This window comes from Coregonus lavaretus (assembly GCF_964263955.1).
Source record: "Coregonus lavaretus genome assembly, chromosome: 14".
In the NCBI taxonomy this organism is placed as follows: domain Eukaryota; kingdom Metazoa; phylum Chordata; class Actinopteri; order Salmoniformes; family Salmonidae; genus Coregonus; species Coregonus lavaretus.
Window position 1 is genome coordinate 29,926,773 of NC_140001.1, and position 66,688 is coordinate 29,993,460.

The window sequence follows — 66,688 nt, forward strand, 5'->3', positions numbered from 1 at the left end:
TGCCAGACATGCAGAGATGCGATTCGCCACCTGGTTATCAGAAGGGGGAAAGGAGAAGATTAGTTGTGTATCGTCAGCGTAGCAATGATAGGAGAGGCCATGTGAGGATATGACAGAGCCAAGTGACATGGTGTATAGGGAGAATAGGAGAGGGCCTAGAACTGAGCCCTGGGGGACACCAGTGGTGAGAGCACGTGGTGCGGAGACAGCTTCTCGCCACGCCACTTGGTAGGAGCGACCGGTCAGGTAGGACGCAATCCAGGAGTGAGCCGCGCCGGAGATGCCCAGCTCGGAGAGGGTGGAGAGGAGGATCTGATGGTTCACATTATCAAAGGCAGCAGACAGGTCTAGAAGGACAAGAGCAGAGGAGAGAGAGTTAGCTTTAGCAGTGCGGAGAGCGTCCGTGACACAGAGAAGAGCAGTCTCAGTTGAATGACCAGTTGAATGAATGAAATAATCTTATTAAATACTTTTTTCTTTACATAATTACAAAAATTATCGATGGAAATCAAATTTATCAACCCATGGAGGTCTGGATTTGGAGTCACCCTCAAAATTAAAGTGGAAAACCACACTACAGGCTGATCCAACTTGTAATGTCCTTAAAACAAGTCAAAATGAGGCTCAGTAGTGTGTGTGGCCTCCACGTGCCTGTATGACCTCCCTACAACGCCTGGGCATGCTCCTGATGAGGTGGCGGATGGTCTCCTGAGGGATCTCCTCCCAGACCTGGACAAAAGCATCCGCCAACTCCTACACAGTCTGTGGTGCAACGTGGCGTTGGTGGATGGAGCGAGACATGATGTCCCAGATGTGCTCAATTGGATTCAGGTCTGGGGAACGGGCGGGCCAGTCCATAGCATCAATGCCTTCCTCTTGCAGGAACTACTGACACACTCTAGCATTGTCTTGCATTAGGAGGAACCCAGGGCCAACCACACCAGCATATGGTCTCACAAGGGGTCTGAGGATCTCATCTCTGTACCTAATGGCAGTCAGGCTACCTCTGGCGAGCACATGGAGGGCTGTGCGGCCCCCCAAAGAAATGCCACCCCACACCATGACTGACCCACCGCCAAACCGGTCATGCTGGAGGATGTTGCAGGCAGCAGAACGTTCTCCACGGCGTCTCCAGACTCTGTCACGTCTGTCACATGTGCTCAGTGTGAACCTGCTTTCATCTGTGAAGAGCACAGGGCGCCAGTGGCGAATTTGTCAATCTTGGTGTTCTCTGGCAAATGCCAAATATCCTGCACGGTGTTGGGCTGTAAGCACAACCCCCACCTGTGGACGACGGGCCCTCATACCACCCTCATGGAGTCTGTTTCTGACCGTTTGAGCAGACACATGCACATTTGTGGCCTGCTGGAGGTCATTTTGCAGGGCTCTGGCAGTGCTCCTCCTGCTCCTCCTTGCACAAAGGCGGAGGTAGCGGTCCTGCTGCTGGGTTGTTGCCCTCCTACGGCCTGCTCCACGTCTCCTGATGTACTGGCCTGTCTCCTGGTAGCGCCTCCATGCTCTGGACACTACGCTGACAGACACAGCAAACCTTCTTGCCACAGCTCGCATTGATGTGCCATCCTGGATGAGCTGCACTACCTGAGCCACTTGTGTGGGTTGTAGACTCCGTCTCATGTTACCCCTAGAGTGAAAGCACTGCCAGCATTCAAAAGTGACCAAAACATCAGCCAGGAAGCATAGGAACTGAGAAGTGGTCTGTGGTCACCACCTGCAGAACCACTTCTTTATTGGGGGTGTCTTGCTAATTGCCTATAATTTCCACCTGTTGTCTATTCCATTTGCACAACAGCATGTGACATTTATTGTCAATCAGTGTTGCGTCCTAAGTGGACAGTTTGATTTCACAGAAGTGTGATTGACTTGGAGTTACATTGTGTTGTTTAAGTGTTCCCTTTATTTTTTTGAGCAGTGTATATACTTTAAGGGAAAATTTGTATTTATACGTTAAGGAAAATAAATGTTTTAATGTTTAGCTCACATAATATAATGTAAAAGTATGCATTAAGGTGTCCGTAAAAGAATACATCTGGCAAAAACGAATGTAGACATTGATAAATGCATTTCTATAGCTTCCAAAATATGTTTTACAACGGTGGGGGAGTGCCAAGATGGAGGCAAGGTGGCTTCAACACAGCGCCCCCTATTAGTCATCTAATGTATATATCAATAATTGATATGGACCAGGGCCTAAAACTAACTTTTTTGTCTACCAGCCACTGTGGCAGGTAGATACAAATATCTACCAGCCACTCACATTTTTTACCAGCCAAATGTAATTACACCACAAAACAGATGAAAATGCTTAGTAATGTTTCTAAAACAAGATATGTAATACGAGAAAGGAGTAATGTGTTAAATTGCTCAAATTATAAAAAATAAGTGCAACATTTAAAGTGTTGGTCCCATGTTTCATGAGCTGAAATAATAGATCCCAGAAATGTTCCATATGCACAAAAAGCTTATTTCTCTCAATTTTTTTGCACACATTTGTTTACATCCCTGTTAGTGAGCATTTCTCCTTTGCCAAGATAATCCATCCACCTGACAGGTGTGGCATATCAAGAAGCTGATTAAACAGCATGATCATTACACAGGTGCACCTTGTGCTAGGGACGATAAAAGGCCACTCTAAAATGTAGATTAGATTAGGGCCTAATGAATTTACTTCAATTGACTGATTTCCTTCTATGAACTGTAACTCAGTAAAATCTTTGAAATTGTTGCATGTTGCATTTATATTTTTGTTCAGTATAATGTAATACTTTTAACCAAAATATCCACAGATGAGACAAAAATGTTCAGCTGCCCCTTTCAGGTTAGCATGGTAACGGGGCCACTCAGAGTCTTCCAATGTGCCTTGTGAGAATCACTAGCAGTGGAAGCAAACTAAAACAATGTAAATATCCAAGAAACACAAGGATAATGTCTCACTTTAGTAGTTAGACCAACTTTTATGCATGTGCGCATAGGGGTGGTGTGTATAGAATGAGTGATAGTTTGTGTGCGTTTGTGTGTGTTTTCTCATGGATCCATACCTGTGTAGTGAGTGATGGTGTGTGTGTGTGTGTGTGTGTGTGTGTGGGGGGGTGGGGGGGGGGGGGGGGGGTAAAGGTTACCCGTAATGTTGGACGCTGTTGTACCTCTAATATAATGGTACAACCAGAGCTGTAGAGTTGTCAGACTCAGTTAGGCACTAAAAGGTCAAAACGAATATATTATAGTGAGAGTTCAACCTGGAATGTGATATGAGTGTAAACCTTTATCAAGTAGGAATGTTAGAGGTGTGTCGGTCGGTGTTGGTGTGTGTGTGTGTCTGAGAGAGGTGGTCAGCTGTTATTGGCGCCAGGTCTGGTGGCTCTTGGCCGGTGTCAGCATGCATAAACATGCTTCAATTCGGCTGGCAGCTAGCCGAAGTCGGCTATGCGAACCGAACGAATGTGCTCGCATACTCCCTTAAAATACCTTCCCTTGAAAAACGAGAAAAAAACGGGAATAGTACTGTTTGTCCGTTTTGAGACACCGTAGCCAATACACTTCCTCAAAATAGTCCGAATTTATGTAAGATAACTCAATAAATCTGTCGTTCATTTTTACGTTTTTTGGCGAGGAGATCTTAGTCGCGCAATTTTACATCTAACTAAGATGTTTGGTACAGTATTTCTCAATAAAGAAAACGAGTCGTCTCTCGTTTAACGACAACTAAGACTTTACTGAAGAATCCCTACTGTTGACCAATCACCGACGAAGGGGCGTAGACTTCGGCTCCGAATTTCGGTTTGCCTCAAGAAAAAATGTCGTGTGCCCGAACAGACGACAAAACCCTAACCTAAATCCAAAACTAACAAAAACGACACAAAATGTCGTCATAATATATGCACGAACTCTTCCGAAATGTTTAGGCTGGGAAGCATGCGGACGCCTATTTCTTTATGCATCACCAGATATTAAACAAAACGGCAGAAATACTTCAAAAACAGCTACTGCAGCATTTATTTCGCTATGAATCACTACTCGCACATTTGCCCATACTTGACTTTTGACCATTTTTATGAAATGCTTGCACTGCAGAGCCTCGAGTGTGACCACCCGCCAACGTGGCTGGTGAATTGACGCTTCGCTAAGCCCCGCCCCCCTTGGAGAGGAAGGTCTTATGTCAGTATATAGACAATACATTTTATTTACATTTCAGTCATTTAGCAGACGCTCTTATCCAGAGCGACTTACAGTTAGTGAATACATTTTTTTTTTTATACTGGCCCCCCGTGGGAATCGAACCCACAACCCTGGCGTTGCAAACGCCATGCTCTATCAACTGAGCTACATCCCTGCCGGCCATTCCCTCCCCTACCCTGGACGACGCTGGGCCAATTGTGTGATGCAGTGCCTTAGACCACTGCGCCACTCAGGAGACTGAGAATCTTTGAATTTATTCAGTCAGCCCAAAAACATGAACGAAAACGTAATTTCTACCGCGATAATATATTTTAGTGGCATGTGGGAATAATATTTTTTTTAAACTATAACGATATTGTACATTTATAAAATCTCTTAAGACAACAGAAATAGATAGAAACAATGTTCCATTAATCCTTAGTTTGGGGGTTATAATAATTTACATTTACATTTACATCATTTAGCAGACGCTTTTATCCATAAGGTTAGACAATAATTCTCATTAAAGCATCAGCCATAATTGTTTGAAAATTACAGGGTATATTATATGAATTGAAATATCCACCTGTATCTGACTTCCATTTGGATTGGATTATAACAGTACATAGCCATTAAGGCCAGATTTTTCTCCAAGATGTTCAAAAGTTCATAGATGACCAGCAGGGTCAAATAATAATCACAGTGGTTGTAGAGGTTGCAACAGGTCAGTACATTAGGAGTAAATGTCACTTGGCTTTTCATAGCCGGGCATTTAGAGGTTGAAGTAGCAGGTGTGGTAGAAAGAGAGAGTTGAAAACAGCAGGTCTGGGACAAGGTAGCACGTCCGGTGAACAGGTCAGGGTTCCATAGCCGCAGGCAGAAGAGTTGAAACTGGAGCAGCAGCACGACCAGCTGGACTGGGGACAGCCAGGAGTCATCAGGCCTGGTAGTCCTGAGGCATGGTCCTAGGGCTCAGGTCCTCCGGGATGGGAGGGAGAGAGAGAGAGAGAGAGAATTAGAGGGTGCATACTTAAATTCACACAGGACACTGGATAAGACAGGAGAAGAACACCAGAAATAACAGACTGACCCTAGCCCCCCGACACATAGACTATTGCAGCATAGATACTGGAGGCTGAGAAAAGGGGGGTCGGGAGACACTGTGGCCCCGTCCGACGATACCCCTGGACAGGGCCAACCAGGCAGGATATAACCCCACCCACTTTGCCAAAGCACAGCCCCCACACCACCAGAGGGATATCAACAGACTACCAACCTACTTCCCTGAGAAAAGGCTGAGTATAGCCCACGAAGATCTCCTCCTCGAGCCCGAGGGGGGGACAAACCGGACAGGAAGATCACGTCAGTGACTCAACCCACTCAAGTGACACACCCCTCCTAGGGACGTCATGGAAAGCACCAGTAAGCCAGTGATTCAGACCCCATAATAGGGTCAGAGGCAGAGAATCCCAATGGAGATACAGGAACCGGCCAGGCAGAGACAGCAAGGGTGGTTCGTCGCTCCAGTGCCTTTCCTTTCACCTTCACACCCCTGGGCCAGACTACACTCAATCATAGGACCTACTGAAGAGATGCGTCTTCAGTAAAGACTTAAAGGTCGAGACCGAGTGTGCGTCTCTCACATGGATAGGCAAACCATTCCAAAAAAATTGAGCTCTATAGGAGAAAGCCCTGCCTCCATCTGTTTGCTTAGGAATTCTAGGGACAATAAGGAGGCCTGCGTCTTGTGACCTTGTAGGTATGTACGGCAGGACCAAATTGGAGAGATAGGTAGGAGCAAGCCCATGCAATGCTTTGTAGGTTAGCAGTAAAACTTTGAAATCACCCCTAGCCTTAACAGGAAGCCAGTGTAGAGAGGCTAGCACTGGAGTAATATGATCACATTTTTTGGTTCTAGTCAAGATTCTAGCAGCCATGTTTAGCACTAACTGAAGTTTATTTAGTGCTTTATCCGGGTAGCCAGAGAGAAGAGCATCGCAGTTGTCTCATCTAGAAGTGACAAAAGCATGGGTTATCTTTTCTGCATCATTTTTGGACATAAGGTTTCTGATTTTTGCAATGTTACGAAGATGGAAAAAAGCTGTCCTTGAAATATTCTTGATATGTTTGTCAAAAGCGAGATCAGGGTCCAGAGTAGCGCCGAGGTCCTTCACAGTTTTTTTTTGACGATTGTACAACCATCAAGATTAATTGTCAGATCCAACAGAATATCTCTTTGTTTCTTGGGACCTAGAACTAGCATCTCTGTTTTGTCCGAGTTTAAAAGTAAAACATTTGCCGCCATCCACTTCCTTATGTCTGAAACACAGGCTTCCAAGGTAGGACATTTTGGTGTTTCAGAATGACATCACCAAGAGGTAAAATATATAGTGAAAACAATAGTGGTCCTAAAACAGAACCTTGAGGAACACCGAAACTTACAAATGATTTGTCAGAGGACAAACCATCCACAGAGATGAACTGATATCTTTCCGACAGATAAGATCTAAACCAGGCAAGAACTTGTTCATGTAGACCAATTAAGGTTTCCAATCTCTCCAAAAGAATGTGGTGATCGATGGTGTCAAAAGCAGCACTAAGGTCTAGGAGCACTAGGACAAATGCAGAACCTGTCTTCAGGAAGGCAGTGAGTTGCTGCACAACAGCTGTTTCTATGTTTGAGAGGAATGGGAGATTCGATATAGGCCGATAGTGTTTTACATTTTCTGGGTCAAGGTTTGGCTTTTTCAAGAGATGCTTTATTACTGCCACTTTTAGTGAGTTTGGTACACATCTAGTGGATAGGGAGCCATTTATTATGTTCAACATAGGAGGGCCAAGCACAGGAAATAGCTCTTTCAGTAGTTTAGTTGGAATAGGGTCCAGTATGCAGCTTGAAGGTTTAGAGGCCATGATTATTTTCATGAATAGAGGAGTCCGTAATTTGCTTTCTAATGATCATGATCTTTTCGTCTAAGAAGTTCACGAATTCATCACTGCTGAAGAGAAAGGCATCCTCTCTTGGGGAATGCTGCTTGTTAGTTAGCTTTGCGACAGTATCAAAGCTAACTGTGAACACATACTATTCACAGAGCCAGGTTACAGTGTGTGTGTCATTACCTGTATGTTGAGCTGTAGGTTACATATGGTGTGTTATTACCTGTAGGTAGGCCTAGAACTGTCCCACTGGGTACACACTGGTTGAATCAACATTTTTTCAAATCAAATGAAATTGTATTTGTCACATGCGCCGAATACAACAGGTGTAGACCTTACCATGAAATGCTTACTTACGGGCCTTTAACCAACAATGCACAGTTTTTAAATAGTACGTATGAAAAATGTGCTAAATAAACTAAAGGAAAAATACTAACACAATAGTAACACAATAAAATAACAATAATGAGGTTATATACCAGTACCGAGACAATGTGCAGGGGTACGGGTTAGTTGAGGTAATTGAGATAATATGAACATGTAGGAAGGGGTAAAGTGACTATGCATAGATAATAAACAGAGAGCAGCAGCAGAGTATGTGAAGAGTGTGAAGGAATGTGAATGTACTGTATGTGTGTGTGTGTGTGTGTGTGTGTGTGTGTGTGTGTGTGTGTGTGTGTGGCGTCAATATGCATGTGTGTGCGTGTTTTGTGTGTGTGTCCGTGTGTGTGTTGTGTGTGTGTCTGTGTGTGTGTGTGTGTGTTGGAGTGTCAGTGTAGTATGTGTGAGTGTGTGGTTAGAGTCCAGTGAGTGTACATCGAGCCTGTGCAAGAAAAATAAAATAATCTGGGTAGCCATTTGATTAATTGTTCAGTAGTCTTATGGCTTGGGGGTAGAAGCTGTTAAGGAGCCTTTTGGTCCCAGACTTGTCGCTCTGGTACCGCTTGCCGTGCGGTAGCAGAGAGAACAAACAGTCTATGACATGGGTGGCTGGAGTCTTTGACAATTTTTAGGGCCTTCTTCTGACACCGCCTGGTATAGAGGTCCTGGATGGCAGTAAGCTCGGCCCCAGTGATGTACTGGGCCGTACGCACTGCCCTCTGTAGCGCCTTGCGATCAGATGCCGAGCTGTTGCCATACCAAGCCGTAATGCAACCAGTTAGGATGCTCTTGATGGTGCAGCTGTAGAACTTTTTGAGGATCTGAGGTCCCATGCCAAATCTTTTCAGCCTCCTGAGGGGGATTAGGCATTGTCGTGCCCTCTTCACGACTGTGTTTCAACCATGATAGGTCCTCTGTTTATTATCTATGCATAGTCACTTTACCTCTACTACATGTACATATTACCTCAATTACCTCGACTAACCTGTGCCCACGCACATTGACTCTGTACCGGTACCCCCTGTATATAGCTTCGTTACTGTTATTTCATTGTTGCTCTTTAATAAAATAAAAAATATATATATTCATTTATTTTTTACTTCGGTTTATTTAGTAAATACTTTCTTAACACTTATTTTTCTTAAAACTGCAATGTTGGTTAAGAGCTTGTAAGTAAGCATGTTGTATTAGCCGCATGTGACAAATACAATTTGATTTTATTAGATTTTTGAAAGGTGTGAGAGTTTCATAGCATGGTTGCTGCGGAAAAAGGAGGAGGTCAAAGGGGGGTGAGTGTAACCGGTGTGAAATGGCTAGCTAGTTAGCGGTGCGCGTTAGTAGCGTTTCAATCGGTGATGTCACTCGCTCTGAGACCTTGAAGTAGTTGTTTTTGCTCTGCAAGGGCCGCGGCTTTTGTGGAGCGACGGGTGCTTCGAGGGTGACTGTTGTCGATGTGTGCAGAGGGTCCCTGGTTCAAGCCCAGGTAGGGGCGAGGAGAGGGATGGAAGCAACACTGTTACATGGGCATAATGAGTGGCGCAGTGGTCTAAGGCACTGCATCGCAGTTCTAACTGTGCCACTAGAGATCCTGGTTCGAATCCAGGCTCTGTCGCAGCCGGCCGCGACCGGGAGACTCATGGGCGGCGCACAATTGGCCAGGGTAGGGGAGGGAATGGCCGGCAGGGATGTAGCTCAGTTGATAGAGCATGGCGTTTGCAACGCCAGGGTTGTGGGTTCGATTCCCACGGGGGGCCAGTATAAAAAAATATGTATTCACTAACTGTAAGTCGCTCTGGATAAGAGCGTCTGCTAAATGACGTAAATGTAAAAATGTAAATGTATAATGTATGTGTGATTATATTCCCATTTCCCACATCCCTGGGTGTGTATGATCACACCTTTCCTCCAGGGCAGAGAGAGAAAGCGGGGGAGTGAGGGTAGAGGGGGAGGGGAAGGTAAAGGAGAGAGAGTGAAGAGTGAGAGAGACTGAAGAGAGCAAGATTGTGCAGACACACCCATTTTCAACACCTAGGTGAGGCACAGCAGCTTTGAGGGAGAAACAGAGAGAGTTAGAGAAATTGAAATGAAAGGGGGAAGGGCAGAGTTGTGCAACATTGGGTGTGGCTATCTTCCAGAGGGGAAACGATAAGCAGAGCTAGCTTGGTGGAACTCACTACACTCTTTCCCTTGCTCACACACTCTGCATATACAAACACACACAAACTCCTGAACCCAATCAGTCTCACTCTGACTGGACGAAGAGAAGGGAGTGGGAACAGCAAGTCTGAGAGAGCAACCGCGTGCCAGCACAGAGAAACAAGAGAGTGAGGGAACAACCAAAAAAGAAATTAGACATGAAGGACAAAGTGAAGAGAGGAGGAGGAGATCAGGGAACGTCAGGTGAGAAAGAACGACCTTGCTCTGGTGTCTGTTTCACAACACTCTTCTCTCTTTCACTTTCTCCCACTTCCTTGTTTTTCCATACGGTCTCTCTCTTTTTCTCTGCTGTTCCAGACTGCCCTACAGAGGGCTGTTGTAGCACTGCTGGTCTGCTGTAGCCTGGTTCCAATTCAGTCAAACTGTTGTTTTCTTGCCAAATGTGCTGGTCTGCCAAAGCAACAGTAACAGTGTGGTATTGTTGAAGGCAGGTAGAGAATAATGACCGGAGTCCTGGTTGTATAGTTTTCAACATTTAAGCCATTTAGCAGACGCTCTTATCCAGAGCGACTTACAGGAGCAATTAGGGTTAAGTGCCTTGCTCAAGGGCACATCGGCAGATTCTTCACCTAGTTGGCTCGGGGATTAGAACCAGAGACCTTTCGGTTACTGGCACAACGCTCTTAACCACTAAGCTACCTGCCGCCCCGACACTACCAATTGCTAAGCCATGTTGATGAAGGAAACAATGAAGGAAATGTTCACCTGTCTGATTTTTGAAGTCATCATCATGACATTCCTAGGAGATGCAGGAATGTACATAATACATCATCTCTGCTCTGTGTCATTCCTCTTCATCACACCACATGTCTCTCTGCATGCTACAGTTTATTGTGCCCTTAGTCCAAGGGGGGCTTTTCTCCCTCTTCCTTGCTTGCACACACACACACACATACACACACACACACACACACACCTCTTTCCATACTTGTGTAGCATATTTCTCATGGCAATGACCCAAGTAACTAAATACGCACACATCTGCCTCTGTGTTACCCTCACCCAATACAGGGGTGGTGTGTATAGAATGAGGGCATTTGTGTGTTTTCTCATGGATCCATACCTGTGTAGTGAGTGATGGTTTGTGTGTATGTGTGTGTGTGGGGGGGGGGGGGGGTGTATCTCCCCTGTGAGTATGCATATCACCAACCTCTAATATAATGGTACAACCAGAGCTGTAGAGTTGTCAGACTTGGTTAGGCAGTAAAAGGTCAAAACTAATTAATTATAGTAAGAGTTCAACCTGGAATGTGTTGGGAGTGTAAACCTTCATCAAGTAGGAATGTTAGTGGTATGTGTGTGTGTGTGCGTGCGTGCGTGTGTTGGTGTGTGTGTGTATGAGAGAGAGAGAGGAGGGCAGATGTTATTGGCTACAGGTCTGGTGGCTCTTGGCCGGTGGAGTCGAGGGGAGTAAAAAAACAAGAAAAAAAGCGGCAAAGGTACTGTTTGTCCATTTAGAGACGCCGTAGCCAAAATAGTCAGAATTAATCTAAGATAACCTAACTGTTTTGCGGCTGGGAAGCATTATGGCGTCTGCATGCTTCCCAGCCGAAACAGTTCGTAAGAGTTTTGTGACGTTTTCTGTTCGTTTTGGACTTCAGTAAGGGTTTTTTCGGCTGTTCGGGCACACAAGATTTGTTCTCGAGGCAAGCCGAAGTCGGTAGCCGAAGTCTACGCCCCTTCGTAGGTGATTGGTCAACAGGAAGGATTCTTCAATAAAGTCTTTGTTGTAATTCAACAAGAGACGACTCGTTTTCATTAGTTAGATGTAGAATTGCGCGACTAATATCTCCTCAGCAAAAACATCAAAATGAATGATAGATTTCTTGAGTTATATTGAGTTGTTTATTTGTCTGAGAAAAAAACACTTTTCAACCTATATGATCTAGTACACAATAAAAGTATAATAAAACATATACAAATATGATGATGTGACAAATAATAAGAATGAATAAGCCTTTTCATACTTTATAATATGTCCATAAATAGTTATAATCTGTTTTAGGAACATCTACCCAAAATATTTCACATTCTTTATTACTTTACCAAACATATCATGACATTAGCAGTCAAAATCTGTAAAATTTGTGAACGTCTAAATCAACATTTGGGCCATTAAACAGCGTGCATCCCTCCTATAGACAAGGGGAGAAGGGCTATGTAAACGGCTCGATTTTGTCGTTCTGAGCCTATGCAATGTGTCTGCCTCCGACACATTATTTTTTGAATTCCATACAAAATTACTTCTTAACTTATTTTAGGTTTAAGAAAGTGTGTAGGTCGCATTCTTTACAGTAGCACTATTCAAGTTATGTATTTAGATCCGCCTGCTCGAGACAAATTCAGCGATTGCTTTGCCATGTCTGCTCCGTGAAGCAGTCGAGTTGGATAAATGTTTTTCTAAGGACCGCCCCTTTGACATGACTTCGCAGTGAAATGATATAAATTGATGTAATGATGCAGCTGACCACCAGAGGGAGGCAAATACACGTTTATTTGACAGAGGTCCTTTACATGGTCCTAGGATGTCTGGATTTGTGTCTTCTGACCTATAAAATGGTGGAAAACCAATCCAATAAGTCATGTAAACATATACATATAATTCTAGTGCCCAATTTTGGGGACTGTCAGTTTAAGAGGTTTTGTGTAAGTGCACTGTCCATGCTGTAGTACTTGAACAGGTCTGTGTGTGCCATAGACTATATGGTGTGAGAGTGTGTGTCGGTGTGTGTGCGTGTGTGTCTGTGTGTCTATGTGTTGGTGAGTGTGTGTAGGCATTCACATGCCAGTGTTGGGTGTGGCAGTCCCTTACCCCTGAAGTGACATCACTGCTTCAAGGCAAATACTGCCAGCTCAGACACAGACCCACCCCTCACACATGCTGGGTCCTGCTCTTGTCTGTGTGTACAGTGGGGGAAAAAAGTATTTAGTCAGCCACCAATTGTGCAAGTTCTCCCACTTAAAAAGATGAGAGAGGCCTGTAATTTTCATCATAGGTACACGTCAACTATGACAGACAAAATGAAAAAAAAAAATCCAGAAAATCACATTGTAGGATTTTTAATGAATTTATTTGCAAATTATGGTGGAAAATAAGTATTTGGTCAATGACAAAAGTTTTCTCAATACTTTGTTATACACCCTTTGTTGGCAATGACACAGGTCAAACGTTTTCTGTAAGTCTTCACACACTGTTGCTGGTATTTTGGCCCATTCCTCCATGCAGATCTCCTCTAGAGCAGTGATGTTTTGGGGCTGTCGCTGGGCAACATGGACTTTCAACTCCCTCCAAAGATTTTCTATGGGGTTGAGATCTGGAGACTGGCTAGGCCACTCCAGGACCTTGAAATGCTTCTTACGAAGCCACTCCTTCGTTGCCCGGGCGGTGTGTTTGGGATCGTTGTCATGCTGAAAGACCCAGTCACGTTTCATCTTCAATGCCCTTGCTGATGGAAGGAGGTTTTCACTAAAAATCTCACGATACATGGCCCCATTCATTCTTTCCTTTACACGGATCAGTCGTCCTGGTCCCTTTGCAGAAAAACAGCCCCAAAGCATGATGTTTCCACCCCCATGCTTTACAGTAGGTATGGTGTTCTTTGGATGCAACTCAGCATTCTTTGTCCTCCAAACACGACGAGTTGAGTTTTTACCAAAAAGTTATATTTTGGTTTCATCTGACATTCTCCCAATCCTCTTCTGGATCATCCAAATGCACTCTAGCAAACTTCAGACGGGCCTGGACATGTACTGGCTTAAGCAGGGGGACACTTCTGGCACTGCAGGATCTGAGTCCCTGGCGGCGTAGTGTGTTACTGATGGTAGGCTTTGTTACTTTGGTCCCAGCTCTCTGCAGGTCATTCACTAGGTCCCCCCGTGTGGTTCTGGGATTTTTGCTCACTGTTCTTGTGATCATTTTGACCCCACGGGGTGAGATCTTGCGTGGAGCCCCAGATCGAGGGAGATTATCAGTGGTCTTGTATGTCTTCCATTTCCTAATAATTGCTCCCACTGTTGATTTCTTCATACCAAGCTGCTTACCTATTGCAGATTCAGTCTTCCCAGCCTGGTGCAGGTCTACAATTTTGTTTCTGGTGTCCTTTGACAGCTCTTTGGTCTTGGCCATAGTGGAGTTTGGAGTGTGACTGTTTGAGGTTGTGGACAGGTGTCTTTTATACTGATAACAAGTTCAAACAGGTGCCATTAATACAGGAAACGAGTGGAGGACAGAGGAGCATCTTAAAGAAGAAGTTACAGGTCTGTGAGAGCCAGAAATCTTGCTTGTTTGTAGGTGACCAAATACTTATTTTCCACCATAATTTCCAAATAAATTCATTAAAAATCCTACAATGTGATTTTCTGGATTTTTTTTCTCATTTTGTCTGTCATAGTTGACGTGTACCTATGATGAAAATTACAGGCCTCTCTCATCTTTTTAAGTGGGAGAACTTGCAGAATTGGTGGCTGACTAAATACTTTTTTTCCCCACTGTATGTGTCGGGGAACCTCTAACTTTCCTCCTCCTCTCTCTCTCTCTGGCACACTACACACTCACACACACTCTCTCTCACAGCGACATTATGGCTAGCTACTGTGTCATCTTGAATAAAAAACACATCCCACTGTAACGCAACCGTCTGATATATAATGTTTCTGCGACCATAATTCACCTGAACATGTCCAGGGGTTAGGGTTTGTTCTAAATAATCTGATTGGCATGTTAATTCCCTCCTTTAATCAGATGCACTCACACTGACCATTGGGAAAACAGCTGCGGGTATGAAGCAGGAAGACAACCCATCATTCCTTGTGAAGATCCAGGGGGCAGGAGTAGAACCATTTGAGCTGCAGGTAAAACAAAGAGAGACACTAACACATGGTAACCAATAATGTATATAAACCCTGGATTGCTGATGCTATGTATTGACCATTGAGGGGCTTTGAAGCCACCTGTCAGCTGTATTGGCACTCCCCAGTAGGAGCAGTCCTCCATAGGAATGAATGGAATTCTACAGTATTAAATGTATTTAAGTATTTTTTTGTTGTAGTGAGGACAGTAACATTAGTAAAATAAATAAATGTTTAGCTCACATAATACAATTTAAAAGTATGCATTAAGGTGTCTGTAATAGAATAAATGTGGCAAAAAGAATATAGACATTAATACATTAATTTTTATAGCATACAAAATATTTTTTACAATGGTGGGGGAGTGCTAAAATGGAGGCATGGTGGCTTCAACACAGCGCCCCCTATCAATCATATAGTGTATATATAAATAAATGATTGATAGTCACACACGCTACACATTCTCACACATTGGGCCTGGACCGAAAACAACCCAGAGCCCCCTGTCCTCTAGGTTATGCACATCTGACGGAACTGGATACAGTAGGTGCAGTGTTTCTTCTTGTTTCTACCGATATCCAATAGGAGTGTAGGGTGGGACATTGAATAGTACCACAACGGGTACAGACCTGCAGTGAGGGTGGAACAGGAGGTGAAAGGGACCAAAATTATCACACCATTCATTCATATCACACCAGTGAATACATACCATTAGGCCACAGCCAATCTAAATGTGCATCAAATCAAATTTTATTGGTCACATACACATATTTAGCAGATGTTTTGCGGGTGTAGTGAAATGCAAACTTGTTAAGTATAATAATGCCAAGCAAAGTTCACCCACTAACTATTCTAAAGGACCACTATATCTTGTGTAATAAACAGTCAAGTGCATGTATGTGCATGTATGGCCAAGCCTGTAAAAGTGTTTATTAATTTGAGTTTATTGACGCACCCGTGTGTCAATCTAAGTAACATAATAAAAAAATCCCCATAAAAATCCCTCAATTTAAGCTAGAGATATATGGATAATCGATCGAATCCACCTATGTTGGCCTTCCGCATCTGCTGTGGAAGGTGGCCGAGCTACTAACCTTGTCTCAGAGCATTTCGTATTATCTGCTGTGGAAGGTGGCCGAGCTACTAACCTTGTCTCAGAGCATTTCGTATTATTCTGTATGTAAATCCGAATAATTAATTAAATTAATATATCATTTAGCAGACGCTTTTATCCAAAGCGACTTACAGTCATGTGCGCATACATTTTTACGTATGGGTGGTCCCGGTGATCGAACCCACTACCCTGGCGTTACAAGCGCCATGCTCTACCAATTGAGCTACAGAGGACCTGAATCACTTTATTTAGTATGATATGTTATGTTTCGTATGGTATGTATTAATTTGTGAATGTCCATCACTGATTTCATATGATATATTACGAATTACAATTCGGATTATATGTTAAGAATTTGCAAAATGTACAATATGTTTATGAATTTGCAAAATGTACAATATGTTATGAATTTGCAAAACGTATGGTATGTTACGAATTTGAAAAACGTATATGTTATAAATTCTAGTGTTGTGTTGAGAAAACGTTGCTAATTATGCTGTGAGACCAAGGAGAACCGCTGACGCTGTATTTTGATCATAAAGGTTTATTCATATCAAAGGGTTACAGCGTCGATTTACAGATACCTGCAGATATCTGGAGAATAATCGCCCCATTTCAAATATGATTATTCTGTCTTCCTTTGTCTTAACTGTGGTATATATCCTATGTAATCTGATATGGGTGGTTCTTCCTACCAACCAATCCCCTGTCTCCACACAACAGACTTCCTCTGTTCTATGAGGTGTCCCCCTAAAACTACTCCCCAGATGCTCCCTCTAAGCTGAATAAACCTCCTCTCAGGTTCCATTTGAAAACGTTAGCAAAGTCATAATTCCTCAGATACTACACTAGCTAGGTGGCTAACGTTAGCTAGCTCGCTAACGTTAGCTAGGCTAGGGGTTGGGGTTAGGGGACGGGTTATCGAACATGCTAAGTAGTTGCAAAGTAGCTAAAAAGTAGTAAGTAGTTGAAAAGTTGCTAATGAGCTAAAATGCTAAAGTTGTCATTGATGAGATTCGAACTCGCAACCTTTGGGTCTTATGTAACCATACCAAATGTAACATTTCAAACTAAATGGAATGGCTCAGATTCACGTACAGAATACACTGCAGCTACAGCAGTGTTTGTCTGGCAATGTTTTCTAACCGTTTAGGCTACAAACTAATATAACTCCACTGTGGAAAGGGGAGACTCTCATGAACACGATGGTGTTCTCCGTTTTGCTCTACGACCCCCCACAAGTGTCACAGGACTCATCTGAATGTAACCCATACAAATGAATGGAAGTATGGAGGTAGTTTTGTGCCAACAAAAATAAAATGTTCAATATGTGTCCAAAAAACTAAAATATTTCCTGAGCTTATTCCTTATGATAAAAAAATACATTCATTGTGTGTATCTCCATAGGTCCATGGTTTCTGGCTGGTTCAGGAGGCTGTGATGGCAGTGTTGGGGAGAGAGGAGGTGTTTCCTCGCTCCAGCCTCTCATTGGCCCTCTCTGGGATGACCCTTGACCCCCTGACGGAGCTGCAGGGCCTGAAGAACCTCAGACCAGGAGCCACGCTCCGCCTGGTGGAGGGTAGGAGAATAACTACATTACACACAATACTTTCTCTCTCTACCACTGCTGACTCAGTTGACATCAGAGTCTTGGATAGGTTGAGAACATCAAAGTAGCAGGCTTGACACAGGGATAACCTTTCTGCCAACCAGACTGCTTTTCTGTCTGAATACGAAACAGCCAGGGTAAAACCCAGCAGCATGGCAGGTCTATGCCTGTGTGTGTATGTGAGGTAGAGAGGAGAGAGAGAGAGAGAGAGAGAGAGAGAGAGAGAGAGAGGGGTATGTGTGTGTATGTGCGTTAGTTCGTGCATCCATGCGTTCATGCGTTTGTGAGTTCATATGTTCATGTATGTGTGTGTGTGCGTGCATGTGAAAGCGGGACAGGTCAGTGCCTGTAGAACTATAACAATTAACCATCGTGCCCATTGGAATATGTCTTGTATTCTGTCCTCTGTTCTCCAGAGCCGTACTCCCCCAGGTCTGCAAAGGTTCATCTGGCTCGTGTGCTGGAGCTGTTGAGAGCTGTTGGGCCAAACAACGCTCTGATAGAGGGACGATCACCTAGCCTCCTGGACACACTGACACACAAACACTCTAAAGGTACACACATGCGCGCACGACATGCAGACAAACATGTTAACACGTACAAACACACACACTCGTCATATCTTCTGGGTAACTGTAAGTCGCTCTGGATAAGAGCGTCTGCTAAATGACAAAAAAAAAAGAAAAAAAAAAAAAAAAAAAAAGTAACTGTTCCTATCCAGCTCGAAGGACCATGAAAAAGAGCCCCTCCATTCATGCAGCTTAGAACCCTAACAAACATATGGCCCATTCTCCTCTCTTTCTGCATGTTTTGTAGACTCTGCTGTCCCAGCCAATGGGAAAGGCCTGAAATGCTCGTCCAGCAACACAAAGACTGACCCGGCCAATCAGGATGGAGCTCCTCCTGAGTACCTCCTCCCTGGAGCCGCTGAGAGACCACTACTGGCCATGCTGCCTCACAACACTCAGCCAGAGGTACACACACACAAACACACACATGCATGCACACGCACGCACACAAACACACACACACACACACACATACACACACACACACACACACACACACACTCTTCTCGCTCTGACTCTGTGCCTCTCTCCTAAGGTTCCCAGTTTTCTGCAGGACCTGTCACTCAGCTGTTGGAACCCGCCCCCTGGGCACAGAAAGCTGCAAGGGGACTTCCTGTACATCACTGTGGTGACCCTGGAGAGTCGCAAGTGTGACATCACATCCTGTCCAAGAGGATTCTTCCTGAATAGGTGAGGTTCTCAGAAGTAACAGGCATATACAGTCGTGGTCAAAAGTTTTGAGAATGACACAAGTATTGGTCTTCACAAAGTTTGCTGCTTCAGTGTTTTTAGATATTTTTGTCAGATGTTACTATGGTATACTGATTACAAGCATTCCATAAGTGTCAAAGGCTTTTATTGACAATTACATAAAGTTTATGCAAAGAGTCAATATTTGCAGTGTTGACCCTTCTTTTTCAAGACCTCTGCAATCCGCCCTGGCATGCTGTCAATTAACTTCTGGGCCACATCCTGACTGATGGCAGCCCATTCTTGCATAATCAATGCTCGGAGTTTGTCAGAATTTGTGGGTTTTTGTTTGTCCACCCGCCTCTTAAGGATTGACCACAAGTTCTCAATGGGATTAAGGTCTGGGGAGTTTCCTGGCCATGGATCCAACATTTCAATGTTTTGTTCCCTGAGCCACTTAGTTATCACTTTTGCCTTATGGCAAGGTGCTCCATCATGCTGGAAAAGGCATTGTTCGTCACCAAACAGTTCTTGGATGGTTGGGAGAAGTTGCTCTCGGAGGATGTGTTGGTACCATTCTTTATTCATGACTGTGTTCTTAGGCAAAATTGTGAGTGAGCCCACTCCCTTGGCTGAGAAGCAACCCCACACATGAATGGTCTCAGGATGTTTTACTGTTGGCATGACACAGGACTGATGGTAGCGCTCACTTTGTCTTCTCCGGACAAGCTTTTTTCAGGATGCCCCAAACAATCGGAAAGGGGATTTATCAGAGAAAATGACTTTACCCCAGTCCTCAGCAGTCCAATCCCTGTACCTTTTGCAGAATATCAGTCTGTCTCTGATGTTTTTCCTGGAGAGTAGTGGCTTCCTCACTGCCCTTCTTGACACCAGGCCATCCTCCAAAAGTCTTTGCCTCACTGTGCGTGCAGATGCACTCACACCTGCCTACTGCCATTCCTGAGCAAGCTCTGCACTGATGGTGCCCCGATCCCGCAGCTGAATCAACTTTAGGAGACGGTCCTGGCGCTTGCTGGACTTTCTTGGGTGCCCTGAAGCCTTCTTCACAACTATTGAACCTCTCTCCTTGAAGTTCTTGATGATCCAATAAATGGTTGATTTAGGTGCAATCTTACTAGCAGCAATATCCTTGCCTGTGAAGCCCTTTTTGTGCAAAGCAATGATGACGGCACGTGTTTCCTTGCAGGTAACCATTGATAACAGAGGAAGAACAATGATTTCAAGCACCACCCTCCTTTTAAAGCTTCCAGTCTGTTATTCTAACTCAATCAGCATGACAGAGTGATCTCCAGCCTTGTCCTCGTCAACACTCTCACCTGTGTTAACGAGAGAATCACTGACATTGTCAAAAGAACCGATGTGGATGTGGTGGAGGAGTCAGGCGCAGGACACAGAGGATTCGTCCAAAAAGACTTTACTAGTCCAAAGTGCAACAAAACAATACACGACCTCGAAAACAAACGGAGGCGAGGGAATTACGCAACATGCGTAAAACAATAAACAAAACTAACAGAGCGCAAACTCGCAGCTCCGCACGACAGGCAAACAACAACACACAATCTAACTAATACAAAACAGGGAACTTATAGGACACGTAATCAGAACACAAACAGACACAGGTGTACAAGACAGACTAAAGCAATCACACCACGAAACATACAATGGTGGCAGCTAGTACTCCGGGGACGGCGAACGCCAAAGCCTGCCCGAACCAGGAGGAGGAGCAGTCTCGGCCGAAACCGTGACAGACATGATGTCAGCTGGTCCTTTTGTGGCAGGGCTGAAATGCAGTGGAAAAGTTTTTTGGGGATTAAGTTCATTTTCATGGCAAAGAGGGACTTTGCAATTAATTGCAATTCATCTGATCACTCTTCATAACATTCTGGAGTATGTGCAAATTGCCATCATAAAAACTGAGGCAGCAGACTTTGTGAAAATTAGTATTTGTGTCATTCTCAAAACCTTTGACCACGACTGTATAGTGGGGTCCGAAATTATTGACACCCTTGATAAAGATGAGCTATAATGACTGTATAAAATAAATTATTCAAATATTGATCTATATTTTATGCACAAAAAAAAGTAAACAATTATTACTTGTTAAACAAAATCTCTTTCTCTGAGCAATTGTATAAGTATAAAATAATATCATTTCCCAATTTTTTGAACATACAATCTAGCTCAGTATGTGAATTATTTATTTTATACTGTCATTATTGCTCATCTTTATCAAGGATGTCAATAATTTCGGACCCCAATGTACATGTTATCCATACAAGATTACTTCAGTCAATATATCTCAGCTGGATATTGTTATTATCACATCAATGACAGCAGCAATGTGTGTGTGTTGTGTGTGTGTGTGTGTGTGTGTGTGTGTGTGTGTGTGTGTGTGTGTGTGTGTGTGTGTGTGTGTGTGTGTGTGTGTGTTGTGTGTGTGTTCCAGGTCTACAGTAGAGGTGTTTGATCCTCGGCCAACCTCGTCCTCTCCAGTCAGCCACTGCCTCACTGACCTGCTGTCTCACATCAGCCCTGCCTTCAAACAGGCTCTCGCCGCTCTCAGAGCCAGGTAACAGACACACACACACACACTCACACATTAACACTCACACACTCACACTCACACTCACACTCACAGTCACACACACACACACACACACACACACACACACACACACACACACACACACACACACACACACACACACACACACACACACACACACACACACACACACACACACACACACACACACACACACACACACACACACACACACACACACACACACACACACACACACACAGAGACCCAATGTTCTGTATGGGTAATGTAGTGTCTGCCCCTACTCCCTGTAGGCCTCAACTGCCCCCAGTAGAAACGATGCCGACTCCCTACCGCACACTGAGCTGGCTGGGTCAACCATCAGCCTCCCACTCCCACAGAAACTCTCTCAGCAGGCTGGGACTGGATCAACCCTCTGGAGCACAGGTCTGTGTCACACACACACACACACACACACACACACACACACACACACACACACAGTTTAACAGCTCTTCTCAGTGTTTAAGCCAGGCCGAAAGACGGATGGACGAAAAACCAACTGACCGACCAAGTGACTGATTGTCTGACCAATTGACTGATTGATTTGGTGTTTGTGATGTGAAGGCTCCAGACTGGAACGAGGAGCTGCAGGCAGCCAGAGATCTGCCTCAGGGGAGTCAGGAGGAGAGACTACAGAGAGACAGAGCTCTACTACAGGTACACACACACTTCATACTCACTAGGAGTCCTTTAGGAAGTATTCACTGCTGACAAGCAGTTATTGTTGCTCTCAAAAAAGGATATGTCATGTTGCTGTGCTTGAACCGTAAGGCTATTTAGACATTTCTAGAAAATACATTCTTCTCTCATCACTCCCTTTCAGGTGAACAGTGCGTTTGTGTGGGCAGTGGCCCAGGGTGCGGAGACTGTTATTGACGGCTGTGTAGAGCCAATCAGTGGAGGTCCTGATGACCCCGCCTTTCTGTGGGGCGGGCTGTTCCTGAGCCAGGGAGGAGCAGGGATGGCGTTAGGGGGCGAGAGGGGACGCAGGTAAGATCTTGTTCAGCTTGTCTCCAGCGGGTCTCATTGTATGTAGATAGAGAATGACCAGTCTTTTTCATAGTGTATAATCATAGAAAATCCTGTTGAACCCATCATGCTGCTGTATAACAACACACCCCTCCCTCCCAGGGTGGCCCAGAGGCTGGAGCTGAGGGGTGTACAGTCCTACAGTGACCTAGAGGGGGCGCTCCAGGGCCTCCACACCCTGCCCACCGCCACCGTGGACTATAGGGGGATCCGTCTGTCTGCCCAAGGCCTGGCCCCCGGCCTGGAGGGCCCAGAGCAGGACCAGGGCCCCTCTGCTCCTACCAGGTACAACTCAATAACAACATAAACATTAGCTGTTATATGCTCCCCAGTGATTTGTTTAATTAGGACAGTGTTTGCACCTGCAATTAGTCTTTGTCGAGAGCATGCCACCCTCACCTTTTCCCACCTTCTCTCCCCTCATCTCTCTCTCCCTCTCTCCCCCTCTCTCCCCCTCTCTCCCTCTCTCTCTCTCCCCCAGGGGTATTCTATACGGGGTGGGTGCTAGGCCCCAGGAGTCCCCCCACCGACGTTGTCTCTTGGAGCTGCTGGCCCAGGCTGCTAAAGGCCTCAACCTGCAGAGACACGCTGTAGTGGGGCCCAACGGCCACCAGGTGCCTCTGTTCACCGCACTGGATGCCCAGGGGCTGCTGGGGGCTGATGGGAGGTTCTACCTGCTAGACCTCTTCAGGAGCCTGCCGGCCGATGCCAACTACTGCCCTGAGGGAGGTAGACAGAGAGAGCAGGTGGAGAAGAAGGAGGGATCAGGGGAGGAGGGCTGGCCAGAGCAGTACCAGAGCACTTCAGGTCTGCCCAGGAGGTTCCCTCATGGCCTCTGTAGGCTGAGACCAGAGCTGCTGCAGGCCTTCATCCAGGACAAGTCAGTACTATACACCTCTAGTTAGTTATACTGTAGTAATAGTTATTATGTACTGTATGTATGTGGGACAGTCTGTTTACAGTAACTCTGCAGTAAGATGTCACATTTCTAAATGTTTTGTTTGTATTGTGTTGTTTCTAAGATTGTTCCCTCCCTCCCTCTGTTCCAGACGGTCCCAGTTCACTCGCCGCTGCAAAGAAAGGATGGAAGAGAATGGAGGGGTGGAGGAGTGTGTAAAAGCAGGTGAGGAAAGACAGTTTTTATTTTCGGTCTAGGTTTCAAGACTACATGTAATATCAGAGCTGACACATATTATTTTGTGTGTGTGTGTGTGTGTGTGTGTGTGTGTGTGTTCCCAGGTGACCCTCGAGGTACAGATGCAGTGAGAGGTGCTTGTAAAGATGTGGGATCAGTCAGTGACATCATCTTTGAGATGCGCTTCAATCCCAGCGTGTTCTCCCCAGGTATAAATAATAAATAATATTATGCCATTTAGCAGACGCTTTTATCCAAAGCGACTTACAGTCATGCGTGCATACATTTCTTTGTGTATGGGTGGTCCCGGGGATCGAACCCACTACCTTTTGGCGTTACAAGCGCCGTGCTCTACCAGCTGAGCTACAGAGGACCAGGTATCTCATCTGCTCCACACATGCACGAACACACACAACACACACCCTCCCCTTCCCGATACAGCTGAGCCAAAACCACTGTTGTGACATACCAGAGTGTAAAAGTTGACCCTGTCTCTGTCTCACCCCTCTGTGTGTTCAGACGTGGCGTTCCCCAAGAGTGACCATGAGGCCGTGAGGCTGCAGGAGAGGCTACTTAGAGAGGCTGCAGCCTCCATCATCACACAACAGATACCTGCAATCGTGAGTGGAGCTCTATATTCCTGGAGTTCAGTTTATCAACCTGTTGTAACCTGTCTCTTACTCTAGCTGTCTGTGTGTCTCAGGTGGAGGCGTGCCTGCAGGGCAGTGAAATGCCTCTAGATGGCGCTACGCTGAAGCAAGCGCTGCACCAGAAGGGCATCAACCTCCGCTACCTCGGCCAGCTGACCAAGGCCATCAGCCAATCAGAACACAAGGAGCGGCTTAGACACATAATGGTCAGACTCAAAACTCACTCACACACACACACAACGGCACTCGAAGGACAGGAAATACATACACTGAGTGTACAAAACATTAGGAACATGTTCTTTCCATGACATAGACTGACCAGGTGAATCCAAGTGAAAGCTATGATCCCTTATTGATGTCACTTGTTAAATCCACTTCAATCAGTGTAGATGAAGTGGAGGAGACAGGTTAAAGAATGATTTTTAAGCCTTGAGACAATTGACACATGAGTCGTGTATGTGTGCCATTCAGAGGGTGAATGGGCAAGACAAAATATTTAAGTGTCTTTCAGCAGGGTATGGTAGTAGGTGCACCAGTTTGTGTCAAGAATTGCAACGCTGCTGGGTTTTTCACGCTCAAAAGTTTCCCGTGTGTATCAAGAATGGTCCACCACCAAAAGGACATCCAGCCAACCTGTGGGAAGCATTGGAGTCAATATGGCCAGCATCTCTGTGGAATGCTTTCGACACCTTGTTGAGTCCATGCCCCGACAAGGCTGTTCTGTTCTGAGGGCAAAAGGGGGTGCAACTCAATATTAGGAAGGTGTTCCTAATGTTTTGTACACTCAGTGTATGTATATATACAGTCGTGGTCAAAAGTTTTGAGAATGACACAAATATTAATTTTCACAAAGTCTGCTGCCTCCGTTTTTATGATGGCAATTTGCATATACTCCAGAATGTTATGAAGAGTGATCAAATGAATTTCAATTAATTGCAAAGTCCCTCTTTGCCATGAAAATGAACTTAATCCCTAAAAAACATTTCCACTGCATTTCAGCCCTGCCACAAAAGGACCAGCTGACATCATGTCAGTGATTCTCTCGTTAACACAGGTGAGAGTGTTGACGAGGACAAGGCTGGAGATCACTCTGTCATGCTGATTGAGTTAGAATAACAGACTGGAAGCTTTAAAAGGAGGGTGGTGCTTGAAATCATTGTTCTTCCTCTGTTAGCAATGGTTACCTGCAAGGAAACATGTGCCGTCATCATTGCTTTGCACAAAAAGGGCTTCACAGGCAAGGATATTGCTGCTAGTAAGATTGCACCTAAATCAACCATTTATCGGATCATCAAGAACTTCAAGGAGAGAGGTTCAATAGTTGTGAAGAAGGCTTCAGGGCACCCAAGAAATTCCAGCAAGCGCCAGGACCGTCTCCTAAAGTTGATTCAGCTGCGGGATCGGAGCACCATCAGTGCAAAACTTGCTCAGGAATGGCAGCAGGCAGGTGTGAGTGTATCTGCACACACAGTGAGGCAAATACTTTTGGAGGATGGCCTGGTGTCAAGAAAGGCAGCGAGGAAGCCACTTCTCTCCAGGAAAAACATCAGAGACAGACTGATATTCTGCAAAAGGTACAGGGATTGGACTGCTGAGGACTGGGGTAAAGTCATTTTCTCTGATGAATCCCCTTTCCGATTGTTTGGGGCATCCGGAAGAAAGCTTGTCCGGAGAAGACTAGGTGAGCGCTACCATCAGTCCTGTGTCATGCCAACAGTAAAGCATCCTGAGACCATTCATGTGTGGGGTTGCTTCTCAGCCAAGGGAGTGGGCTCACTCACAATTTTGCCTAAGAACACAGCCATGAATAAAGAATGGTACCAACACATCCTCCGAGAGCAACTTCTCCCAACCATCCAATAACTGTTTGGTGACGAACAATGCCTTTTCCAGCATGATGGAGCACCATGCCATAAGGCAAAAGTGATAACTAAGTGGCTCGGGGAACAAAACATAGACATTTTGGGTCCATGGCCAGGAAACTCCCCAGACCTTAATCCCATTGAGAACTTGTTGTCAATCCTCAAGAGGCGGGTGGACAAACAAAAACCCACAAATTCTGACAAACTCCGAGCATTGATTATGCAAGAATGGGCTGCCATCAGTCAGGATGTGGCCCAGAAGTTAATTGACAGCATGCCAGGGCAGATTGCAGAGGTCTTGAAAAAGAAGGGTCAACACTGCAAATATTGACTCTTTGCATAAACTTAATGTAATTGTCAATAAAAGCCTTTGACACTTATTGAATGCTTGTAATTATACTTCAGTATACCATAGTAACATCTGACAAATATCTAAAAACACTGAAACAGCAAACTTTGTGAAGACCAATACTTGTGTCATTCTCAAAACTTTTGACCACGACTGTATAGGGGAGGCAGGTAGCCTAGCGGTAATCCCTGAATGGACAAGGTGAAAAATCTGTTGATGTGCCCTTAAGCACGTAACCCTAACTCTTCCGGGTCGCTGTTGATAATGGCAGACCCTGGCTAACTATGACCCCAGTCTCAGGGGGAGTTTATAATTCACATATGTGTATAATACACACTTGTACATGTGTGAAACAGGACAAATAGCACCCACCTAAATATTTTTTATACACGCTTTGATAGTGATTTTCTAAATGTTACGCTCTCTCTCTTTTCTCTCTTAGAGGCTGGCTGTTGGAGAGATTGTGGTTCGTTCTTCCAGAAGGATCTTCAACAACTTCCTCCAGGTACTGAAACAGTCTTCATCACAGTGTCATTATCACAGTCCTTATTAACTGGTCTGGGGTCAGTTCCCCGTACTGGGTGTAGGGAAAGCATCATTACTCTCGGTAACCACAGCTACCTCCTCTCCTCTGTCCACAGGGTGTGGAGGTGTCAAGTCTCTCTGCAGCTGTCAGTCACTTCCTCTGCTGCCTATTGGTTGGCCATTACAGCACCGCCCCCACAGGGGAGGAGCCTAAGAAGAGGTCCAGGAGGCGGGGTCGTGGGGGAGGAGCTTCAGACAGTGCTGCCTGGAGCGCGCTCAGTGGAGCCGAGCTCTGGAGCCTGATTGGCCAGGACGCAGCAGAGACCTATGACATCACTCACGGCCTATGGTTGGCACATTTAATGAATTAGTCATCAATCGATTAATCAACCAATCAGTCCATCACTTGTTACTTGTACAGTTCCTTATGTTGTCACCTAATGATTATGATAGTATAATAATACCAGTAGTTACAGTGCGAGCTGATGTTTTATGTGTCTCTGTGTTGCAGTTCCACTGCTGACCACCTGGTAGAGATGTATGGGCTGCAGAAGGTCTCCCTGCTTAGAGAGTTCTGTTTGAAGACTGGTTTACAGGTACACACACATACACACACACACACACCTGCTCACACTGAGACCTCACCATCTTTATTTGTGTCCCCCAGCTGCGACTGAGAGAGTACTTCTTCGACAACCAAACTAAGGCTCCCATTGGTCCAGATGATGTGCTCAACATCTTTCCCATTGTCAAGCATGTCACCATGACGACACATGATGCCTCGCGAGCGTTCCGAGCTGCTCAGAGTAGCGTTCAGAAAGGTGAGGTGGGCGGGTCACTACTTGGTTTAACACACTTGGTTAGAGTTTGTTGGTGTGTGTATTTCTGTCCTTGATGCCAGCGGATGTGATATGTATGTGTACCTGTCCCCCAGGCATGATGGAGCAGGCATATGAGCGTCTGAAGGAGGCAGCGTACCTGTTTGGCCGTGTGTCTGACGACCTAAACGCAGAAGCCTGCTCCTGTCTAAGCCTGATGGCCAGAGTGGCTTACCTACAAGGCCAGCCCACAGAGGTATACACACACACCTCAGATGATGGCCTCAAATGTAAGGCATAGGTTTGTACGGCTGTGTAACTATTATCCTGTGCCTCTCTACCCCTACCCACAACCCACCAGGCCCGCAGTGTCCAGCTCAAGGCTGTGGTCATCAGTGAGAGAGTCCTGGGCTTTGACCACCCCAACACTATCCAACAATACGTAAGTACCACGACTCTCCTTTAAACCACCACCGTCCACCAGGGAAATCAAAACTCCAAAGATCAACAAACAACAAGTGTGCCTTTGTATACCTTATTTATTTGTCATCCAAGTCATCTTTAGCTAAGTGAATGAGGTGTGTGTCCTGTAGGCTCTGTTGGCGGTATATGTGTTCGCTGGAGGAGAGTCTGCTCTAGCTCAGAGGTGTCTGTTCAGAGCCCGTCTCCTGATGCTCACAGTTCATGGAGAGGACCACCCCTACACCGCTACACTGGACGTAAGTCTGCTACACTCCAAACCTACACGTTATACTGGAAGTGAGTCTGCCATACCCTAACCCACCCCTACACTGTTATACCCCCAAACCCAAGACCTCTGCTCTGCTAGAGGAGACTAAACTATCTCCCTCTCTCTCTCAGAGCTGTCTAGGTTTGGTGTTGCCGAGCGAACAAGCAGGGCAGTTCCTACAGAGCGCACTCAAAATCAACACTTCCTTCTTTGGCCCCACCGACGTGCACACTGCTCTCAGGTATCAATCGCTTAAATCCCTCACTCTCTCAACCAATCAACCAAGTAACTACTCAGTCACTATCTCCCCCCTCTCTCCAGTCAGCATCTGTTGTCCCAGTGGATGTGTGGAGTGGGAGACTATCGTTCTGCCATGAACCACGAGAAAGAAGCTCTGTCTGCCTTCACTAGCCTGGTCTGTACCTAGCATACTCTCTGTGTGTGTGTGTGTGTGTGTGTGTGTGTGTGTGTGTGTGTGTGTGTGTGTGTGTGTGTGTGTAACCCTGTTGTCTCTCTCAGTATGGTGAGGACCACCCCCAGAGACGTTGCAGCTATGAGTTCCTGCGTTCCATTACCCAGCAAGCAGTGCGTGTGGAACGCTCTCTGAGGCAAGGCGGGGACCCGCTCACAGCTGAGGTAATAAAATACTATTCTGTTCTCTTTTTGTGTTTTAAATAAGGTCCAGAGTAGGTGACCATTAAATCCCCTTCTGCCTGTCTCCTCTATACCCAGGGGCAGTCTCTGTCTCCCTCAGCTGAGACCACCCTGGAGCAGCTGGCCCTGGTCACAGGCATCAGGACACCAAGCCACAGGTAACACACAAGAGAAGGATTGTATTATTATTCATGTATTACCAAAATTATATTAGCAGACATGAATCTAAGCGTGGTCTGGTCTCTTAGTGACAGGCTCCTGGAGTTCAAACAGAAGCTGATGGAACAGAGAGAGGCAGTGGAGGCCGCTAACGCCAAACCAAACAACACACACACAGAAACAGTGAATGGAAAGGAAGTGAAGACCCCTGATAGAGAGAAAGAGGAGGATGGGGTAGACCAGGAGACCACCAGCGAGGAGCTGCCAGAAGAGGCAGGTCCAGAGAAGAACACAGCTGACAAACAGACAGCGGACGGCCATCAACTGGAGGCCACTGAGTGGTCCGTAGATGAGGGCTCAGTAGTGGAGGGCTTAGTAGTGGAGGAGGACTCAGCAGCAGAGAGTAAAGCAGTAGAGAGTGGAGCTGTAGTAGAATTCAGTGAGAGAGATGGAGATGAAGACAGAGCTGCCCCAGAGGCTGAGCAGCACACAGGGACAGAGGATGGAGAGGCAAACCTGATGGCTACAGAGGAATTGCAAACTGAGCCAGTCAGAGACCATATAGAGGGGAGTCAGAGTCTGACACAAAATGGAGGTTTAGAATCTGAGGGAAACCAATCAGACAACATGGTGGAGGTAGCCAATGAGAAGCCAGGGTCAGATAAGGTCAGCGGTGTGAACAAAACACCAAGCACAAGCAATGACCAATCAGAGCCTCAGGAGGTCTTAGTGAACAGGGACGCCTCAACAACCATCAGCCAAACAAAACTAACACTGGTCACAGCAGAGGGTGAGATGCTAGCTAATGGAACAGTGGTGTCAGAGAGGGAGGACTGAGAGAGGGAGGGACCATCATAAGAGACTGACAGAACAAATGACCATAGTGAGGAGTCATAGGACAGACAGGTGCTGTTGATTGAGCTGGATCAGAATCCTTACAGCAGAGAGCTGTGGAGGAGGAGAAAAACTAAAGCAGAAGAAGAAAGAGAATATAGATGTGTACCACTGTACCATTCTTGACCTGGTGGTTTCTTTACTGATATTGGGAGAGGGCTACACTTTGTGGTGCTTTTTTCAATATGAAACATTTTACTCTAATTTAGTTACAGATGGCATAAATCAACTGTTATAACAGCATAAAACTGAATGTTTACACTTACACAACTGAATCAAAATAATAAATTCATTGGAAAAAGAGGCAGTTTGGTAATTGTTATTTTTTAACATGTTTTTCTTCTTCCAAATTTAATAACATACATACATTCCACAGATCAACAAACACACACAGGTTCCACAGCACTCACACACTTCTGCCAGATGTTCCAACTGTGGAAGTGAATCCAACTTGGCTTACGTCCAGTATTTACCATCCTATCCAGGGTTTGCTGTAGTAATGAGCGCGGTTGGCCATCAGCGCGGCTACATTTTAGATACAGCGCCAAGATGGGGGCCTCTAAAATTGTATCGAAAAATAAGCCAATTTCCTGCAATTCTACAAATTTCTCCATAGAGCTGAGAATTGTTTTGCCCGTTTTAAAGCTAATTTCCTGCGTTCTATATATTCTGCCATGGAGCTAAGAGAAAATGTTGCAGTTTTAAAGCTAGTTTCCTGCAATTCTATGCATTTGGCCATGGATAATGCTGTGCTCTTTTGTTCAAACATAATAAAATGAATACTGCTAAACTCATTGTTTTTGTAATTTTCAATTCTCCCTGTCTAGCTTTTATTTAGGTGATTGTTAGTTCTCAAAGATTATATTATAAAAAAATATATAGGTTCATTATATTTTCTACATACAGCGTTTTTCCATCCCGAAAATAATTCACCCAAAAAATAAACCACAAAAAGAAAATGTCCCACCCAAGGATTACAATGGCAGAGAAATCCTTGCTATCCTCTCATTTCACTGGGAACCACAGAGACCACAATGATTATTTCATCCTCCACCCCTCTCATCTCTGTGGGTCTCTCTGTATGATCTCCAGATCAGGGCAGTGTTGGTATTGGGGCTCTGGTGCCTCACCCCAGGTGGATTGTGGGAGTTTGCAGAGGCTGCTGGGATTGAAGGTGATGAGGGCAGTGTCATTGAAGACGTCCAGGAGTTGGGACGGGCATGGGAGGGGCCACTCCTCACACAAACACACAGCCTGACGCACACGGGGGGGTTAAGGGTCAAACACCTCCATAGACTCTGGATCATATGTAGCTATACTGCATTATTATTGTATATCTATTTTTTAATGATACTGTACTTAGTTTCAAAGGATACGTGTGCTATGTAGCTGTAGTCTCTCTGAAGTTCTCTCTGAATCATCCTGAAGGAAAGACAATCATTAGTGGATCACACAAACACACACACACACAAACACACATGAACACACACACCTGTCCTGTATGCCTGCAAAGCTGTTTCCTATGATAGTCAGTAGAGGCAGTGCATCTCTACTCCAGTTCTTCCACAGCAGGTTGTTGTACAGAGCCTTCCCACAATGCATCAGGTAGAAAAGAGTTGGCCTCGACACTGCTCGCTTCCCCTCCTGATGACATCACACACATGAATACAATAGTACTTCATTAGTCCATCTGCAGAGACAAAAATTGTGTTCTGTATTTCTTCCACATACACATACACATACACACACACACACACACACACACACACCTCGTTCTCAGTCAGCACGGTGAGGCCAAGCTGTCGCAGTACCTCCATCTCCCCTGAGGAGAACACAGGGTCGTACACACTGCACCGCTCCATAGGGATCTAGACAGGAATACAGTATACATTACATACAGTATAGTACGGAGTACAGGATCGATTAAGGCAGCCCTCTGCGCCTCTCTGATTCAGAGGGGTTGGGTTAAATGCGGAAGACACATTTCAGTTGAATGCATTCAGTTGTACAACATCCCCCTTTCCCTTTCCCATTACACACTGCACTTCCCCATGGGAATCTAGAGTGGGACAGGAGGAATACAGTGAAGCCGTGTCTTTAGGCCGTGTCTTAGGTCTTGAGAGAGCGAGTGTGAGTGAGTACCTGTAGTAACTCCAGAATCAATAGCAGCATGGCTAGTTGGTAACGAGCTGTCACACAGGAAGAGAAGGAGCCCAGACCATAACACACACACTCCAGTGGGCTACTAGGGGCCTCCCGGGCCCGGTCCCCTCCCTCAGGTCCTGGGTCACAGCCTGCTGCTGGGTTCCCTCCAACCTCTGGGGAGTCTGCCTTAGCCTCAGCTGTCAGTCGATCTGAGAAAGGAAGGAACTCTATTACCATAGTGTTTACTCTTATCCAATCCTTTCAGGTTTAGTGTGTCGCTATGGGTAAAGGCTGGAAGTTATGGGACTGGCCGACTGGGACCGGATACGGAACAAGATCATTCATTAGAGTTCTGTTACGCACCTCTCCACTCCAACCAGAAGTCTGCACACCTCAGTTCAGCCCTACAGAGGGAAAAATAAAGCAACAGTTATCTTTTTGTGTCAACTGCTGTGATTAGATAGGCCTACTGTCCACCGTTGTACAATACAGCACAGTGAATGACATATGGGAACAGTCAGGATAATCCTTGAGTTTAATAGTGTTGTTCTTCTTACATGGTTTCTGTGATCCTTTGTTTGGTCCTGTCTGTGTCCACAGCATCGGCGTGTCCAGGTTCATGGCGGGCCGTGTGAGGAATCTTCCCTCGGCGGCCTGCTCCCTTCCGTCGCCGGGCCACCTGCCACTCCTCACCGCTATTCGGCATCCACACAACGGCTCACCTAACCAACACAGATATTAGATGATTAGAGTGATCATGAGTTTATGATACTGTCACTAATAGAGTTCTCGTAGGGGAAATTAATAAAAACAAAAAGTTAGTCGCTAGCTAGTATTTCTGACAACACATGGGGACTGTTTTGAAAGTGGCGCACGCGAACCCATTTGGCTTCCGGTGTAATTTTGTCAACGGGAAGTACTTGGTTTTTTCGTGTTTGTTACGATGCCAGCTAGATAGCAGTAAACATTGTCCATATATATTTGCGTTCATCGATAGTTACAACAACTGAGCAGTTCAGGTAAGTAATTAAGTTACATTTACTTTCCTAACCATGTAAATCGAGCTGGTCCCTCCAACGACGCATAACCAGAGCAGGAAACCTGCTGTCCCATACCGACGTTAGCCTAGCTAGTTTGGTAGCTATAATTAATATATAACTAGGTAACGTTAACACTGTATAGATCTAAATCAACTTTATCAATGTCAACTTGTATATTCTGCATGCTAACAGGGTCATATCACTTCAGTTGTTTCGCCATAATGCCTATGCCATAAAGCAAGTAAGTCCAGACAATACTTCCAGACTATACATAGCTAACGTTACTACTTTCTAGAAAGTGTAGTTTTGACTGTATGGTGTATAGTGTATACACTACCTACGTTTTAAACATCCATAAGAGGAAATGACTGGGTAATTTCTGTGAACTATTCCTTAATGATGAAGGCTTGAATGACTGTCTCCCTCTCAGAGACCCAGCTATGTCTATGTCCCACCTGTATGGACGGCAGGGAGAGGAGGAGGATGAGGGGGTGGAGGTGGAGAAGTTTGAGGTGACAGAATGGGACCTTGCCAATGAGTTTAACCCGGAGCGCCGCAGACACAGACAGACCAAAGAGGAGGCCGTCTACGGCATCTGGGCAGAGAGGGGAGACTCCGACGATGAGAGACCCAGCTTCGGAGGGAAGAGGTAGGAGGCTGGTTCCTGTACACTCTCCATCTGATGACATGCTGATGACTAAACTACAGACACACATTTGGAAAGAGGAGAGGATGGCAGAGATGGATGTCACAATCTCGTGGTCTTCATTGGGTCTGTGTCTACTCTTAATCCCAGGTCTAAGGACTACTCTGCCCCTGTGAATTTTGTGAGTGCGGGGCTGCGCAAGTCTGCAGCAGAGGAGAAGCCACAGCAGCAGATAGGTGGAGGGTCAGATGACTCTGACAATGACAACACTCCCCCTGCCCAACCCCCACCCCGCGACACTGCACCTAAGAAACTGCAGACGGTAGGTGTGTGTTTTATGGGACCTTGAAGGAGCATTAGGTTCTTTGAATCAAAGGTTCAACACAGAATCAAATATGTTTTTATTTTTCTGTTTTTTACTGTTTAAAAAATAAAAAATGTTTTGTCATTTAGCAGACGCTCTTATCCAGAGCGACTTACAGTTAGTGAGTGCATACATTTGATATTTTTTTTTCATACTGGCCCCCCGTGGGAATCGAACCCACAACCCTGGCGTTGCAAACGCCATGCTCTACCAATGGAACTACATCCCTGCCAGCCATTCCCTCCCCTACCCTGGACGACGCTGGGCCAATTGTGCGCCGCCCCTTTGGGTCTCCCGGTCGTGGACGGCTACGACAGAGCCTGGATTCGAACCAGGATCTCTAGTGGCACAGCTAGCACTGCGATGCAGTGCCTTAGACCACTGCGCCACTGCGCCACTCGGCCGATAGACAAAATTATTAGGAGGACAGATTTTGTCTTACTTGCATGGTTAACTCTCTGTCTTTCTTCTGTCTGATTTCTCCAGGGCGGTAGTTTTCGTGGCAACAGCCAGTCCCAGAGGACTGGGTTTGCGGCCGGTATCCGAGCTGGAGGAGACTTGGGCACTTGGGAGAAACACACCAAGGGGATTGGCCAGAAACTCCTCCAGAAGATGGGCTACGTACCAGGGAAAGGACTGGGGAAGAACGCACAGGGTGGGTATGGGAGAGAGAGGGAAGGAACGAGAAAGAGGGGAGAGTAATGGAGGAGGTAGAGATTGAGGAACAAACAGAGATGGGGTATGTTTCAGGGAAAGGACTAACTTCTGCTAATTCTTCTGTTTGTTAAAGTTAAAATGGCCTCTATCGAATGCCTCTCTCCTCAGGTCTGACCTCTGAACCCTCTCTCCTAAGGTATTTTGAACCCCATCGAGGCGAAGCTTCGGAAGGGAAAGGGGGCGGTGGGCGCCTACGGCAACGAGAGAACCAAACAGTCACTACAGGACTTCCCTGTGGTAGACTCCGAGGAGGAGGAGGAGAAGGTAGCTCTCTCTCTCTCTCTCTCTCCCCATCCCCAACCACTTCAGTAGTCTGCTCACAGATCTGAAAGGGACTAGTTAGGTATAAACAATGCAGTGATGACCTTCCCACTATATTCCTCTCTCCTATCGAGTCCTTTTAGATTTGTGAGCACATTTACATTTTACATTTTAGTCATTTAGCAGACGCTCTTATCCAGAGCGACTTACAGGAGCAATTAGGGTTAAGTGCCTTGCTCAAGGGCACATTAACGTCATTTAGCAGACGCTCTTAGCCAGAGCGACTCACAAATTGGTGCGTTCACCCTATAGCCAGTGGGATAACCACTTTACAATTGGGGGGGGGGTTAATGATGTATGCCTTAACATACCTTTATCCCCCTTTTTCTAGGAGTTCCAGAGGGAGCTTGGTCAGTGGCGTAGGGACCCTGTGGGTGGCGGAGGGAAGAAGAAACCAAAGTATTCCTACAGGACTGTAGAGGAGCTGAAGGCTAAAGGCAAGCTGGCTGGACGGACCACACAGACACCCGCTGGAGAACTGGCTCAGGTCAAGGTGAGGGAGAACACTTGCGCACACACACATAGTTACACATTTAAGTATCCAGAAACGGATTTAAACACGTGAATTTGATCATTTAAGAAGAAAGAAATGCTCCTCCTCTCTCTCTAGGTGATAGATATGACAGGCAGGGAACAGAAGGTTTATTACAGCTACAGTCAGATGACTAACAAACTCAGTGTACCAGAGGAGGCTCCACTGAGCGTGGCCACACGTGAGCAAAAGACGTCTGGCTTTGCCCTGCCAGAGCTGGAACACAACCTGCAACTACTGATCGACCTGACGGAACAAGACATACTACAGGTGACCTCTAACCCCTAGCATACACAACCTTCTGCTTCTGAGAGACAACACATCTCACCCTTTACTATAACACTATTTCCAGAGAGTTCAGAAACTCGTATAAACTCACAATATCCCTGTCTGTCCTTCTGTAGTCCTCGCGGCGTCTGCAGCATGAGTGTGACGTGGTGGTGACTCTGAGCCACGAGAGCTCTGGTCTGCAGATGAGGCTGGGGACGGAACGGGATGCCATCCAGAGGCTAGAGGCAGTACTGCAGCTGGTGGATCGCTTTCAGAGTGGAGAGACTGCACCCGGGGTAGGACCCAGCCTGCAGGTACACACGTTTGTGCTCTCTCAGGACAAGTCATTGTTGAATATGGAGAATAACAGTGGTCCCAGTATTGAACCTTGTGGTACAAACTTTTCTTTATTGTATTTGACTCCCTCTCTCTTTCTCTCCCTCTAGGAGTGTGCTGGTGTCTTTGAGACTCTACAGAGTGAGTTCTATGAGGAGTACAAGACTCTGGGTTTGGGAGATCTGGCTGCGGCTGTAGTACATCCACTACTCAGAGAGAAACTACGTACATGGGATCCTCTCAAGGTACACGCACACATTCCCTTGCTTGCTCCACCTTTTAGTTGTGGAAGCACCACGAAGTGCATGACAACACTCACATGTACTCCTAGTTTCCTCCACTGACTCCTGCTGTTTGTCTGTAGGACAGTTCATATGGTCTGGAGGAGGTGGGTCAGTGGCGAGCCATCCTGGAGTCTGATCAGCTTCATCACGCCAACGCCCCTGAAGCACACATGGACCCCTACCACAGGTAAGTCAATACCACTTCACACCTCAGAGTTGTGTGTCTGTGTGTGCACAGTGGGCAAGTGGCAAAAATACCAGAATGTCAAGCCTTATGTGAGTGAATATAATGTGTGTGTACAGGCTGTTGTGGGAGGTGTGGATCCCTGTGCTGCGAGTGTGTGTGTCGGGGTGGCAGCCTCGTATGGTAGGACCCATGGTGGACTGTGTGGAGGTCTGGGCCCCTCTGCTGCCCCTCTGGATACTAAACCACCTCCTGGAACAACTCCTCTTCCCAAGGCTGCAGAGAGAGGTAGAATCACACACACATCAGCGCTATACCAGTGATGCAAATATGAAGTCTCATGTTGTGCCAAGCTGTCTGTTGACAAAGGGAGAAACGTTTCACAACCTTAAAGTAGTAGTAGTTTGGTCTTGGTGGGGTAGCTCAGAGCGTCACTCTTTTCTACCCAGAACCATAAACATCATGAACGCGCTCTTTCTACCCCCACTAACCCCACCCCTTCTCTTTGATAGGTGGATAGCTGGAACCCCCTGACCGACACAGTGCCCATCCACTCCTGGCTCCACCCCTGGCTGCCTCTGCTCCAATCACGGCTGGAGCCTCTGTACCCGCCCATCCGCAGTAAACTGGCCAATGCGCTGCAGCGCTGGCACCCGAGTGACGGCTCCGCCCGCCTCATCCTCCAACCATGGAGAGACGTGTTCACGCCTGGTGCCTGGGAGGCCTTCATGGTCAAAAACATCATCCCTAAACTAGGTACACACACCATACACACACTTACCTTGAGTGGCCCCTGAAGCCAACTGAATTGCCTCAAAGGGACACAGAGAGTGCAGCACCCTCTTCCCTATATAGTGCACTACTTTTGACAAACTCTGGTCATAAGTAGTGCACTATAAAGGAAAAGGGGTGCCAAAATGGGGACACAGACAGATATTACTGCATAGTAGAACAGTAGTTTCTTACATCCGGCTCTCCTTCCCTATAGCTCTGTGTCTGGGAGAGCTGGTAATAAATCCTCACCAGCAGCAGATGGAGCCGTTCAATTGGGTGTTGGACTGGGAGGGCATGCTGTCTCCCTCCAGCCTCGTATCACTGCTGGACAAACACTTCTTCCCCAAGTGGCTACAGGTATGTGTGAGAGAGAGCACAGAGGTTGTGCTTAATGATAGTTGACTTATTCCTTATTTGTGATTATCTGTGCTGTTTTTTTAGACCTAAATAGTCTGTAAATGTTCTTAACTATGCAGAGATAATTGATTTGTATGTTTGTATGTGTGTGTAGGTGCTGTGTTCGTGGCTCAGTAACAGTCCTAACTATGAGGAGATTACAAAGTGGTACCTGGGCTGGAAGTCCATATTCAGTGATGCTGTTCTGGCTCAGCCACTCGTCAAGGACAAGTTCAATGAAGCTCTGGACATCATGAATCGCGCTGTCTCCTCTGGCCTTGGTTAATATTACACACACACAGCTCCAAACAACATTAACTGAGCACTGACCTTTGGCCCTGTGTAGCTCAGTTGGTAGAGCATGGTGCTTGCAACGCCAGGGTTGTGGGTTTGATTCCCACGGGGGGCCAGTATGAAAATGTATGCATTCACTAACTAAGTCGCTCTGGATAAGAGTGTCTGCTAAATGACACAAATGTAAATGTAAAATGTTAATATGATACACACTCACCCTTCTCTTTCTCTTTCTGTAGGTGTGGGGTACATGCAGCCCGGTGCCCGTGAAAACATAGCATACCTCACACACACAGAGCGTCGTAAGGACTTCCAGTACGAGGCTCTGCAGGAGCGCCGGGACGCAGAGAGCGTGGCGCAGCGAGGCATCGGTGTCAGCCTGCCCACCAACTTCAAAGACCTGATCCAGACCAAGGCTGAGGAGAACAACATCGTCTTCATGCCGCTGGTTGCCAAACGCCACGAGGGCAAACAGCTGTACACCTTCGGACGCATCATCATCTATATAGACAGAGGAGTGGTCTTCGTACAGGGAGAGAAGACCTGGGTCCCTACGTCCCTACAGAGTCTCATAGATATGGCCAAGTGATAGAGGGAGTACATAGAGATGGAGATAAGGTTAAGGCTGTGCAGAGGCAGTGCGCTTGTCATTTGTTTGTAATACGTTTGATATTCAGCTGGTGATCACTGAAATATGTAATTGGAACCATGAATAAATGATTTTTTGACTTTCTACTTTAGAGTTTTTTTTTTATTGTAAACTCACCACTGCAAGCCAAGAGTATTGCTTGTGGAAGTTTAAATTACTTAGCTGTAAATTCAAGATAACCCAGATAGGCATTTTGGCTGACCGAAAGCCTTGTGTATGTTTGCCTACCACTGTTGCACAAGTTCTAGTGAGAAGAGAACAGTCAAGATGATGAACTAGTGAGGCGCGGGACTCCAGTGCCCTAGGTGGCGGTATGCATCTTACGTCTCACTAGTTTACCTGCTGCCGTGACCAACGAAGAACATTGCTACCCATAGTGCTTTGCGTTAGAACTGGAAACTGCATGAGCTTTATGGATAAATGAACGTTCTGATTTAGTTTTCCGTATTTTATATCGTTTTGGTGAGTATATCGTGTGTGGTGCCTCCAATATTTGTTATTGCTACTTTGATAGCTAGCTAGCTTGTGCATTTACTAACTTTAGCTAGCTGGCTAACAACACCATCGTTATAACAATATTTGCCATTATGGCCAGAGCATAGATATAGAGGACTAATCGTGGATATAACTCGTTTTGGCATGGACATAGTCACAGATTGCCTGGAAACGCGACGTAGAATTCAATGCAATTCAACGTCGGGCAGCAATGAGCATTTGAATCAGGAAAGTTTACTCTCATGACCTCTACAAAGCCTCCACTTTACCGGTTGTCCTACCATGCGGTTAGTCCTTTTGGTGGTAGGAATGTAAAACCCTATATCCACAGGAAAGTGTAATTACATCAACTTTTCAATGCGCTGGTAACGCAAGTGTGTTCATATTTCTATCATCTGAAGCATGCGCATAACCATGTAAACACGTGCACGAGCTCAGCGCATGTTTCAGGTGATGTAAATCTGAATGTACTAGAATCACAGCCTTAATCATGTTACAACGCACCAATATGATCTCGCTAGCTCGTGCTTGGCTTTGCTCATCTCCTTGCTGGTTCTGCCCACTGCTTCATTTGCTCCCACTGTAAACGACACATGAACTATTTGCTCTCAAATATTTGTCATCTGATGCATTCGTTTGAGTCTCTGAATTGTTTAATCAAACTTTGCCGCCAGCTCCTGATATTAGGGTATTAAAAACTACAACCTCTGTCTCCTGAATTAGCCAAGTGCGCATGTGCACCAAGCTATATAAAAAATAAATATGCCATTTAGCAGACGCTTTTATCCAAAGCGACTTACAGTCATGCGTGCATACATTTTTGTGAATGGGTGGTCCCGGGGATCGAACCCACTACCTTGGCATTACAAGCGCCGTGCTCTACCAGCTGAGCTACAGAGGAGCACTCCTGTCCCGATCATGTTTTGCACAGTTTTCCCTGGCTAAACTAGCTGGCTAGCTGAACTATGCTAGTTTTAGTCCTCATGGCCAAACTTCATAAGTACTGCACCCTCCAACTTAAAAACAAGTTATACAATCATGTAACTAAGCAATTCACTGGAAATAAACTTTAATTATTGTTTTGTTGAATAGTCATGACTGGTTCGAGCTATGGCGAATGATATCATTAATACCTAAACTAAAATATTTAACTTTTTAGGTGACCAACCAATGTTAGCTGTAGAGCTGTCATAATCATTGAAAGTCTAAGAAGTGGTGGATCTGTTCTATTTGCACTATTTCTATGCTTCCCGGTCCAAGTTTTGTTTTTGCGTCTTGTACTTTCGGTTCTGTACACCAGCTTCAAACAGTTGAAAACACAATATTTGTAGTTATTTAAAATATATTTCACAGCGGTTTAGATGGTACAATGATTCTCTACACTTGCTTGTTTTGTCACATACTGAAATTAGGCAAACTATTCAAATATTTTCAAGCAGGAAATGGCGAAGCGATTTGTGCATATTGCACCTTTTATCGCAGATCCAAGTTCAGTTTTGAACTCCACCGGCGTCATTGGCGTAGGTTTAGCTGGACGTTTCTGACTGGTCTTGGAACTGTGACAACGGGCAGCCTCTCCCCGCATGGCTCGATGGGATATCTAGTGATTTTGCCATCACAGCCAGAAATGTACACAGTCCTGTACCATTAACTTTTTAAAAACTGATATCATATTTGTTGATTTGCAGTGCATTCGGAAAGTATTCAGACCCCTTGACTTTTTCCACATTTTGTTACGTTACAGCCTTATTCCAAAATTGATTCAATATTTTTTCTCCCTCATTAATCTACACATAATACCCCATAATGACAAAGCAAAACAGTTTTTTTCTTCTTGGGTATGATGCTACAAGCTTGGCACACCTGTATTTGGGGAGTTTCTCCCATTCTTCTCTGCAGATCCTCTCAAGCTCTGTCATGTTGGATGGGGAGCGACGCTGCACAGCTATTTTCAGGTCTCTCCAGAGATGTTCGATCGGGTTAAAGTCTGGGCTCTGGCTGGGCCACTCAAGGACATTCAGAGACTTGTCCCGAAGCCACTCCTGCGTTGTCTTGGCTGTGTGCTTAGGGTCGTTGTCCTGTTGGAAGGTGAACCTTCACCCCAGTCTGAGGTCCTGAGCGCTCTGGAGCAGGTTTTCCTCAAGGATCTCTCTGTACTTTGTGCCATTCATCTTTCCCTCAATCCTGATTAGTCTTCCAGTCCCTGCTGCTGAAAAATATCCCCACATTATGACGCTGCCACCACCATGCTTCACCGTAGGGATAGTGACAAAGAGTTCAATCTTGGTTTCATCAGACCAGATAATCTTGTTTCTCATGGTCAGAGTCCTTTAGGTGCCTTTTGGCAAACTCCAAGCGGGCTGTCGTGCCTTTTACTGAGAATTTGCTTCCGTCTGGCCACTCTACCATAAAGGCATGATTGGTGGAGTGCTGCAGAGATGGTTGTCCTTCTGGAAGGTTCTACCATCTCCACAGAGGAACTCTAGAGCTCTGTCAGAGTGACCATCGGGTTCTTGGTCCCCTCCCTGACCAAGGCCCTTCTCCCCCGATTGCTCAGTTTGGCCAAGCGGCCAGCTCTAGGAAGAGTCTTGGTGGTTCCTAACTTCTTCCATTTAAGAATGATGGAGGCCACTGTGTTCTTGGGGACCTTCAATGCTGCAGAAATGTTTTGGTACCCTTCCCCAGATCTGTGCCTCGACACAATCCTGTCTCTGAGCTCTACGGACAATTCCTTCGATCTCATGGCTTGGTTTTTGCTCTGACTGTCAACTGTGGGACCTTTATATAGACAGGTGTGTGCCTTTCCAAATTATTTCCAATCAATTGAATTTACCACAGGTGTACTCCAATGAAGTTGTAGAAACATCTCAAGGATGATCAATGGAAACAGGATGCACCTGAGCTCAATTTCTAGTCTCATAGCAAAGGGTCTGAATACTTATGTAAATAAGGTATTTCTGTTTTCTTATTTTTAATACATTTGCGCAAATTTCTAAAAACCTGTTTTCGCTTAGTCATAATGGTGTACTGTGTGTAGATTGATGAGGAAAAACATTAATTTAATTCAATTTAGAATAAGGCTGTAACATAACAAAATGTGTAAAAGGGAAGGGGTCTGAATCCTTTCCGAATGTACTGTATATCTGACTTTATTCATATAATGAGTAATCCAGGAATGTCACGTGTTAATTGACACGAGAACGCCAAGGGCTAAATTACTTCCAGACACAAAGGGTCCACGGAGCTCCTCCTCCTCCTCACCACTCTATTGCCATTGAGGGTTTCCGCCATTTTAAAGTAGTCAACTGGGTGGGGATTCCTATAGGTTGTACCCTTAGTGGCACTGTCCATGCTGTCATAGACACTATAATGGGACGGGTATAAAGACGAGTCTTCTATTTATCTCTGTGGGCCAGAGATACAGTACTTTTGAGGAGATGGGAATCTCCATTGGATTTGTATTAATCCCAATTATGTACGTTGCCCGTACATTGCCAATGGGCTGTGCATTCTGTGTACAATCCTGCAAGGAGAGCTCTCCTTCAAGGAGTGAATGGGAGTAAATTGGGCGCTAGCACAAAAACCCTACATCAGCATGAATTACGTGAACTAGAAGCTCAACATGACAAAAAAATTCGGAGATTTGAGATAATGAATTCTCTGTAATATTGTATAGCTTTGAAATCGTGACATTATGTACTTTAGAGGAAAATAGGCATGTTTCTCGACTCATTCGTACTTTTAAAGGGATTGTGTGACGATTATCTTAGCAACTGCGTTACGCAGCATGACAATGAACACGATTGGTTGACAGTCTGCTGGGTGGGGCATTATACGTTTTTCAGTTCATTGGCCACTGTGATTCCGATCTCCTACTTTCTCTAATATCTCTGTCGTGCCTAGCGTATATAGCTAGCTTTCTATAGAAATATTTTTTCTGTATTTAGTGTCCTCTGACGTTCACAAGCCATGTCCGATGCCCTGAAGAAGCGCAAGTCGAAGGTGCTCCGCAGCGAGACAGGCACACCGGAGGGGAAATGCGGCCGCGGAGAGGGGGACCAGGTGAGCACTAGTCTCTCTAGACAGACAGGTTACCTTCCACAATATACCAAAAGTGCTGTTGACTGGGTTTTCAAAACTAGGTGAACAAAGGAGTGGACAGCAGTGGGAGGGGAGGGGGGGGGGGCAAGGTGAGAACTGTAGAGAGAGGGGAGGCAGAAGAGTATAGAGAGAGAAGGGGAGGGAGCGTTACCAAAATTGAGTGTGTGTGTGTGTTCAGGACGTGCGTGTGTACAGTGAGGAAGTGGAGCTGGATGGCAGGAACCCTGAAGAGGACTACCAGCAGTATAAACTGACCTGTGAAGCTCTGGCCAAACTGATGAACGACATCCAGGAGCTGAAAGCCAACGGAGCCAAGGATGGGGTGAGACGCACACAGTCAGAAAATGAGTGTCCTATACACTCAGACACTACTCAGTCTTATAAGAGAATTGCTCTAACCCCCATGATGTCTGCCCTTCCCTCCAGTGTGCTGAGGTAGAGGAGAAGAGGATGCAGAGCTGTATCCACTTTATGAGCCTGAAGAAACTCAACCGCCTCGCTCACATGAGACTGAAGAGGGGGAGAGACCATACACACGAGGTACATACACAGTGAGGTCCAAAAGGATTTGGACAGTAGCAAGGTTTCCATCCAATTGGTGACAGATTTTCATGCGAATATGATAGAATCCGCATAAAGAAAATATGCGCATTTTCACACCAGTAGTGGGTTTACACCAAATGGACTTGTTGCGGGTAAAAATCAGTGCGTAATGACGTATTGCACACAATGTACTTTTTCACTTAAGTTTTCATGTACCAAATAAAAATCTAAAGTTCGATGTGTTTCCATCACATTTTCAAATCTACAGATACACTACATGACCAAAAGTATGTGGACACCTGCTCGTCGAACATCTCATTCCAAAATCATAAGCATTAATATGGAGTTGGTCCCCCCTTTGCTGCTGTAACATCCTCCACTCTTCTGGGAAGGATTTCCACTAGATGTTGGAACATTGCTGCGGGGACTTGCTTCCATTCAGCCACAAGAGCATTAGTGAGGTCGGGCACTGATGTTGGGTGATTAAGGCCTTGCTCGCAGTCAGCGTTCCAATTCATCCCAAAGGTGTTCGATGGGGTTGAGGTCAGGGCTCTGTGCAGGCCGGTCAAGTTCTTCCACACCGATCTCAACAAACCATTTCTGTATGGACCTCGCTTTGTGCACAGGGGCATTGTCATGCTGAAACAGGAAAGGGCCTTCCCCAAACTGTTGGCACAAAGTTGGAAACACATAATCGTCTAGAATGTCCAGAATCGTCTATGCTGTAGCATAAAGATTTCCCTTCACTGGAACTAAGGGTCCTAGCCCAAACCATGAAAAACAGCCCCAGATCATTATTCCTCCTCCACCAAACTTTACAGTTGTCACTATGCATTCCGGCAGCTAGCGTTCTCCTGGCATCCGCCAAACCTAGATTCGTCCATCCGACTGCCAAATGGTGAAGCGTGATTCATCACTCCAGAGAACGCATTTCCACTGCTCCAGAGTCCAATTGCGGCGAGCTTTACACCACTCTAGCCAACACTTGGCATTGCACATGGTGATCTTAGGCTTGTGTGCGGCTGCTCGGCCATGGAAACCCATTTCATGAAGCTCCAGACAAACAGTTATTGTGCTGACGTTGCTTCCAGAGGCAGAGGCAGTTTGGAACTCGATAGTGAGTGTTGCAACCGAGGACAGACAATTTTTAAGCGCTTCAGCATTCGGCGTTCCCATTCTGTGAGCTTGTGTGGCCTACCACTTCGCGGCTGAGCCGTTGTTGCTCCTAGATGTTTCCACTTCACAATAACAGCACTTACATTTGACTTGTTGTCCAACTGACTTGTTGGAAAGGTGGCATCCTGTGACGGTGCCACATTGAAAGTCACTGAGCTCTTCAGTAAGGCCATTCTTCTGCCAATGTTTGTCTATGGAGATTGCATGGCTGTGTGCTCGATTTTTATACACCTGTCAGCAACGGGTGTGGCTGAAATAGCCGAATCTACTAATTTGAAGGGTCGTCCACATACTTTTGTATATACGTAGCCTTCAAAAAGTATTCACACCCCTTTACTTTTTCCACATTTTGTTGAATTCAAAATTGATTAAATCGTTTTTATCTTCATCAATCTACACACAATACCCCATAATGACAAAGCAAAAACATGTCTTTAGAAATTTTATTCAGACCCTTTACTCAGTACTTTGTTGAAGCACCTTTGGCAGCGATTACTGCCTCGAGTCTTCTTGGGTATGACGCTACAAGCTTGGCACACCTGTATTTGGGGAGTTTCTCCCATTCTTCTCTGCAGATCCTCTCAAGCTCTGTCAGGTTGGATGGGAAGCGTCGCTGCACAGCTATATTCAGGTCTCTCGAGATGTTCGATCGGGTTCAAGTCCGGGCTCTGGCTGGGCCACTCAAGGACATTCAGAGACTTGTCCCGAAACCACTACTGCGTTGTCTTAGCTGTGTGCTTAGGTTCGTTGTCCTATTGGAAGGTGAACCTTCGCCCCAGTCTGAGGTCCTGAGCGCTTTGGAGCAGCTTTTCATCAAGGATCTCTCTGTACTTTGCTCAGTTTGGCCGGGCAGCCAGCTCTAGGAAGAGTCTTGGCGGTTCCAAACTTCTTCCATTTAAGGATGATGGAGGCCACTGTGTTCTTGGGGATCTTCAATGCTGCAGAAATGTTTTGGTACCCTTCCACAGAACTGTGCCTCGACACAATCCTGTCTCGGAGCTCTACGGACAATTCCTTTTGACCTCATGGCTTGGTTTTTGCTCTGACATGCACTGTCAACTGTGGGACCTTTATATAGACAGGTGTGTGCCTTTCCAAATCATGTCCAATCATCTGCATTTACCACAGGTGGACTCCAAGTTGTAGAAACATCTCAAGGATGATCAATGGAAACAGGATGCACCTGAGCTCAATTTCGAGTCTCATAGCAAAGGGTCTGAATACTTATGTAAATAAGGTATTTGATAATTTTTTTGTGACATTTTCAAACATTTATAAAAACCTGTTTTCGCTTTGTTATAATGGGGTATTGTGTGTAGATTGATGGAAACATGTATTTAATCCATTTTAGAATAAGGCTGTAAAGAAACCAATTGTGGAAAAGGGGAAGTGGTCTGAATACTTTCCAAATGCACTGTATAGTGTATAAACGCAACATTTTTGAGTTACAGTTCATATGAGGAAATCAGTCAATTTAAATAAATAAATTAGGCCCTAATCTATATATTTCACATGACTGGGAATACAGATATGCATCTGTTGGTCACAGATACTGTACCTTAAAAAAAAAAAAGTAGGTGCGTGGATCATAAAACCAGTCAGTTTCACTTCCACAGGCGGCTGATTGTGGCCTGTGGAGTGTTGCCCACTCCTCTTCAGTGGCTGTGTGAAGTTGCTGGATATTGGTGGGAACTGGAACAAGTTGTCGATCCAGAGCATCCCAAACATGCTCAGTCGGTGACATGTCTGGGGAGTATGCCGGCCATGGAAGAACTGGGACATTTTCAGCTTCCTGGAATTTTGCATAGATCCTTGCGCAGTGGGGCTGTGTATTATTATGCTGAAACATGAGGTGATAGCGGCGGAGGAATGGCACAACAATCGGCCTCAGGATCTCGTCACAGTATCCATGTGCATTCAAATTGCCATTTTATAAAATGCAGTTGTGTTTGTTGTCGGTAGCTTATGGCTGCCCATACCATAACCCCACCGCCACCATGGGGCACTCTGTTCACAACGTTGACATCAGCAAACCGCTCGCCCACACAACGCCATACACATGGTCTGCGGTTGTGAGGCCGGCTGGACGTACTGTCAAATTCTCTAAAATGATGGACGCAGCTTATGGTGAAGAATGTAACTAATTAATTAAATTCTCTGGCAACAGCTCAGGTGAACATTACTGCAGTCGGCATGCCAATTGCACATTCCCTCAACTTGAGACATCTGTGGCATTGTGTTGTGTGACACAACTGCACATTTTAGTGGCCTTTTATTGACCCCAGCACAAGGTGCACCTGTGTAATAATCTTGCAGTTTAATCAGATTCTTGATATGCCACACCTGTCAGGTGGATGGATTTTCTTGGCAAAGGAGAAATGCTCACTAACAGGGATGTAAACCAATTTATGCACAACATTTTAGAGAAATAAGCTTTTTGTGTGTATGGAACATTTCTGAGATTTTATTTCAGCTCATGAAACATGGGACCAACACTTCACATGTTGCGTTTATATTTTTGTTCATTGTAGTAACACAAGATATAAAATACACAAGAATGAATCTATATACAGGGAGTACCATATAAATGTGCAGGGGTACGAGGTATCTGAGGTAGATATGTACATGAAGGCAGGGTAAAGAGACTAGGCATCAGGATACATTATAAGAGTAAGAATAAAGAACTGAGTAGCATCAGCAAATTATGAGTTTGAAAGTTTGTGTGAGTGCGTATGTAGGGTATGAATGTGTGTGGGTATATTTGTGTAGTAGTGTGAGTGTGTGCTGCTTCAGAAAGTATTCACACCCCTTGACTTTTTCCACATTTTGTTGTGTTACAGCCTGAATTTAAAATGGATTAAATTGAGTGTTTTTGTCACTGGCCTACACACAGTACCCCATAATGTCAAAGTGGAATAATGTTAATTTACACATTTAATAAAAAATTATTTTTGTGACACATCCAATAAGCTTGACTCTACAAACCTTTTGGTTGTATTTGCAGTTTGTTTTTGTTTCAGATTATTTTGTGCCCAATTGAAATGAATGGGAAATAATGTATTGTCAGTTTGGAGTCACATAATGTAAATAAGAATAGAGTATGTTTCTGAACATTTCTACATGAATGTGGATGCTATGGATAATCAGCAATGATGAGTGATAAAGTTAACCTCCCCTGTTATAGATAATGGTGAGAGGTTAGCATGTCTTGGGGTATGATCTTTGTGCCTCTAACTTTCACTCATCATTCTTCACAATTCATTGAAGATTATCCATAGTCATGGTAGCATCCACATTAATGTAGAAGTGTTCAGAAACATTCTATTCTTATTTACAATAAAAGTGACTCCAAATTGACACAATTCCTATTGGGCACAAAATCATCTGAAACACAACCAAAACAAACTGCAATGAAACACAACCAAAACAAACTGCAAAAGCATCCAACAAGTTTGTAGAGCCACAAGCTTGATGTAGTCATTGCATGCTAGGAATATGGGACCTGAACTGAACTTTTGACTACTTTAATACACAAGTGAATTTGTACAAAGACTTCTGGTTCCCTAAAAGGGGGAGACTATGTACAGAAAGTGTTGTAATTTCTAAACGGTTCACCCGATATGGATGAAAATACCCTGAAATTAAAGCTGACAGTCTGCACTTTAACCCCATAGTCATGTGCTGGAGTAAAGAGCCAAAACAACAAAATGTGTCACTGTCCAAATACTTTTAGACCTCACTGTATATACACTTTCACATGCAACATTTTAGAAATCCCTCTACACACCCACAGCAAAAGCATCTATTAACACCCCTCTCCCCCTCTCCCTGTCTCCCTCCAGGGCAAGCAGAGAGTGGATGTGTTGCACTTGCAGCTCCAGAACCTGCTCTATGAGGTCATGCACCTGCAGAAGGAGATCAGCAAGTGTCTGGAGTTCAAGTCAGTACCACTGGGGGGGGGGTGTTCTAATTCACATTTGCTCCAAGTCTGTACGACTAAGCCCAGGAATGAGACGCTTCGTGAGTATTGCTCTTTGTTGTTGATTTTCTCTCTGCATGTGTGTCCAGGTCTAAACATGAGGAGATAGATCTGGTGAGTGTAGATGAGTTCTACCAGGAGGCCCCCCCTGAGATCTCCCGCACCCTCCTCACCAAGGATGACCCCCACCAACTCACACTGGCCAGGTTGGACTGGGAACTGGAACAGAGGAAGAGGTACCACACTCACACTGAGACACTGTTGTTCCTCTGTAGGTTGGCTAAGCAGTACATCAACTCCCACTGTTCTCTGGGCAATTTGTGTGTGTGTGTGTTTGTAGGTTGGCTGAGCAGTACAAGGAGTCTCTGTCCAGTAAGGAGAAGATCCAGAAAGGCATTGAGGTGAAGAAGGAACACCTGAGTTCTCTACAGCCTGGACTCAACGCTATCATGCAGGTACAATGAAGCAAAGTGAATTTAAACCTCCCTGGAAGCCATAGCAGCATTCAATTGACAGAACAACACCAGTCCCACAGCTTTTACAAGTCCAGATTTCTGTCTGGTATGGATGGCTGGACATGTGCATGATAACACACTGCAGGCAAGGGCTTCTGAAATGGCCTTATCCCCAGAATGTGACCTTCCAGGCCTGAAACCTAAACCGGTCTCCTTCCCCAGGCATCCCTCCCGGTCCAGGAGTACCTCTCCATGCCGTTTGAACAGACCCAGAGACAGACAGAGATCGCCCGCCACCTCCCACCCTCTCTCTACGTCCTACTGGTTCAGGCCAGCGCTTACGGACAGGCCTGCGGTGAGTGTTTCTGTATGTTTACTTACATACGCACATCCTTAAACTTAAGTGCTGGGCTAATAAAGAATTATTGTAAAGAACAGGAAGGCCTGCACACTGTTTATGCTCCCAGTTCACTGCTTTATTGACAACGTATTGATCCAAAACTGATCTTCGTCAGCTTCTTTACTTACATTTGTGAACACGATTTTGTCACTTTTTCCATTGTCAAATTATAAATTTTGTGGAGGACATGCGGTTTTCATGTTTGTATTTGTGTGTGTTTCAGATAAAAGCCTGAGTGTGTCCATCAGTGGAGATGTGGACGAGGCCAAAGCTCTGTCTAAACCTCCAGAGGACTCGCAGGGTAAGACTTCAGCATTTACATTTTTAGTCATTTAGCAGACGCTCTTATCCAGAGCGACTTACAGTTAGTGAATACATTATTTAAATGTTTTATACTGGCCCCCCGTGGGAACCCGTGGGAATCGAACCCACAACCCTGCAAACGCCATGCTCTATCAACTGAGCTACATCCCTGCCGGCCATTCCCTCCCCTACCCTGGACGGTGCTGGGCCAATTGTGCACCGCCCATGAGTCTCCCGGTCGCGGCCGGCTGCGACAGAGCCTGGATTCGAACCAGGATCTCTAGTGGCACAGTTAGCACTGCGATGCAGTGCCTTAGACCACTGCGCCACTCAGCATGCCTGGCTGCCTGTTAATTACTCTATACTGTGTGTGTGTGTTCGACAGGGTAGTGATTAAATACAGAAAGCTCTGTGTGTATTTTTGGACGGGGCAGTGGTGTAGTAGAGAAGTGTGTGTTCTGACTGTGCATTTAAGTGTGTGTATTCTGATTCTCTCTCCTCTCTAGATGATGATTCTGGTGATTCTGATGCAGAGGAGGAGCAAGAGAAAACGGTCTGTCCCACACCATGCTGCCACTAGAGGCCCTCCTAATACCACTCTGTACACACACGTCAGTGTCAACGAGTTCACCTCTCCTCTCTACACACATTGTCCCAACAACCTCTGCTGACACACACACTGTAATGGCAGACAGGGAAAGGAGGTCTATTGATTGCTTCCTGACTGGTGCCATGTGGTGTGTTCTGGGAAGCATGGATAAGATAGGTCACTATATCCCAAGCCCACACACAGTTGGCAGTCATACTCTTCCTTCTCCCACACGTGTGTCATACTCCTACTCCTCACACACTCTCACTCACATATACTTTACACACTACCACACATACAAGCCTTTTTTATATTGTATTTATTTATTCATCTTTTTGCTGAAGACATCTGTCCGTCTGTGATTTGCCTGGTCACATTACTGCTACTCTGTCACTACACCTCAGCTGACACTCCTTTTCTCCCTCCCTCCCTTCATCTAGTCCTTCTCTTTCGCTGTGAAATAATTCTGAGGTGAAGGGCAAGCCAAGGTTAACTCTGTCCTCCTATGGCCAGCTGCAATGAGAGATGATCAGTTAGGATTATAGATTGTGTCCCAAATAGCACCCTATTTCTTATATAGTGCACTACTTTAGACCAGGACCAGACATCTGTACATCTGATTAATTAAGCAATAAGGCACCTCGGGGGTTTGTGGTATATGGCCAATATACCACGGCTAAGGGCTGTTCTTACGCATGACACAACACGGAGTGCCTGGATACAGCCCTTAGCCGTGGTATATTGGCCATATACCACAAACCCCCGAGGTGCCTTATTGCTATTATAAACAGGTTACCAATGTAATTAGAGCAGTAAAAATAAAAGTTTTGTCATACCCATGGTATACGGTCTAATATACCACAGCTGTTAGCCAATCAGCATTCAGGGCTCAAACCACCCAGTTTATAATGAGCAGTAGAACATGACGGCATGATAAAATACTAATGGTAATACCCCCCCCCCCCCTCTCTCTCTCGCTCTCTCTCTCTCCCTCTCTCTCTGTAGAAGAGGAGGAGACCTACTACAGGTGGTCAGCTGGATGATAAGAGACGTGAGATGCTGAAGAGACACCCTCTCTCCCTTTGTCTGGACCTCAAATGCAAAGGTACACACACATACTGTTCCTATGTGACAGGCAGCAGGACCCTGTCACTGGGACAGTAGAGGAGATATGATCATTCAGAGCTATATGATAGGACTGTTAGGAACTGATATTAATAGTGGTGATGAGGATTCTGTGGACATTGTACATGATGACAATTAGGTGGGTTCCTATATTTGTCCTATTTTGATGATGATAATGGTGGTTCGGTGCATAGATGACAGTGAATAAACAGTTATTGTCCAATGGGCAATGACATCACTACAGAGGTTACACAAGGTCGCCTCTCCTCTCCTGGCTCTGCAGTCAGACAGAACCCAATAACACCCTGAGAGACTGACACACACACACACACACTGCTTTTAATGCAGCAAACAGCCAAAAGCTGCCCCATGGTTTAGAGGACAACAGAGAGCGCAAGAGGAGGCTGATGAAAATAGGCCTAGAATAAGGTGTGACTGCTGCAGCCCTACACTGCTGCCAGCTCCGCAGTCCACTCCTGCCTGCCTACCAGTGGATGGATGAAGTTACACCTGCAATGCTGAACATCCTCCCCTTCGCTTCTCCATCTCTCCTTCCCCTCGTCCCTCCTCTTCTACATCTTCCTCCTCTCTTCTCATCCTCATTTCCTCTCTTCCTCTTCTCCTCTCTTCCTCCTTGTCATCAGGATATAAACAGTCCCTCTCCTCTCCTTGGCTCAACCCATCCTATACACCTACACAGTAGCACTAAGTGTCAGACTGGAGCAGTGACACCATGACATCATACTATACATTGTACTATATAATTAAGTGTCAATTCACACTGGGATGACTGTTGCTGGTGGGACCTTTTGGCAGGGAGGCAATTTACCATCCACAGTACATAGATGGCATCATGCTCACATAGACACACATTACCTGTCTCATCTCCCTGTTTGCTGAATAGAATATGCAGTTTATATATATTTATTATTAATAGATGGCATCATGCTCACAGACACACCCAGTGAACCCTTCTCCTCTCCCTCGGTCTGTCTAGACGGCAGTGTGCTGCATCTGTTCTTCTACTACCTGATGAACCTGAACATCATGACTGTCAAGGCCAAAGTCTCCACCACCACAGACCTCACTGGAGCCATCAGCGCAGGGTACGCGTGTGTGTGTGTGCGTGTCAGTGACCGTGTTTGTGGAGTTTGGAGTGTATGACTGTGTTGTAATTGTGTCCTCTCTCAGGGAGCTGTTAAACTCTGACACGCTGCTCAACTGCCTGTATGCCAACGACCAGGGCCGCGAGACACCCAACCCCGCTAACCGCTACCAGTTTGATAAAGTGGGGTAAGGATGCTGCCCTAACACCAGACTCCCATACACACACACACACACCTTGTACAGTTGCTTCAGTATCAATACAGATATTATTTGATGATTGTAGGATCAGTATGAATGATTATATTGTGTTTTCTTATAGGATCAGTTCGTTTGGAGACTACGTGGCAGAGTTGGGTCATCCCTACCTGTGGGTGCAGAGTCTAGGAGGACTGCAGTTCCCCAGTGATGCCCCAGAGGTGTGTGGTGTGTGTGTGTGGCCCTGCCATTGCGTATAGTAAAGTGTCTCCTGCTATGGGGTGCACTTCCTGAGTGTGTGTGTGTGTGTGTGTGTGTGTGTGTGTGTGTGTGTGTTAACCCTGTTGTGTGTGTGTTTTTCAGGGTTTGCGTGCGGGCAGTTCTCTGAGTGCCAGTCACATGGAGAGCACTATGAAGCTGTTGAGAGGACGAGTCCAGTCACGCCTGGCCCTGCACAAACAGTTCTCCTCACTAGGTACACACACACACACACACATCTGGCCCGGCATAAAGAGTTCTCCTCACATTTCTCATCTCTGGCTACACACACAGACAAAATAACCTGTCTCCTGCATGCTGTTGGTATTGTTTTTCTGTTTTCAGAGCACAGTATAGTTCCAGTGTCCAGTGAGTGCCAGCACCTGTTCCCTGCTAAGGTTCTCTCCCGCCTGGCTCGCTGGACTACCATGTCACACCAGGAGTACACAGTAAGACTCACACAACCTCCCATTTTGTTTGCTCTCTCTACACAATCGAGGAGTACACAGGAAGCACACAATCTTGACTACAACTCACACTCACTATAACAACTTCTGGCTCTCATTGGAGCTGCGGTGTAGATGGTGTTGCTATAATAAGCATTGTGTGAATCAAGGAGGTTTTAATTAAGTAAAACGTATACTGGTAGCTTACTTTTCTTTGTGTTCTATCTCTCTCTAGAATCTGTCGTTCACGCAGCATGTGTCAGAAGCAGGTCTGGCTCGGGAGACTGACCTGTTCTTCATGGCTGTGGTGGAGCGAGGAACAGGTAAAGATCAGGGGGCAAAGTGATGAGTCACTACGTAATATATGAAGACATTTCTGAAGAAATGGAGGCCTCTCTCTTTGCTTTGTTTAGACCATAGGATTCCTTAGAAATGTCTGGAAAATAAACTCTTTCTCTTTCCCCCCTCAGCTCGTCTTCAGGCTGCAGTGGTGTTGAACCCCCGTTACTCAGAAATCTCTCCTCTGTTTGCTCTTTCACTCAGCTGGAAGGGCGAATGCAGCGGACGTACAGATGACAACCTCAGAGTGAGTATACACACACACACTGAATATGAGACCCTAACCCAGGGGAGGATCTCTATATTATGTTATGTCCTTTGATGTCACTGGTTAGTGGTTAGTCACACACACCGGCTGTGACTGACATGTGTAACCCCTCCCCCAGGCCATGGAGAGTGAGGTGAATGTGTTTAAGTCGGAGCTCCAGGGGCCCCGCCCAGGGCACCAGCTGCTGACCAATCAGGTAGCTCGTCTGTGTGTCTGTCTGGACGTATACCTGGAGACTGATGGACAGGATGACAGTGTGGAGGGACCACAGGAGTTTCTCAGAGAGAAGATGTGTCTACGCACCGTAAGGTACACATACACATGCGCACACACTCACACTCACACTTCTCTCTCGTATTTCTGACAGCGTGTTTCTCTCTGGTTGTGTTTCAGGGGTCCGAACCGTCTGAAGCCGTTCAAGTATAACCACCCCCAGGGCTTCTTCAGTCACCGCTGACTTCCCCCTTCACCCCTTATATCTTACCCTTGATTTCTTAGCCCACCTCAAAGCTTCTTCAGTCACCCCTGAACCCTGAACTTTATCTTCTGCCACGTCCCTGCCCTCATATCCCCTCTCTCTTTTTTAATACACCACAGTTTTGTCTGTTTTAGTTTCACACATTCTGTGTTCAGTTAACAATAAAAAGCTAGTGATTTTGTTTGAATCAGCAAGTTCTTGGTATTTTTTATGTTATTCTTCGCTGCTATGATTTATGCTCAGCTGTATTCTATCATGAATTACCTCTCCTCTCCACCTCTTTTAGCTATTGCATATTTCATCATCTCTCTCTGCCTTCGCTCTCTTCCCCCCCTCTCTTTTTTTCTCTGCATCGTAATCACATTATTTTATGGCTTTTATTATCATAGCTCAGCACTTCTCTAAGCTGACTCATGCCCACTGGTTCTGGAAATACAGAGAATACATTATCACACACGCGCACCTACAAATGTGTTCCCTATCCTGTAGTTACAGTGTAGTAAGAGCTGATAATTGATAACAGGACCACTGGTGGACTGGATCACTGCTCTGGATTTAAACTGACATTAGTGCAGCATCACAGAACCCCAGTAGCCCTCTCCCTTACAGGACAAGCATTCTACTGTTAGGATGTAGCTGAGGTGTTTTTTGGGGCGCCATGCCATGGTGATCATTCTGAGGATGTTTTTGCTGCAGGTTGTCTCCTGTTAATACACAGTCATCCATCAGACATAAAGAGATTACATTCTGCCATTACAACCCCAAAGAGAAACCTAATGATCATGAGGGAAGAATTCAAAAAGGAACTTAACGGTCATGATGATATACAGTCAGAATTCAGGGAGATACTTCATGATATTAGGTGTGAGATACAGCATCTCAATGTCAACAGAATACAGTTCCTTCAGAAAGTATTCATACTTGACTTATTCCACATTTTGTTGTGTTACAGCCTGAATTCGAGATGGATAAAAAATATATCTCACCCGTCTCTACACGCAATACCCCATAATGACAAAGTGAAAATATGTTTTTAGAAATGTTAGCAAAAATATTGAAAATGAAATCCAGAAATATCTCATTTACATAAGTATTCACACCCCTGAGTCAATACTTTATTGAAGTAAAGTACCTTTGGCAGTGATTACAGCTGTGAGTCTTTCTGGATAAGTCTCTAAGAGCTTTCCACACCTGGATTGTACAACATTTGCCCATTATTATTTTCAAAATTCTTCAAGTTCTGTCAAATTGGTTGTTGATCGTTGCTAGACAACCATTTTCAGGTCTTGCCATAGATTTTCAAGTAGATTTAAGTCAAAACTGTAACTCGGCCACTCAGGAATATTCACTTTCTTTTTGGTAAAAAATTCCAGTGTAGATTTGGCCTTGTGTTTTAGGTTATTGTCCTACTGAAAGGTGAATTAATCTTCCTGTGTCTGGTGGAAAGCAGACTGAACCATGTTTTCCTCTAGGGTTTTGCCTGTGCTTAGCTCCATTCCGTTTATTTTTTATCCTGAAAAACTCCCCAGTCCTTAATGATTACAAGCATACCCCAAAACATGATGTAGCCACTACTATGTTCTACTAACTACGTTTGGAAATATGGAGAGTGGTACTCAGTAATGTTTTTGTATTTGCCCCAAACATAACACTTTGTATTCAGGACAAAAAGTGAATTGCTTTGCCACGTTTTTTGCAGAATTATTTTAGTGCCTTGTTGCAAACAGGATGCGTGTTTTGGAATATTTGTATTCCGTACAGGCTTTCTTCTTTTCGCTCTGTCAATTAGGTTAGTATTGTGGAGTAACTAAAATGTTGTTGATCCATCCTCAGTTTTCTATCACAACCGTTAAGCTCTGTAACTGTTTTAAAGTCACCATTGGCCTCATGGTGAAATCCCTGGCCGCTTTCCTTCCTCCGGCAACTGAGTTAAGAAGGGTGCCTGTATCTTTGTGGTGACTGGGTGTATTGATACACCATCCAAAGTGTAATTAATAACTTCACCATGCTCAAAGGGATAATCGGTCTGCTTTTTTATTTTTACCAATAGGTGCCCTTCTTTGTGAGGCATTGGAATACCTCCCTGGTCTTTGTGGTTGAATCTGTGTTTGAAATTCACTGCTCGACTGCAGGACCTTACAGATAATTGTATGTGTGGGGTACAGAGATGAGCTAGTCATTCAAAAATCATGTTAAACACTATTATTGCACACACAGTGCGTCCATGCAACTTATGTTACGTAAGCACATTTTTACTCCTGAACTTATTTAGGCTTGCCATAACAAAGGGGTTGAATACTTATTGACTCAAGACATTTCAGCTTTTCATTTTTAATTCATTTTTAAAAAAAAGAATTAAAACATAATTCCAGTTTGACATGATGGGGTATTGTGTATAGGCCAGTGACAAAAAATCTCAATGGATTACCATTTTAAATTTAGGCTGTAACACAACAAAATGTGGAAAAAGTCAAGGGGTGTGAATACTTTAGCAAACATTGTTTCCATTGTAACTCCACACCATATCACAACTACTGTCCCCAGTGCAGCTGACTCCAGTGTAGTTTCCACAATGGTTGTGGACAACTGTGTCACATCAAGGACATCATAGACAGGACTCTAAAACTGACATCAAAGTCTAATGGAGGCCTTTTTCTGTTGTGAAAGGGTGTGATGTCTGTTTATAGCACTTCTCATAATATCTCACTGCTCTATCTTTAGCAGCACATGCATGGATCCTCAGATTAGCTGGTGTAGATCATCTCTGGCTTGGCAGGTTACTCCAGAATCTATCTACTAGATGATGTACATTATATTATTTATGATGATAATTATGCTTTTGGACTGTTTTGATCCATGCTTACTGTTTCAGCAGGCTGGCTTTGTGGAGCAGGTATTGAGGAGAGAGCGGTAAAATGAGGGAGATGTGAGATGAGGATGAGAGACCTAACCTAAGGATAAGCACAAGAGATGTGCAGGGGAAGCTGTATGCTCTAACTCCTGGATGTTGTGTAGTAGAAAGAAGAGGGGGGACAGCTCTGTTTGGGTAGCACTATACTCCAGAACACCTGATTTATGTATGAGCCCAAGCTATGCGACGTCAGAGCAGGGAGGGGAGGTGCACTCCTCAGCCGCAATGCAGTACAGAACACACACACCCACATAGTGAGATCCACACCCCTCACACCTCCGCTTCCTCGCCTCCACTGCTTCTTTTCATACCACCTCAGACCGTGTACCGTTCAGAACTGTTCCTTTCTTCATAGTGTGTATACTGACATGTACATGAGAGGAACTAGACAGGAGCGATATAATTTCTAAAGTTTAGTTAAGTACCTTAGTACTGTACCAGGAAATTATCTATGTTATCGAGCTAGTTTTTCTCTCTCAACACCCACTGGGCACACGCTGGTTGAATCAGCATTGTTTCCACGCCATTTCAATGAAATGATGTTGAACCAATGTGGAATAGATGTTGAATTGACATCTGTGCCCAGTGGGGAGCACATCAGGTCATGTCGAGACCATCAGTATCGTTCACACCAGAGTAATACAGTATATCTTTGTATTAGAATGATATAATGAGAACACACAGAAATCTTTCAGTTTTAACTTTATTAGTTCCATCAGTTTGTATTGCATATTCTCAGCAGTTTATACATGGCACAGTCATCCCTGACATCAGAGTTCTTCCTGACCTAGCATACTAGCCACAGCACAGTGACTCAGCACAGCCATCAGACAGGGAGCTGTTTAAGGTGCACAATGAGGTTCATTGTCTTTCTCTGCTTTTTATATTCATCAATGTAATATACTCATTTATATCGTCATAAATATACATATACAGTACAATATATTAATCTGTCACAATCTTTTATAGACATTTGTTGACATCTCTGCCCTTGAAGGCTTCAGAAGGTACATGGCCCTATGCTGTGCTCCCAGCCAGAGCGATGCTGCTGTTTTAATGCACTTGTTATTATTGACGGGCAGTCAGACACATTCAGATAGAGTTTAGAGTATTCTGCATTCTTTAGTCATACATTAGAAGAAGCATCAGGGTTGAGTACCCATGGATTAGTAACTATAGAAACACTATTGCTTTGTTTGTTTACTTTGTCTCCTACTCTGGCCTCCCTTTACAAAGGCTGCTCAGGTCTTCAGTAGCATCACCCCCCCCCCTCCATCCCTCCCCGATAGTTATTTGGGGTCTCTCTCCTCTTGGCTCATACACAGCGCATTAGTGATTCACTTCTTGGCTTTCTCTTTGACCTCAGCGCTGGAGGACTTCTCTGCCTTCCCTCCCTCCTTCGTATCCTTTGCCTCTTTACTGTCGGACGCTTTAGAGGCCTCCTGCTTGTTCTCTTTCTTATCCGTCTTCTTATCCTCCTTTACCTCCTCTTTGGGCTCTGCTTTCTTCTCCTCTTTCTTGCTCTCTGTTTTCTCTGGTGATTCTTTGGGAGCAGGCTTCACCTCTGCCTGAGGTTTTTCATCTATTTTGGACGGGGCCTGTTTCTCCTCTTCCTTCTTAGCAGGGGTGGGGCTCTCCTTGGCGGGGGTGGGCTTCTCCTCTGCAGGCTTGGCTGGGGTGGCGGCAGGGGGGGCAGGTGATGGGGTCTCAGTCTTCGTGGGGGTCTCCTCTGGCTTGCTCTCCTTCTTGGGGTCTGGTTTGTCTGTCTTCTCCTCAGCCTTCTCCTCTTTAGGCTGGCTCTCACTCTTCTCCTTCTCCTCTTTAGGCTGGCTCTCACTCTTCTCCTTCTCCGTGGGTTCTGGCTCCTCTTTCTTCTCCTCCTTTACAGGCTGGGGTTGTTCCTTCTCTTTCTTCTCCTCCATTACAGGCTGGGGTTGTTCCTTCTCTTTCTTCTCCTCCTTTACAGGCTGGGGTTGTTCCTTCTCTTTCTTCTCCTCCTTTACAGGCTGGGGTTGTTCCTTCTCTTTCTTCTCCTCCTTTACAGGCTGGGGTTGTTCCTTCTCTTTCTTCTCCTCCTTGGCTGGTTTGTCTTCTGCAGGGGGCTTGGCTTTCTCCTGGATGGGGGACTTGGGTTCAGGAGATTTGGGGAGGGGGGACTTGGAAGGGGACTTAGACTCTGGGGATTTGCTGGGGGGAGATTTAGATGGTGATTTCACGTCCAGAGATTTGGGCTGGGGAGATTTCTCTGTGGGAGATTTGGGGGCGGGAGACTTGGTGGGTGATTTGGGGAGGGGAGATTTGGCTGGGGGTGATTTGGATTCAGGGGATTTGACGGCGGGAGATTTGGCCTGGGGGGTTTTGGGGGGAGACTTAGATTGGGGAGAAGCAGCCTCCTCAGGTGACTTAGACTTCTCTTCCTCTTTCTCCTCACCTGCCTCCTCTTCCCCCTTATCCTCAGATCCTTCCCCCTTATCCTCAGATCCTTCCTCTTCCTCCTTCTTATCAACCTCTTCCTCATCTCCTCCCTTATCCTCAGCTCCATCCCCCTCTCCCTCTTCTACCTCAGCTTTGGTCTCATCCTCTTCCTCGTCCTTTACTTCCTCTTCCTTCTCTTCTCCCTTCTCCTCTTCCTCTCCTTCCTCTGTCACCTCAGTGACCTGTGTCTCATCCGTCTGTTCCTCCAGTATGACTGTGTCTGAGAGCTCCTCCCCCTTCAGCTTCAGGTGGACGGAGGAGTAGGAGTACAGGCTTGGCCCAGATATGAACCGAGTCTCCTCCCCTTCCAGCAATTTCCTGTTTAGGGGAAGAACATGGGAAGTGCAGTCTGAGTTGGGTGTGTCAATACAGTCTCCTGTTTAAAAACATATCAGCGATAATTGTTTTTCCAAGATCAAGGTTATTCAGAGCCAGTCTGAGTCTGCATAATAGCAATTTTTATTTTTTTACACCCTTAACCTCTCCCCCTTAACCCCTGACCCACCTGTAGGCTGCTATCTCTATGTCCAGAGCCATCTTGACGTTCAGCAGCTCCTGATATTCTCTCAGCTGACTGGCCATCTCCCACTTAGTACTCTTCAGTTCACCGTCCAGCTGATGGATGGTCTCCTACACACACACACACACACACACACACACGTTGGTGAGCAATGTGTGTCAGAATGAAGGAGAAAGAGAAAAGCCAGACAGACGGTCAGACAGGCAGAGGAGTGTACCTGTAGTGAGTGGATATCTCCATAGTGTCTGTCCTCACTCTCCATGCGTTGTCTCTCCAGAGAGTCCTTGGTTCCTCTGAGGGTCTCCAGTTCGATGGTGCGACTCTGCAGCTGCCGTCTGTACTCTGCTATCTCCTCCTGGGCACCGCGGATTGCATCCGTGTTAGAGTGAGCTGCATCCGCCAACCGCTCCATACGCACTTCAGGAGGTGGGGGGACAGGGTCAGAGACAGGGTGTTAGCGGTCATAGGGGCTATAACCCAAAACTATAAAATAGTGACCTGTCCTAGGACTGGCCAGGTGCCTGAATGCTTTTCTGTATTGAGCTTTAGAAAAAGGTCAGTCATTGAGAACACACATCCTCTCCTCCAGGAAGGAATGACCTTGACAGTGTCTGTCTGAGGTCTGACTTGGATACATGACACTGAACAACATACTGATGAAAATCTTGGCAAGAGAAACTTCCAAGGACTCTCAAATGTGCCATCAGTATTTTTAGGGACCTAATACTGCTGACTCAGTTGCCTGCAGCGGGAATGCATGATGAACAGAAATAAGACTTTCCAAACAGGACTGTAGGCAACAGACTGCAGGCAGACAGATATTAAAAGACTTGAGTTTACACCAGACAGAACACTTTCTCCTCTCCATAAAATAAACCACTGGGCTATTTCAACACATTATGCACATCCAATACTTTTTCCAAATGCAATCAGCCTATAATTGCATATCTATGGCGTTTAATTCGAAAGTACCCTTGTGTCACACAAGGATGTAAATGTGAATGTGTCATTATAGTCATTGTTACGCACTCCTAGGATGCTGTTTAGGCATGTTTAGCTGAATATATAGCCTAGAGAGTCTAAAGCAGTTTGCTTCTAATGGTGACCTTACAAGGCATCAATGTCCCAAATGGGATTGAAAATATCCTATATGCACCACTATGTACCACTAGCCTATTTGATTGTAAAACCAAAGAGCTCCATCTTTACCCAAATCCTCCCAAGTTCAGCACAATGGACAGCGAACTAGGCTGCGTCACCGCACCGCCACACCAGAGCCCTATAAAACTGGCATTCTCACCGACCACTCTCTCCGTAAAAACAGGTGGGTATTAAGGTAGATTGATATAAAGTTGCGCCTCTCACCTTTGAACCATCCATCCACCTGCATTGCGCTCTTGGTCGCGTGGCCATCCAGCTGAGCGCGGATCTCCCGCAGCGCGCTCGTGACGTCAGCCTTGATCGTGTCTCGAGGCTCAAAGCTCACCTGTGCACGCTGGATCTGTGCGAGCATCTCGGCCACCTCCTCCTCGTGGTTCTTCTTCAGGAACGCGGCTTCTTCCTGCAGCGCGCACAGCTTCTTGTCCAGCTCCAGCCGCGTGAGGCCAGACTCGTCCACATACTTGTTCATGACGCGTGCTGCGGCCTCCAGCTCCTCCCGGCTGCGTGTCTCGTCCTCGAGCCTGGTCCGCACATGCTGGATGTCCTCTTCAAGGTGGTCTTGCTCCAAGAGTGTGCGTGCCTTCTCCCCGGTCAACTGCTGGACCAGAACCCTCAGGTCCCCCAGCTCGCGCTCATAGTGCTCTCCCACGGTAGCGCGCCCCGTCTGGCTCTGTCGCAGCGCAGCCGCTTCCTGCTCCAGATTCGAGTTAATCAGCTCGAGGTTCCGCACCTTGTCGATGTAACCGGCGAACCGGTCGTTGAGTGTCTGCAGAATCTCCTTCTCGTTCCTCCGAGTCATGTCGCCGTTAAAGATCTCCAAGCTGTTGGCAGAGGCTGCCTGGCTGTAGCCCGGGCGGCGGCGCTGGGAGTTCGTCCAGGGCTGGGAGTGGTAGCCGGAGGAGGAGAGGGAAGCGGCGGGCCGGGCAGAGTGGCCCTGTGGTGGCCTGCGATAGGAGCCGTGGCCGTAGAGGTGGTCCAGTGGGTAGCTCATCTCTAAGCCGGATGCAGACTGCGGCAGGGTGGAGAGGGATGAGCTTTTTATACCGCGGGAGGAGAAACTCACAACTCAGCACGGACAATCTCTCTCTTTAAAGAGACATCTTCGCTATCGTCATCACCACTCCTTTCTTATCACACAGACGAACTACAGAAACACCATGATACAGCGCATGATAGGATTCTTGAATTTTCACCCAAATGTCCAATTGTATTATATTATTTACTCATGATTTCTGAGTGCCCACAATGCATCAATAGGATTCTGTGCCATGTTCGTTACAGTAGACCTAGGCCTATAGGCGTCAACTTTTTGAAACATAACTATGTCCACAATACCATGTTCACCAGAAGAAAAGTATATAGCTAATATAAACTGGGTTTCAATTATATTGTTGTGTTTGGACTAGTTGAACGTTTAATGTGCAGCTCTTCATTCTCTTTGTCAGTGCTGTGAATACATGACAGTGAAAGTGTGTGTGGTTCTGTCAGTGGGCCAGGTGTGTCCCCCAGGTGGGTTGGAGTGGATCTGCAGACTCACTGCAGGGGTAACCACACCGCACATCAGCAGAAAGCAGCGCCTTCTCTTTGTCCCTCTCTCTCTCACTCACTCACTCACACCTGGCTGGCCCACTGACAACTTTACACCTCTTACACCTCATAACAGTGTGTGAGGTTTGACGTCTTCGTCATGATCCTCAGAAATGTATATAAGTGGATGGACCAGAATTACCTCTGTCAATAACCCAGGTTCTTTGAAAAATCAGACAGTGGAGATGACTGAGAATTAAGTACGTACACACGCACTTGCTATTTTAGTGCGGTCCTTGTATGTGTGTCAGCTGATTTGGAGGAATGTATCTGAGGAGGATAATTCTGTCCCTACTACAGCACCTATTGATCAGACTCCTTCAGGCTCCCACACACACGGCACCATGACTGTAAATCTTAAAGGAACACCTTAAATATATCTCTGTCACTGTAAAGTTCTGCAGCCCCATTTTCCACATAACTTTATACCATCACGATCTTGGATGCAAAGACTGAAACGTTTCTGCACGTGTCAACATTGCACAAACCCGTGTATTTTCTCTGCTTTTACACTACCAGTAAAACGTTTTTAGAACACCTACTCATTCAAGGGTTTTTCTTTATTTTTACTATTTTCTGCATTGTAGAATAATAGTGAAGACATCAAAACTATGAAATAACACATATGGAATCATGTAGTAACCCAAAAAGTGTTAAACAAATCAAAATATATTTTATATTTGAGATTCTTCAAATAGCAACCCTTTGCCTTGATGAAAGCTTTGCACACTCTTGGCATTCTCTCAACCAGCTTCACCTGGAATGCTTTTCCAACAGTCTTGAAGGAGTTCCCACATATGCTGAGCACTTGTTGGCTGCTTTTCCTTCACTCTGTGGTCCGGCTCATCCCAAACCATTTAAATTTGATTGAGGTTGGGGGATTGTGGAGGCCAGGTCATCTGATGCAGCACTCCATCACTCTCCTTCTTGGTAAAATAGCCCTTACACAGCCTGGAGGTGTGTTGGGTCATTGTCCTGTTGAAAAACAAATGATAGTCCCACTAAACCCAAACCAGATGGGATGGCGTATCGCTGCAGAATGCTGTGGTAGCCATGCTGGTTAAGTCTGCCTTGAATTCTAAATAAATCACAGACAGTGTCACCAGCAAAGCACCCCCACACCATAACACCACCTCCTCCATGCTTTACGGTGGGAAATACACATGCGGAGATCATCCGTTCACCTACACCGCGTCTCACAAAGACGCGGCGGTTGGAACTCAAAACTCCAATTTGGACTCCAGACCAAAGGACAAATTTCCACCGGTCTAATGTTAATTGCTCCTGTTTCTTGGCCCAAGCAAGTCTCTTCTTCTTATTGGTGTCCTTTAGTAGTGGTTTCTTTGCAGCAATTAGACCATGAAGGCCTGATTCACACAGTCTACTCTGAACAGTTGATGTTGAGATGTGTCTGTTACTTGAACTCTGTGAAGCATTTATTTGTGCTGCAATTTCTGATGCTGGTAACTCTAATGAACTTATCCTCTGCAGCAGAGGTAACTCTGGGTGTTCCATTCCTGTGGCGGTCCTCATGAGAGCTAGTTTCATCATAGAGCTTGATGGTTTTTGCGACTGCACTTAAAGAAACGTTCAAAGTTCTTGAAATTTCCATATTGACTGACCTTCATGTCTTAAAGTCATGATGGACTGCCAAATATGGACTTTGTATTTTACCAAATAGGGCTATCTTCTGTATACCTTGTCACAACACAACTGATTTTTTTGTTTATTTTTATTGTACCTTTATTTAACTAGGCAAGTCAGTTAAGAACAAATTCTTATTTACAATGACGCCTACACCGGCCAAACCCGGACGATGCTGTGCCAATTGTGCGCCGCCCTATGGGACTCCCAATCACAGCCAGTTGTGATACAGCCTGGAATCGAACCAGGGGGTGTGTAGTGACGCCTCAAGCACTGACATGCAGTGCCTTAGACCGCTGCGCCACTAGGGCTCAAATGCATTAAGAAGGAAATAAATTCCACAAATGAACTTTTAAGAAGGCACACCTGTTAATTGAAATGCATTCCAGATGACTACCTCATGAAGCTGGTTGAGAGAATGACAAGAGTGTGCAAAGCTGTCATCAAGGCAAATGGCGGCTATTTGAAGAATCTCAAATATAAAATATATTTTGATTTGTTTAACACTTTTTTGGTTACTACATGATTCCATATGTGTTATTTCATAGTTTTGATGTCTTCACTATTATTCTACAATGTAGAAAATAGTACAAAATAAAGAAAAACCCTTGAATGAGTAGGTGTTCTAAAACTTTTGACCGGTAGTGTATATGGCAGGTGATCACCCTCAGACTGAGACACATTGTCATGGCCTCCTCCTCCTCAGTGACAAACTCTCACATCACATTTACATTTTTGTCATTTAGCAGATGCTCTTATCCAGAGCGACTCACAGAATCCTAGTCGGCACGGTGATTAGAACCAGCAACTTTTTGGTTACTGGCCTTTTATACATTTGCAAAAATTATGGGGTATTGTGTGTAGATTACTGAGGATTTTTATTTATTTAATCCATTTTAGAATAAGGCTGTAATGTAACAAAATGTGGAAAAAGTCAAGGGGTCTGAATACTTTCTGAAGGCATTGTATATAGTAGATGTAGTGAGTAACTTGTGTTCATTTCTGGTCTAAATGTGATACTCTGATAAATATGTGATTATTTAAATGTGATTGTAAATGTGACGATATATATGCGGCAGGTAGTCTACCGGTTAAGAGCGTTTCTGTAACCTTAAGGGGTCTGAATACTTTCCGAAGGTACTGTATGAGGCCACTGCAAGTGGAGCAGAGATCACTGATCCAGAATGGAGGGGTGGAGCCAGGCCTGCA

The 66,688-nt window shown here is 45.4% G+C and overlaps 5 protein-coding genes across 6 annotated transcripts; 3 read left to right on the plus strand and 2 right to left on the minus strand.

Annotated features, from left to right (window-relative positions):
• Positions 1-9,627: 9,627 nt before the first annotated feature.
• LOC311141692 (clustered mitochondria protein homolog) lies at positions 9,628-29,956 on the plus strand. Its single transcript, XM_084177108.1, is given in 29 exon segments — positions 9,628-9,891; positions 14,450-14,559; positions 17,078-17,249; positions 17,696-17,833; positions 18,096-18,253; positions 18,384-18,538; positions 21,006-21,128; positions 21,419-21,551; positions 21,732-21,824; positions 21,991-22,157; positions 22,299-22,481; positions 22,678-23,076; positions 23,246-23,319; positions 23,436-23,540; positions 23,851-23,951; positions 24,035-24,187; positions 26,635-26,697; positions 26,834-27,066; positions 27,229-27,313; positions 27,385-27,538; positions 27,652-27,791; positions 27,897-27,977; positions 28,129-28,254; positions 28,397-28,506; positions 28,587-28,680; positions 28,785-28,901; positions 28,998-29,077; positions 29,168-29,786; positions 29,789-29,956. Coding segments are annotated over 29 exon segments (4,296 nt in total). The 5' UTR covers positions 9,628-9,845; the 3' UTR covers positions 29,873-29,956.
• An 889-nt stretch (positions 29,957-30,845) lies between these two features.
• srrd (SRR1 domain containing) lies at positions 30,846-32,974 on the minus strand. Its single transcript, XM_084177109.1, has 7 exons — positions 32,675-32,974; positions 32,481-32,521; positions 32,115-32,326; positions 31,742-31,840; positions 31,465-31,616; positions 31,349-31,394; positions 30,846-31,226 (listed from the first exon to the last, which is right to left on the minus strand). Exons 1-7 carry the CDS (start codon positions 32,821-32,823, stop codon positions 31,032-31,034), a joined length of 894 nt encoding a protein of 297 aa, XP_084033235.1. The 5' UTR covers positions 32,824-32,974; the 3' UTR covers positions 30,846-31,031.
• A 30-nt stretch (positions 32,975-33,004) lies between these two features.
• Positions 33,005-39,010, plus strand: tfip11 (tuftelin interacting protein 11). The gene is made up of 15 exons (XM_084177110.1): positions 33,005-33,136; positions 33,588-33,806; positions 33,954-34,125; positions 34,654-34,822; positions 35,021-35,148; positions 35,537-35,698; positions 35,816-36,007; positions 36,142-36,321; positions 36,454-36,588; positions 36,708-36,814; positions 36,931-37,099; positions 37,324-37,567; positions 37,800-37,942; positions 38,097-38,262; positions 38,515-39,010. Exons 2-15 carry the CDS (start codon positions 33,598-33,600, stop codon positions 38,862-38,864), a joined length of 2,526 nt encoding a protein of 841 aa, XP_084033236.1. The 5' UTR covers positions 33,005-33,136; positions 33,588-33,597; the 3' UTR covers positions 38,865-39,010.
• A 287-nt stretch (positions 39,011-39,297) lies between these two features.
• Positions 39,298-55,371, plus strand: thoc5 (THO complex 5). 2 transcript variants are annotated; one of them, XM_084176673.1, is made up of 20 exons: positions 39,298-39,386; positions 43,367-43,481; positions 43,699-43,842; positions 43,947-44,060; positions 49,082-49,179; positions 49,308-49,454; positions 49,559-49,673; positions 49,896-50,028; positions 50,297-50,374; positions 50,883-50,929; positions 51,971-52,070; positions 53,088-53,196; positions 53,282-53,383; positions 53,517-53,613; positions 53,756-53,867; positions 53,996-54,099; positions 54,332-54,419; positions 54,567-54,682; positions 54,822-55,012; positions 55,097-55,371. In XM_084176673.1, exons 2-20 carry the CDS (start codon positions 43,389-43,391, stop codon positions 55,158-55,160), a joined length of 2,052 nt encoding a protein of 683 aa, XP_084032799.1. In that variant the 5' UTR covers positions 39,298-39,386; positions 43,367-43,388; the 3' UTR covers positions 55,161-55,371. The 2 variants fall into 2 exon arrangements, with proteins under 2 accessions (XP_084032799.1, XP_084032800.1); XM_084176674.1 differs by having other exon boundaries at positions 54,822-55,007; positions 55,097-55,221.
• A 4,058-nt stretch (positions 55,372-59,429) lies between these two features.
• LOC311141473 (uncharacterized protein) lies at positions 59,430-63,239 on the minus strand (the record flags this gene model as incomplete). The annotated part of the gene is made up of 5 exons (XM_084176814.1): positions 59,430-59,993; positions 60,150-60,885; positions 61,073-61,197; positions 61,305-61,504; positions 62,453-63,239. 5 exons carry the CDS (start codon positions 63,237-63,239, stop codon positions 59,430-59,432), a joined length of 2,412 nt encoding a protein of 803 aa, XP_084032940.1.
• Between the last annotated feature and the right edge of the window lie 3,449 nt (positions 63,240-66,688).

Bases quoted from the DNA above. Each gene is read 5' to 3' on its own strand.
- srrd (XM_084177109.1), bottom strand. From the start codon at position 32,823: ATGCCGAATAGCGGTGAGGAGTGGCAGGTGGCCCGGCGACGGAAGGGA. The intron at 32,327-32,480 runs GTGCGTAACAGA...TTCCTTTCTCAG, and splicing joins CTTCTGGTTGGAGTGGAGAG to ATCGACTGACAGCTGAGGCT. The intron at 31,841-32,114 runs GTACTCACTCAC...ATTCCTGTCTAG, and splicing joins TGATTCTGGAGTTACTACAG to ATCCCTATGGAGCGGTGCAG.
- tfip11 (XM_084177110.1), top strand. From the start codon at position 33,598: ATGTCTATGTCCCACCTGTATGGACGGCAGGGAGAGGAGGAGGATGAG. The intron at 35,149-35,536 runs GTAGCTCTCTCT...CCCTTTTTCTAG, and splicing joins CCGAGGAGGAGGAGGAGAAG to GAGTTCCAGAGGGAGCTTGG. The intron at 36,322-36,453 runs GTACACACGTTT...CTCTCCCTCTAG, and splicing joins GGGTAGGACCCAGCCTGCAG to GAGTGTGCTGGTGTCTTTGA.
- thoc5 (XM_084176673.1), top strand. From the start codon at position 43,389: ATGTCCGATGCCCTGAAGAAGCGCAAGTCGAAGGTGCTCCGCAGCGAG. The intron at 52,071-53,087 runs GTACACACACAT...CGGTCTGTCTAG, and splicing joins TCTGGACCTCAAATGCAAAG to ACGGCAGTGTGCTGCATCTG. The intron at 54,420-54,566 runs GTAAAGATCAGG...TTCCCCCCTCAG, and splicing joins TGTGGTGGAGCGAGGAACAG to CTCGTCTTCAGGCTGCAGTG.